Raw genomic sequence first — 72,089 nt, 5'->3', positions numbered from 1 at the left:
CACCGACGGTAACGTCGTACATAGCTTTAGTTATACCTTAACCTTATGCATATTTTTAGGAGGGAAATTAACTTGCCTTCCCGTGTGTTTGTAGTGGATACCGTGGGTGGAGCAGGATACGCTTACCTTTCTTATTTTAAACACCAGGTATAATCGTTATTTGATATTGGTTCACATGTTATTTTCTTTGACCGACTTCAACGCAGAAACTTCACAAGCTATTGACTGCTAGTTCAAATTTGCAGTCTTCATATTGATTCTGCCGCCATATTGCTGGAATATTGCTGAGTGCCACGTAAAACTAAACTCACTCACTCACTTCATATTGATTGTAAATCATGTTCACATACATCAATTTCTAACTTAATGTTCCGGTCACATTCGTTTCCGTACCCGCGAATAGATGCAAAATTGCTCATGCGACCGAAAGCAATATATACTCACTACTATTGTGAAGCCCATTTCTGGTTCCCCGCAGTGATATTGTTGGAATATTGCTACAAACGGTGTAAATTTAAACACACTCACACACTACTCACTATTTACACCTATTTATGATCGACATTATTAGGGGTGACTAGGAATAATTCACTTATTGTAACCATTTGGGAATCGAACTCGGAACTTCAACATGACGAGCGGTCGATTGAATCCATTAGGCTATATCCCCACTGCGCCCCTCAACCCCCACCCCACCCCCACACACACGGGGGGATATATTTTATGATCGATTATCACACATATATTTCTAAAATATATATTGAGTTTGATCGACAATGTAAGTCTCTTAAAATATTTCAGTATCTTGAGCGAAAAACGTTAGGGTCATAAAAACATTTTGGAATATTTTCGTACGTGGAGAATACTGAGTACATAATTTCCAAACAAACACACATTAAAGGGAAGTTGACTATTGGACAGTTGAAATCATCCTTTTTGTCATACAGCCTTGTGGAGAGTTTTTTGTCTCTTTGAATATCTATGAATAGATCTAAATATGAGACAGTTGAGGCGGTCTCACTTGTCTCCTTAATTTCAAGTTCAGGGGGGTAAATCAATTGAAGCCAATTGGCTATTTGATGATTATTGAACAATATTAGATCCTCGATGTACCGGAAGTTTAAGTCTGGACCAGACAATCCAGTGATCAACATCATGAGCATCGATCTTCGCTTTTGGGATGACAGGTTGACACATTAATGTTAACATTTAAACGAAAAGGAGGCATCCTTCCCACGAGCACCAATTTAACCTAAGCTTCAGATGGGACAAGACACCGACACCCTCATCAAACACCTGACCACTATAACCATCTGATATTTGATTCATAAACAAATGATCATTGTACAGATAAAATGTGAAGGCCCGGGTTAGAATGAACCTTCGGTAACCCATGCTTGTCGTAAGAGGCGACTAACGGGATCGGGTGGTCAGGCTCGATGGCGTGGTTGACACAGATCGATGCTCATGCTGTTGATCACTGGATTGCCTCAACTCACTCACTCACTTGTTTTCAACCACCGCTCTTACCTGGTATGGTAACAATTTTATGAATGAGCAAGTGAATGGTTTTACGCCACTTTGAGCAATATTCCAGCAATATCAAAGCGGGGAATACCAGCAATTGGTTTCACAAATTGTACCAATTTGGGGATTCGAACCGGGTCAGCGTGACGAGTGGACGCTTTAACCACTAGGCTACCCCACCGCTCCAACAATTTTGTGGGGAAAAATGTTTTGATACTGGCGGTTCGTTCCTATAGCGTATTTTGTACAAAAAACTATGCAATGATGAACAACATTCACTCACCCACTCTCTCACTCACCCACCCACCTACTCACTCACTCACTCACTCACTCACTCACCCACCCACTCACCCACCCACCCACTTACTGTTACATCCGTTTCACCGTAAAGATTTAAAACGAACTATGACATTTTCAGAGGTACAGATAAGCTGCGTATCTGCGTAAATTACGCAAATATTTATGTGAAAACTCAATTCCTATAAAGTCTGTTGCGTACAAGTACGCTTGAATTTTTTGCAAATACTCAGTAAATGTGATTTTACATGAGTACACACAAAACTGTCAAATCTTAGCTTGCGTACCGGTGGATAGATAAAATAACTGAGGTATACTGAGAGGTTCTGTTTCAGGAAAAGTACTTTACAACTTGCATTTTCTCATAACACAGATAAAATATACATGTAAACTTTATTATATTTTAAAAATAAATGGAAAATGGCAAAATACCCATTTGAGTTTGTGTGACGTGAGTACAATTTATTTTGTTACTGAAAGGAAAATTAGGATACCCAATTGAGATCAACACAAGCGAGTACATAACTCAATGACCCAAAAAGTTATCTGTAGCACTGCGTTTTAAATCTATCCAAAGATAGAAGATATAGCTTTCAACCTTATGGATAACACATCTGTGTACTGCATAGAGCGAAGTTTGGGTATAGGTTCACGTTCTTACACCGTGTTCAAGCTGAACGTGACTACAGCCAAATGTTGGAAAGCATATATGTACAGTATGTTGTGACAACCATCAGATTAACATTAACAACCACATGTTACAGAATAGCAAGTTGTACATGAATGGATGAGGCTAGGTGGGCCAGGATTGGATGAGGCCGCCAGGTGTGAAAACAACAAATACCTCTGTGCAATAAACAAAACGTTATCACCCATAAAGTTGTATCCAATATTACTGACTCAGTAATGAGGAAACTAAAATTGCATAAACATCTGACCATTATTCCATTGATAGATTGTATTGTGTCAGGACACGTCTATAACAGTAAGGACGACACAGATAGATTGTATTGTATTAGGACACGCCTATAACAGTAAGGACGACACTAAACTGGCATACACATCTGACCATTATACCACAGATAGATTGTATTGTATTAGGACACGCCTATAACAGTAAAGACGACACTAAACTGGCATACACGTCTGACCATTATACCATAGATAGATTGTATTGTGTTTGGACACGCCTATAACAGTAAGGACGACACGGATAGATTATATTGTGTTAGGACACGCCTATAACAGTAAGGACGATACAGATATATTGTGTTAGGACACATGTACGATAGTAGGGACGACACTAAACTGGCATTCACATCTGACCATTATACCATAGATAAATTGTATTGTATTAGGACACCACGCCTTCAACAGTAAGGACGACACTAAACTGGCATACACATCTGACCATTATTCCATAGATAGATAGTATTGTATTAGGACACACAATAATATTACACCATTTGACTGGATGAATCATTTCAAGAATGTTTTTCAGTCTTCCTATTGTTCAGCCGATGAAGAACACTTCTATATTTTTGTCAAACATTTTGTTGATTCAATCAGTGATAGACTTATTGATTCATCTGTGGACAATGACTATTTGGATAAAGAAATATCCTACCAAGAAATAGTTAATGCTATTCAAGAAATACATAATGGAAAAGCACCAGGACTCAGTGGCATTCCAATTCGATTTTTTAAAATGCACCTTATCATTGTATTGATTTATTGAAATCTCTTTTTTGATAGCATTTCGTCTACAGGTAGTTATCCATCTCAGTGGACGTATGGAGTTATAATTCCTTTGTATAAGAAATGTAAAACTGATTGCCCTGGGAATTATAGACCTATTACACTACTTGAAGTAACTGGTAAAAATATTTTTGTAAAATTATCAACAACAGGTTAAACTCTTTGGGTGAAAGGAGATGAATTCTTCGTTGACGAGCAAGCTGGGTTCAGGTATGGTTTCCAAACATATGATCAATATTCATTCTTAATACTATAATTGATAAATATCTTTCACTTTACAAAGGTCGCCTCTATTGTGCATTTATTGACCTGAAGGCCGCTTTTGACTCAGTCGATAGGTGTGGTCTCCTTTACAAACTGTGGCTTGGCAATGTGAAACGTAATACCTACAGGCTATTGGAAAATATGTACCAAAATGTTAAAGCTTGTGTGTCGATGAGAGATGGTTACACACCGTTTTTTGATTGTTTATCAGGAGTTCGTCAGGGATGCCAGTTGTCTCCCTTTCTCTTTTCCTTTTTTGTCAACGACATTGTTGAATGTCTATCTGCTGATGGTCAGAGGAGTCTCAGTCTAGACTTAGTTGAGCTGTTCATCCTATTGTTTGCTTGTGATATTGCGCTTTTTGACTTTACAGTTATAAGTCTGCAAAAGAGGCTAGACAAGCTAGTTTCGTATTGTAACAAGTGGAAATTGAAAATAAATCTTGATAAAAGTAAAGTTATTGTATTCAGGAAGGCTGGTCGACTAAGACATTACGAAAAGTTGCATTTGAATGGACAGTGGCTTGAAATTGTTGCATCATATAAATATTTGGTGTTCACTTCTCTTCCTCTGGATCATGGTATGTTACACAGGAAACTTTGGCTGACCAAGCATGGAAGGTGTTGAATATTTTCAAATCATCGGTTAAGAATTTTATAATCTACCAATTAATGTTCTGCTCTATATATTTGATGTTACTATACGGAAGTGAAGTCTGGGGTTTCCACCCGTCGCCATCTGTATTGAATGTACACGATAGGTTCTGTAAACAGGTTTTGGGTCTTTCAAGATACACGCCAAATATTGCAGCGCGTGCTGAGATTGGTCGTTATTCGTTAAAGGTAAATCAGTTCATTAAGATTGTTAAATATCGGGTTTGCCTCCTGTCTCAAGTTGAGAATGTAAGCTTAAATAAGGTATATGAGTATTAGTATTGTCTTGCTGAAAAAGGTATAGATTGTTTGGCTTTTAAAGTGAAATCTCTTTTGTACAGTTATGATTTTGGCAATGTCTGGGCCAGTCAAAGGTAGTGGAAATATCTCTACTTTCATATCATTATTTAAGCAAAGATGTATTGATATAGATAACCAGTTGTGGTCATCTCGTATTATACGTGTTTCGAAATTGGATTTTCATCGCAGGCTCAAAGAAGGTGTAGCTTTTGAGTTCTATATCGATAGTGTTAGGGTAAAACAGTTTCGAATCTTCTTAAGTAGATTTCGTTGCTCAAACCACAATTTGATGATAGAGTACGGTAGACATTTAGGTCTTTAAAGGGAGGATCGCCTGTGCCCGCTTTGTATCATACCTAACATAGAAAATGAATATCACGTTTGCCTGTAATGCCCTTTTTATGGGAAATTAAGAAATGAAATCATCCCTAAATATTATCACATATATCCATCTGAAGTGAAATTAGCTCAGTTGTTTACATCAAAGAATACCTATATTATAAATTTTCTGCAACATTTCTATTTTTTTGCCATGAAAAAACGAAATAAATTTCTTTCAGTCTTCGTACCCCCAAATGTATAATTGTGCAGCTCTCATGATGTTGTAGGGTGCTCTAATGATTGTATATTCTGTACACCTGATGTATAATGGGCCTGTGACCCCTTTACTGAGTAAAACTATCTCACTCATAACGTTATACGATCAACATTAAAAATGACTCGCAATAAATGTCAAAAATGGATTTTATTGTTTGACGTCAAGGTTATGCAAGATAAAGGTACATAACTCCGTTATGCTTAACACAAGGTCAATGTAACTCAGATAACTTGGAGAGAATCTGTTGTGGATACGGACGCTATATTTTCGCTATCTTTTGTTAACCGTGAACCAAACTATTCCAGTACAATGTGAGAGGATACGTTTAGGTAGTTTCACAATTTATAAGAACAGATGACAATGTACTACGTGAGAAAGCACCTAAAAGCGATTTGGAAGGCCCTATCTGACATGTAAATTAGTTCCTAGTGATTTTGTAAACACTATCCAACGCAATAAGGCAGAAAGCGCACTTAGGAGTTGGTGTAATTTCGAAAACATCCCAACTGTAAAGACACTAAAATTCACCCCGGCAGGGATAAAAGCGACAGTTGACTTGTTTGGAACATTTCAGCAGGAGCCTGCTACTAAACTATTCTCCTCAGTTAATTAAGAGTGACCGGACATGATTACATCATTCTAAAATTGCCATGATAAATGTCTTAGTCTTAGCTAGCTCAGATAGCTTATGGTCCAGTCTTATCTAAAATCTTAGCTAAGCAAATCTTTTTAGACTTTTTAGATTTTGTGTGCTAAGCAAATGTTATTAGACTTAAGCTTGTTTCATGATCCCGGGGCCTTAGACACCTGATTATAGAGTTTTTAGACAATTCACGTATGGAGAAAGCTGTATCAATTCTGCAACGCGCGCAATGGGACTGCTCATCTCAAAATTCAAGTCGAATGGAGGAATGCATATAAATACATATACCAAATTGAACGACAGGATGGTGTGGTCTACGATTGAGTACAGGTCAGCTATATGGGGACCAGAAACCATACTTCAATCAAGACTATACAAGAACAGAGCAATGAATTTTCTTATGGGTTTCGAAAATCGTCTCCTTACGCTGCAGTTGAGGGTGATATGAGTTGGACATCCCGGTCTGTCAAACTCTCGTGGAGACAACAATACAACAACAAACCCTTAGAAGAAAGAGTTGGCTTTAATTGTAAAGATGATGTAGAGAATGAAGCACACGTACTTTTACATTGCCCCTGTACAAAAATGTTACAATTTGTTATCTTTGTGTTCAACTTTAAATGCTGGTTTTCATAACATGTCTGATATTGATCAGTTGGCTTTTATTATGTACAGCCCATATATTTTTAGAATTTCTGCAAAAACCTGCATGGATGTTTTAGATGTTAGAAAATCGCTTTAATATACCTAATACCTTACAATGCTTTAAAAACACATGTTTAGACCATATGCTTTTTACTAATGTATACATCTTTGTATTGTTGATTTTATGTTCATGTTTATAGTTTTTTATGGTTTCTCATAATCCAATAATGGATGGCTCATCACATGTATTTTAATATTTGATTTGTATATATGTCTTAACTTGTATGAGGTGAGACTAAAATAAAATGTCTGTCCGTATACTGGGCTTGAAAACCTCGAATGAAGACGATTTCAAGCTTATTGTGTTGTGACTCTGAGAAGTGTTTTTAACACCTTCATGAGAAACCACGGGAGGCATGGCAGTAGGAGACATGTTTTGTGTGGGAGGACAAGTCGACGCCGCTGACAGTGGCAGTGATCAAGATACAAGGGCGCCGCTTATCTTTGATGTTGTATGTTAGAAATTCCCTGTGCAGTCCTGCCAACGCTGAAGGTATTCAATGGCCTGATAATATTCACAGATCTTCCTACCAGTTGTCCGTCAATTTTGACCAAATCATTAACTTTTCATTACAAGCATGGAGGATAAAGGTTTGACTGTTCTTGCATGTGCAAAAGAGCAGATATTAGCACTCCAGTCTATTCGATTCAGTGAAGGTCTGATAAAACGCCAATCTCAAGTGACAGTGATCGTGTGTTTATTACTGCTAGTGCTACGATAAACTTATAGCAGCTGATTGTGTCTACAAATATGACAGTGATAGCAATAAACTGATTCGAGTAGGACAGCCTCATACACAGCCGACAAGGGGAAGTAACCAGCCAACAAGGGGAAGTGGCCAGCCGACAAGGGGAAGTAACCAGCCGACAAGGGGAAGTAACCAGTCAGCAAGGGGAAGTAATCAGCCGACAAGGGGAAGTAACCAGCCAACAAGGGGAAATAACCAGCCGACAAGGGGAAGTATCCAGCCTACAAGGGGAAGTAACCAGCCGACAAGGGGAAGTAACAAGCCGACAAGGGAAGAAACCAGCCAGCAAGGGGAAGTAACCAGCCGACAAATTAAGTAACAAGGAAGATATTGCAAATGTAAACACGAAATAAGGATACGACCGAGACCAACGAAACAGGGATACAACGTCATCACTATCGAAACAACGATCAATCGCCCAAACACATTAGTGATATCTCCATCTTATGTTAGAACATTAATGACCTATATTTAAAGATACTGAACTACTTTGAGGAACTAAAGATGATTTTATGCACACAAAATATTTTTGCACCTGTTGAGACGTGTAAAAACCGATACAGACTTTCAATAACATTTTACCAGCATCTGCAACGTTCCAGAGTATTCGTAAAATAAGTACATAAGAAAGTTAGATATATAGCGGAGAAATATCCGTTTATATTTGAGATAAAATTAGCAATCACAGAAAGAGTCCATGGGGAATGGGAGGACTGTGTATTTTTCGGTATTCCGGATTTATTCAGGACCCCGGTCAAAATGCTTACAGTGATTGCAAAATTTTTTTACTTGGATTGGCCAAATGCAAGAGTTCATCCTTAATGACGAAACTACCTACCTCCCGCTAGATGATATTTTCTATACTAAGAACTATTTTAACTTGATTCGAACATCTAAAATGTATAAAATTAACAGAAATGGACTATCATTAATTGATCTTTTGCACATCACAAATTGAAGAAGTACTGGCGACGATACTGGACGATACGTTCATCGGATCCCAGGGTTGGAGAGTAAGCGACTATTGTGTAATGTCATCTGGCCTGTCTAGTGATATTAAATCCTTCATCGTTGGAAGTGAATCCCTGACTCTAAACGCCTTCCAAGCTGTAGATCAGTATAGGATTTCCTACTGATATCCATAACAAGAAAACACAACCAAGACAACAACCTAGTTGGTTTGACAACCCTGTCAAAATGCAAACAAAAAACTCAATATTATGTTCTGCAAATTTTAAGGAAAACAGACAATAGTGAACATCTTACAGAAAAGATCAAATTGATGAAAATATTTTAAAAGCATGCGCCAGCAGAAGAAAAGTGAATAAAAAAAATGTTATGAATGGCATTTCTGAAGGTGAAATGAATAGTTTTGGAGACTAGTAAAGAGATTCTCTCAAAATCAACAACAATCAACTCAGGGTGTATTTCCTGATGAATGGTTTCAATATTTCAAATACCTTCCGGGATTATAAAATATTCATTCAAACATTTTAATTGAGACTGAGGGATGTTTTCACTCAAGACTGGTTTACTTCTATTTATGCTTCATCTAATCTAACAATGTATTGGACTGCAATGTATCTTCTGCAATCTGAGAAAGGATAATTCAACCATCAAATTTAAGAAAAGCTTTAACGAAGTTTAGATGCTCAAAATGATTGTTAAAATCAATAGATCTAGATTTTACTGACGCTTTATGTCAATTTTGTATGTCAGAGGAAGAAGATGAATACCATGTAATGCTAATATGTCTATTAATATTACAACTGCACATCAATGTATACGTTTATATCCTTAATTACCACACTACACACAATGATGAACTGTTATATTATTTAAGCTAGCTCTTAATGAAAAATGTTTAAGTTTAGATATTGTGTAAAACCACTAAGCGCTCTGTTAATTGCACCATTATAAAAATGTTATGACCGCGGTACTATTGGTCTCATAACCAAAACATACGTAATAAACTCTGTTTTGTTCTGTTGTCTTGCACATGTGCCGAATGACAAATCTGACGATATGATCGGTTGATGAATTAATGAATATTGATGAACATTTGATATTGATGTTGACATTGATGGATGTTTGGTATTGACTTTTATGACTGAAGTTTACAACGATGACTAAATACACACGCCACTGATTCTGTGTATATAGTGTCCAGGCAGTTTTACCAGTCCGAGTAACAACTGAACATATTGGGAATTGAACATAGTTTATTTTCCTTTAACGTATTTCAGGAAGCATCAATTTCTATTTCATTTTTCTAGACAATTACAGCCAACAAAATAATTTTATGACTAGGATATAGATAGTTCTGTCTTGCACTTAGCAATACCACTAGGAATTACCACTCGCTGACGTCATTTTGTCCGGTATAAGATATGTCTGCATTTCAATTATCCAAAACAGCAGATTCTACCGAGAAGCATTTTAGGGATACTACAGGTATAGAAAAATATGTGACCAGAAACAAATAGCAGTATTTCGAATGTCCATGAATGTAGCGCTGTATTAGATATGAACTTCAGCTTATCAAAGCCTACTTTTGTTGTTTTGAAAGGTGAATACCTTGTATATCCATGACGTTTACCATATACACTAACTGAGATAATTTGATAGAATTTAAAAAAACAAAACCACTGTTCACTATTAGACAAAATTCACTGTTTACGCCATAGCGTTTAAAATAATTATGCCATACTCTATCTACGCTCTTAAAGGATCAGATAAGATCTAGACCATTCAATACTCTTGGTTATTGATTCTTGATTGTACACCCCTAGCTTTAGAAGGCTAAGATATCGGTTTTAAGTCCTGATTAGTACCCATGAAACAACGAGTTTAAAACAAAAACAATTCACATCTCATTCGAAGACTTTCTGTGTTACATCTAAATCAGTTAAACTGGTCGATAATCTGAGGCCAAAGTGAAATCGTGTGACACCAATTTTGGTTTAAACATTCTTTGTACATTTGTACAGGCATGATTCGTATTTTCTAAACAGGATAGAACCGCCACGCCCTAACCAGTCTCTACTTCTAGACACTTGGGATGTTGCAGATAGTACGTTTATCCTAAATGTCCAATTTCAAGACCGTCCTGCATGTTGCGACATAAGCATCCGCGTTGGCTCCCTTCCTCTGTGGGCCTTTCGAAAAGCAGCAATCCTTTCCTGTGAGACCATCATTGATTTGAAAGCCTGAAATACAAACAGTGGAGTAGAAGGACATGATAACAAACATTATAACATTCTAGTTTATATGACTGCTGGACCAGACAATCCAGTGATCACAAGCTGGTAATATGCTAATGGTGTGGTTTGTAATAAATGTCTCTATTATCCCATGACTACTATTATAATTATTACTAATAATATTAGACAATTGCTCTTACATACTTATGATCACCCTGTAAAACATAGACAGACAGACAGACAGACAGACAGACAGATTTATTTCTGTAGTTCTAGGCCAGAAGCCCATAACACAAAATGCAGACAAATAGGTACATCGCATTATACATGCTTGAGTGTATTAGATACAATGTATATAATAGATAAAACATTGTGATATCAGATTTCCTTTTACTTACTTTATGTGACAAGGAGACGTCCAAGACGAATTATTATGATTATGTTGTTGCATTACGTTGAATTTCACATTTTAATATCAGATTTACTGGTTACTTTCTTTATACGTACAAGACAATTTAATGTATTTATGTTGGTACAAAAACTTAGCATAGTAAAATTCTCAAGACAATAGTTAATATGGATTAGCTTGACAAAAATTATCAAGACTACAGTAACAGGTGTACAGGAAAGAAAGCATTCTTGTCAAAAAATGTACATGTCTCTCATATGTCAACATATTGATACAAGTACAGGCAAAGAGGTAACATCGTGTTGTAAATGCTTAACTATTGGTACTGTGAATAAAATAAATAAAACATTTTAATATCAGATTTACTTGTTGCTTTCTTTCTATGACAGAAGAAACGTATGAGGCAAGTTAATATGTTTATGTTATTACAAGAAATTAGCATTCTAAAATTTTCAAGACTGGTTCAAATTGTATGTGTCCAATATCTTCATATCTCTCATGTATTGAGATATTAATACAAAAAATGCAAAGTACAATGGTAACATCATATTGTACATGGTATTAGTACTGTGACTATTATGAGTTACAGATTGTAATATCAGGTTTGTTTCTTACTTTCTTTATATGATGGAGGAAACGTCCAAGACAAGATAAAGTGTGTGTGTTGTTACAAGAGATTATCCCAATAAAGGTATCAAAACTGGAGATTAGCAAGTGTACATGAAGGAAGGCATTCTTGTCTAATATCTTCATATCTCTCACATATTAAGAGAACATGAAATTCATCCTCCACTAAGTGTAAGCCTTTAGTACAACAATAAGTACAAATCCTGTCAGCTTAATTGATGTTTTTGTGCCTACCTAACTCAACCGCTAAACGGAAATTATTACACCTAAATTGGGAAATGACATGCTTGTAATAATATGGGATGTCTACGCTTAAGTATCTTTCTACACTCAGCAATGACTTAAATTTACTATATACATTACACTTTGATGAATTGGATATTAAAGAATGCCAGTCTTGACATAGACTGTCATACAACCTTTGTTTGAAAGTAAACATAAATAAAGTTACATTACCTACATCTTGGGATAACCATACAATACCAAAACCAAATTGATACAGAATGTTTTTAACAGATGTGGCCCAAGTATTTCTACCAGCTTTCTTGTTGCTACAACTATTTCGGTGACTTGGACATTGAACACTACCAAACTTTTCCACTGTCAAGGTGCAAGCAAGAGGAAAATGACAAGAGTCATCTCTATCAAGTATTTTAAAGTCAGTGAAATATTGAACTAAATCAGAAGATGCTAAGATATAATCAACGACGCTTGTACCGTTATATGTAGAACATGTAAAGTTACCATCAGCATCTTCGAATAGTCTACCATTAAGTGAGTGAATTCCAAAAGTACAACAAAGATTTGCTAATTTGATACCGTAAGAGTTAAAACACTTATCTCTACTTTTTCTATAAATATTAAATACATCCTCTGGATAGTCAACACAGTCATCCTGGATGTGAGTAAAACATAAGAACAGTATAAATATTGTCTTCGTGATATTATGTTGAAACGTTATATGATATTGGAATGAATAATTAAGAATAACGAATACATTATTCCTTATTATTATCACATTCACCCCTGACATGTTGTCCCAACACACATGATCGAATTAAACAACTATGTGTTTGGATCTAAGTTTGAATGCTTCTTTGGTGTAAGAAGAGGTCCAACATGATCTAGGCTTTTAACAAGTATCGCCTTAAACACCATCAGTTTGGACCTAACCTCACCAGCGTAATAAGTGAAATGAACCGGACTCATTGTCCGTGTACGAGTTGCGTTCCTTTGGTTTATATGCCCGAGGGACTTTTTATGTACACATCACCCTTGAAGTCATCATCACAGTATGGGTATAAAAATTACACAGTCCCTTATTAATTTCAACTATCTAATATTTTCTTCTGCATTATTATCCCATTCAGTCCAAACATATTTTACAAACACACCAACAGTTGAAAAACGCTGAATAATTCTGTGTTTTTGATCTAGTGATGATATATTTCACTATGTGATCGGAAAACAAATGCATAATGTATGGCTTTTCATATAGACAAACTCTAGAAGCCAAATATCAGAAGCAATGAAAAACCCTGTCATAAAACACCACCAGTAAGGTCCTTCGATGGTCCTTTTACGTAACACATTTATTGATTTGAATATTGATAAAAACTGTTCTCGTCACGATATTGCTGCAATATTGCCGATGCCACATTAAATTCACTCACTCACCCATCAGTAAGGATCTAACCTCACCAGAATAATAAGGAATATAATAAAATGTGATCCTCCCCCATTGACGTCGTATGTTGTCCATGATGTCACTGGATTGTCTGGTACCTACTCGATTATTTCATTATATAGCTAGACCGGTGAAGATCCGTGTTAGAATTGATCTTCTGTAACCCTAACTAACGGGATCGGGTGGTAAGGCTCGCTGACTTGGTTGACACATGTCATCGTATTCGAATTAGGTAGATCGATGTTCATGATGTTGATCACTGGATTGTCTGGTCCAGACTCGATTATTTACAGACCGCCGCCATATAGCTGGAATACTGCTGAGTGCGGCGTAAAACTAAACTCACTCACTATGTAGCTAGAATTTGCTGAGTGTAACGATATACAGAGAACTAATCTTTTACCCAACCCGTCAAAATGCATGATTCATTCCTAATGTAATATGTATTTAATGAAAGTTAATACGCAACTTAACCATACGGCTGATACCATTACCCCGGGAGATCAAATCACACGGGAGATACCTGTTGATATGCTAAATACCCTCCAGCTGGGAATCTACAACAGAACAGTCGACCTTCTACAAAGGTGAGGTTTTGAATACGGGCCAATATCCGAGATAGCAGATGCAAGTGTGATGTACTATGGCACTAGCACCGTGTGTGTAGGCACTAAGCGTGTTCTGTACGCTAACCATTTACGTAACAACGAGGAGCGGGTATTCTTAGCCGCCGGTACAACGAGGATCCGGGAGCAGAGTATTTGACATACATGCTGTCGAGTGGACACTCGGAACATTGAAGGAGACTATAGGTGTGCCCCATGTGATATTACACCCGGGGGTGCGGCGTGGGGATATGGACCACAATACGAGGGTAAGGCATGCGGTGTTTGTATCATCACCATGTTCAAGGAGAAACGATTCGGTACATTGCCATTTTCATGTTGAAACCCCACACTTGACTCTTTAATTACACAATTGTGAACGCATTACTCCTTAAGTGTTTCCGTGCACAATTTGAGGCTGAATTGTAATTAAGCGTGTTCTTTTAACAGGTTTAACGATCATCCGAAATTGTTATCACAGGCGATAGTAACTCCTGATAGATAAAGTCAAGTGTATGGGTTGTGGGCACACTCATGATATAAGTATATATCAGTTGAATACATTGATCGTTCTGCTATATGCCATACCTTCGTTAATTCTAGTTTATAAGATCATGGAAATATTCCGTAATTTTTAGATGATCTAACCTCTCTGGATTTACAATTTAGAAATATATTAATGATGTGTGTACACAATAAAACAATATTTTAAGAATACCTTCTATTATAGTTACACCGAACAAAGGCTTCAGTACTGAAAACATAAAATATACGTTGTTGTTGTACTCGGCTCCTTCAAGTCTTCATAGCGTTGCTTTGGCAGCGGCAAACATTCCGCCGACAAGGTTATTCCAGTTGTTGTAACGCCACGTTGGTAGGACTGTAAAACAGCATGCCAGAGAGCCTATGTATAGTCTTGTCGCCACGGGATGTCCACAATGATGCACGAGTTCGCCATGTGTGCGATCGCGTGGGATGTTACCAATGTGATTTAACAAGGCGAAGAAAGGATGGGTTAGTGAGTGAGTCGTGTTTACCGCTGCTTCACAGGGACATGTAGGATTACTGTAGCACTAAGACAGTGATAGGATTGGCTGAAAGCCTTTGATGCTGGGATGTGACACCCGAAAATCGCTTTCGCTAATCACAACATACGAGTAATTGTGCGCAATATATTTTTTTTCAATCCGAAATTAAAAACTAACGCAGCATTTGGCGCCACGTGGAAAAGTTATAGCATTAGTTGAAAATGATGGAATGGAATGTGGAATCCAAAACCTATTATGATAATTTGTTTTAATTTAGTCTTAATTATAATCTTCTTTTTTCAATCAAAAATTTAAAAACAACGCCGCATTTGGCATGACGTTTGATGTGAATAGGAATGGTTGAAGACCTTTGATGGTTGATGTGAGAAATAGGTTTGACTGTTGATAGCAGTATAGATATCAATACATTTTTCTCAATCCGAAATTTAAAAAAAACGCATCATCTGGCACAGCGATAAAATAAACTCATTCATTTTAACGACTGATAACATTCACCAGAACAATTTTGAAAAAACAAACAACATTATATTATTTCAATGTATAGAGCTGCTGAACGGAATTGACAATGTAACGTTTAAATGTTTAAAGTAGAGCCGGTCATGCTTTAGTTTATACGAAAGTCTGATTATTGCAATGTGAAATTGTTGTTTAACACTCACCAATATTTCAGCTATATGGAAGCTATCTGTAAATAATCGAGTCTAGACCAGACAATCTAGTGATTGACCTCATGAGAATCGATCTAAGCAACTGGGATACGATGACATGGGTCAATCAAGTCAGAGAGCCTGACTATCCGATTACGACAATCATGGTTACTGAAGATCAATTCTCACCCGGCTCTTCACGGGTGATTTCTACGGAAATACACTGTGCGCCCAAACTTTATGATACATACTTTCATTCCATGCCGACCCGTGAAGATCCGGGGTAGAATAGGTCTTCAGCAACCCATGCTTGCCACAAAAGGCGACTATGCTTGTCGTAAGAGGCGACTAACGGGATCGGGTGGTTAGGCTTGCTGACTTGGTTGACACATGTCATCGGTTCCCAGTTGCGCAGATTGATGCTCATGCTGTTGATAACTGGATTGTCTGGTCCAGACTCGATTATTTACAGACCGCCGCCATATAGCTGAAATATTGCTGAGTGCGGCGTAAAACTAAATTCACTCACTCACTCATTCAATGCCACTACCCACTCACTCAGCTTCCACTTGTCTCCACACTATATATCTCTGTCATATTGTCCTCTTTTATGTACACAAATGCCCGCTATCAAGGAGCAAGACACACTCAGGTGCACGGTGGGTTATTTATAACAGCCGGCAAACGTATATCATGAAGTATTCCTGTTATCTCTGACAGGCCAACAGCGATATGAACAGTGTACGTTGCGAACTTGTGATAAATGTCTGTTATCAGTTCTTGTGATTATCAGAAACACGGTAATTCCGACTATCAACCATCTACTGGAACTTTGGTAAAAGGGGGGTGCTGTATGGGTACACATGCACACACACGCACGCACGCACGCACGCACTCGCGCTCGCACACACGTACATACATACACACATACATACAAATATACATACATACGTAATTACGTAAGTGCGTACATACATACATACATATATGCATACACACACTCACATACATGCATGCATACACATTCACGCATACATACACAAATGCACACACAGACACACTCATACATACACACACTCACACTCACACATACATGCATGCATACACATTCACACATACATACACAAATGCACACACTCATACATGCATGCATGCATACATACATGTACACACTCATACATGCATGCATGCATGCACACACATTCACACATACATGCACAAATGCATACACATACACACATACATACATGCATACAAACATACATACAAGAAATTAATTAAAATATGTACTGAAATATAGATGTCATGTGTCTGCCAAGTCAGCAAGCCTGACCACCCGATCCCGTTAGTCGCCTCTTACGACAAGCATGGGTAGCTGAAGACCAATTCTATCTCGGATCTTCACGTGTCTGTGAATAACGAAATTCCCAGTACTTGTAATCATCTCTATTCTTCAGTTTGTTAACACATTGTTGTAAACAAGCATTTAAGTCTGTAAGTCTTTATCATTTAACATACACCATTTCAATTAATTAATCACATTAAAAATATCAGTACATGGATGCGTTTGACATCGTTCATTACATCTTTTTATGTGAGCAAAGATATTGCCAATCATTCATTTCATTTCAACATTTATTTCAAACCATTGTCATTTATCTGATGCACCTTATTTACTTTTGTTTTAGACCAACACCTGTCCAGAAAACAATGCATCATGGCTATCAAGAATCTTCTTTACATGGCCAAGCAGGTAAGGTATTGCGATTACATTGTTTGGTTTTAAGGTTCCTTTTGTCGTCACTACATTTTTCATTTACGCAATATAGCGAAATTAGTGTTGTACAGGTAAATAAATGGTATTGTACGGTTGTACAGGTAAATAAGTGGTGTTGTACGGTTGTACAGGAAATAGATGGCATGGATGTACAGGTATATATATGGTATATGATCTCCCGTACAGAGAAATAGAATGATATTTCTTGAAACAGTGGACCGGTCTAACGCTTTTTTCTGACTTAAACTGACAGCAACAAAACCCGTGAAGATAGGTTTAGAATTGGTCTTCAGCAAAACATACTTGTTGTAAGAGGCGGCTAACGAGATCGTATCCGAATTGCGTAGATCGGTGCTCATGCTGTTGACCACTGGATTATCTGTTCCAGACTCGATTATTTACAGACCGCCGCCATATAGCTGGAATATTGCTTTGGCAAAGCGTTATACAACAAACAAATACAGCAACAAACGGATGCTTGCAGTTGTCTACCTTCGTCTAAGCTGCGATTCCTTTGTTTTGTTAGCCTGCTAGAACTTGGCAGTAAGAAGATTCTGAGCAGTGAGGATATCCCTGACCTGTGTCCACCCTGCACGTGCAATACCAACTACCCCCGGTTTCAGAAGGAATGGGAGAAAGAGCTCCACGCTGCCAGGTAAGGACCACCAACTACTCCTGAATAACTCTGTGTCCTATTCATACATGTCGTTAGTGTCATGATGTTGATAATGGTAAAGGTAGAGAATATGTTATGTATTGTGACGTCCCAATATCTTGCTTCACAAATGAGGTCTGCTTTCTCCTTAAAAAAAAACAGAAGTATTTTGCTGGCATCATGGTCCTGTCATTAGAGGTTCCCATTTATTTTTTTTATGCTGGAGTATTGTACAATATTTCCATATGTTAAATAAATACAAAAAATCTATTTGCCCGTGCCACTCAAGTTTACATGTTTGTCATTTCGCTGTGATTTCTATGGAAACCTAGAAGGGACATTCTCGCGTTGCCGCCATTTGGTGGAATAGAAAGATACTAAAGCGCGACAAATTGCCAAAATTTTGCGTTGCTCCATTCTCGCACTTTGGCTAATTCTGACCCTTTCCGCTCGTAAGAGCGATAACACGATAATGTCCCTTCTAGGATTCCATAGATTTCTCTCCATCTCTGCACAGCGATATGTGGCCCATTACTGAAGGATGGGAAGCTCTCTGGAGTTATGACTAATCGCCGTCATACATCTGATACAATCTAGCAAGATATCTGATTGTTTTTGCAAACACTCATGCTGACGAGTGAGTGAGTGAGTTGGGTTAAACTCCACTATATTCCAGTTATATCATGGCGAGTCTGCTTAATGTGGGAGGAAAACCCGAAGTCATGCAGGTGTCAGTCTTTACCACTTTGGTGAAACTGACGAGCACTAGTATGGTGCCGACTAACATAGACATATAACCTGGGCGAACCGGGATTCGAACCCACAATCTGTCGTGCCACGAGACGATCTGCAGAGTGAACTGCGGCGCCTTCGACAACTGGGCCAATCGTGTCCCCGATTCAACGACGTCTAGTGACGTCGGTTACTTGCAATCATAACTGACATAATTGTTATTTTAAGTTTCAACATCCTTTTGCGGTCGACCGATACCAGATGTAGTTATAAGTAATAAAACCCTTAAGAATAAAATCTGCCTAAATTGTCAATAGCGGGATATGTTTTGGGTCTGACTACAGGCCAACCATGATGAAAGACATTCGCTTATCTCTTTTGCTGTTGAACATATTATGATATTTTCTAAACACTGATATCCAGGTATTATGACGTCGTGAACACTACTCACGTCTCCAACGGCCACGTCTACCACGAAAAATCCCCACCCGACAACGGACCCCGATCCTCTTCTCAACACACCGCGTCGCTTGCATGGGCTTTACTGAGAACGTTCAGATGGAGGTTCTCCGTCATCCAGTGCCTTCACTTGCTCTGCTTCTCCTTGCTGTGGATAGCCCCCATACATCTCAGGTACCGTGGAGTGAGTGAGTGAGTGAGTGTTGTATTACATTATTGTATAGGTCTGCCTGTTTGCATGTCCATTCTCAGAGCATTAGGCTTAATCCTTGCTTTTCACTTTTCGAAATAGTTTTCATTATTGTGACTTTTCAAACGTGAAAGACCCGCTCCACTACGAGCTCTGTCATAAGTACACTACAATCACTCAGTCAATGGCAATCTTTAAAGTTGTTTCATTGTTATCCCCTAGATTAGAGACGTGTGTTTGAATCCCTTACCGCATCAGTAGTGAGGGAGGGAGTTGGGTTTTACGCCGCTTTGAGTAAAATACCAGCAACATCACGACTTTGAACAACAGAAATGGGCTTTAAGCATTGTACCAATGTTGGGAATGGAACCTGAATCTTCGGCGTGATGAGTGAACGTATTAACGAATAGGCTATAGCTAGCCCACCGCCAGTTGTACCTTTTAGAATCTTCTATCGAGTCAATAATGATAATGGCAATATTAAGTTCATACTGTCAAATAGTTCACCTTTGATGTCAAACATGACGTTAACGTCCCTGTCTCCAGGACATTGATCTCCTACGTAGAGAAGCCTTGGGGAGGAGTGTGGCAAGGTGGCGTCCTGGTGGCCTCTCTGTTCCTCACTCAGGTCCTGGACAGTATCTTCTACCAACAGTTTATCTACATGAGGAACAAGCTAGAACTTTCAACGCAGAATGTACTAATGGCAGCCATATTTAAAAAGGTATATTTAGTTTTATTAAAATAGACTTGGTTTGTCGGTATCACATATTCGTTCATGGTTCCATCGTGACCATCTGTTTGAATTTTCCGACCTATGTTTTCCATCATCTAAGCCGATTACGTACAACGCGGACTTTAACCTCAATTCTATGTTACTAATCAGGCAAAGACCAAAGTGAGTGAGTTAGTGAGTTAGTTTTACGCCGCACTCAGCAATATTCCAGCTACATGGTGGCGGTCTGTAAATAATCGAGTCTGGACCAGACAACGCAGTGGTCAACAGCATGAACATCGATCTACGTAATTGGGATACGATGACATGTGTCAACCAAGTCAGCGAGTCTAGCCACCCGATCCCGTTAGTCGCCTCTTACGACAAGCATGGGTTACTGAAGATCAATTACAACCCGGATCTTCACGGGTTCTGAAGACCAAAGCAAACAAGTAACATTATTGTTTAGTTTAGTTTAGTTTGACGCCGCAATATTCCAGCAATATGACGGCAGTCTTTAAATAACCGAGTCTGGACCAGACAATCCAGTAATCAACAGCATCATCATCGATCTACGCAGTTGGGATAAGATGGCATATTGTTTCAACGAACACACAACACAATTACATAATTTGTAAGAACATTAAACTTGGAGGTCAAATTCATAAGATGAAATATAAGATGTGTCTAATCGCAACATGCGTTTGGTTCTTGTGTATTATCGGTGTCATAAAAGATAAATGGTTCTCTCATTTTGACGCCATGCTGACCCAGGTGACAAAATATGAAACCTCACAACGTCTGAAGACAAAACTCTATGTGTAATATTCAGAGTCATTGTTGGAACTGAACCTTTCTTTGTTCCTTCTTTCAGTCTCTACAGCTGTCTTCCTCGGGAAGGAAGAATTACCCAGTAGGAAAGATGTTGACTCTTATTTCCACGGACGCTGCTGAGGCTGGCCTCGCCTTCAACAACGTCTCCTTTTCCTTCCTCAGCCCTCTCAACATCGTAGTAGTGTTTGTGCAGCTCTTCCTCCTCCTGGGCCCCGCATCTGCACTGTCCCTATTCGGGAGTCTTGTTCTCGTCATCACCCACATCCAGATAGCTGGAGCAATGCAGAAGCTCCTTAAAAGTCGAATGGAGAAACAGGATAGCCGTATGAAGCTGCTGACAGAGGTGCTGACTGGTATAAAGGTCAGAGGCCTTTACCTAAATATAATACATGCAGAGTAGTCTTCATAGCTTTTACCAATCAGCGCAAGTATACAGCTGGCTACCTTTGTTAACTGTCCCCTTTTGTTATGTTTACCACTGGGGCGTTGGGTAGCCAAGTGGTTACAGTTCGTCTCGCCGAAGGCACGAGTTCGATCCCCACATGGGTACAATGTGTGAAGCCTATTTTTGGTGATGTTGCTGGAATATTGCTAAAAGCGGCGTAAAACTATATTCACTAATTCGCTATTTTGCCACTTCCGTTGTCCCCGCATGTGCATATAAGTGAGTGAGTTGTGTTTTACGCTGCTTTTAGCAATATTCCAGCAATATCACGGCGGATCATGTGCGTAAATAAGCCATCTCCCTATTATTATTATTATTATTATTATTATTATAGGATATTTATATAGCGCACATATCCAGGCAAATAGAGCATACTCAAGGCGCTGGTATTTTTTCCCTCGATCATTGGATGTCAATCTCAACGGCACATCATATTATCAATCTCAACTCCCTGGGGAGTATACAACTCTTGCAGCCACTAGGCGCACCGAGTTTTTGTGGCTTTCTCATCCTAGCGAGGTACCCATTCACAGCTGGGTGGACTGGGACACATAGTCACGGTACTTTGTCCAAGTTCACTTCACGTTGCTGTACCCGCAACTAGGTGTTTGCACGTATTCATGTGGCCACCATCTGATCATATACCAAAGGATTCGTGGTGGGCTCTTTTAAGTGCACAGGATTGTGTACTGTACACTAGGGGTTGTGACAACACCTTTCATTCACCTGATCAAGGAGTATAAATATACGCTGTGTTCCATTAAATAACAAGTTGACATTCATGAAATTCTCTCCGTTACGTGTATCACTTTTAATGACCCCTCGAGAATAATGTGTCACACGTTTTACTTAGTAACGAAATTTTGAACGGGTAAAATCAGGCAGCAGTTTACATATATGAGGCATGTTCCGTGTAGCTAATAAAACATGTGGGAAATCAGGAAATTATTGCATGATCTATTGTATTCTACTGATGTAAAACTAGACCGACGCCAAAATTCGTGTAAATACTCGTCTTAAATGACACAATCCTAAAAAGCGGAGCAAAGTGGACAGCCAATTTGCAGTGCTGCTGTAGGCTTTGGACGTTGACCCGTCCATATTGCTTGGACTGCAAAATGCATCGGATGTTTGTTTAAACATGGCGCGGATTGGATGGAGCAATTTCATTGCCCATAATGACATTGACACATGTTCCTTATTTAATGTGGTTTTCACACTATCTACCCATGAAGATCCGGGTTAAAATTGATCTTCAGTAACCCATGCTTCTCGTAAGAGGCGACTAACGGGATCGGGTGGTCAGGCTCGCTGACTCGGTTGACACATGTCATCGTATCCCAATTGCGTAGATCGGTGCTCATGATGTTTGATCACTGGATTGTCTGGTCCAGACTTGATCATTTACAGAACGCCGCCTTATAGCTGGAATATTGCTGAGTGTGGCGTAAAACCAAACTCACTTACTCATTCTACACTGAGTACTGTTATTTTATGTTTTGTTTTGTTTTGTTAATTATTTGACTTCTTTCCTAAAGGCGATAAAGCTGCATGCGTGGGAGGTATGTTTCGGAGGTCGGGTGACACATAGGAGGGACAAGGAGCTGGAGGTTTTGTCGGATGTGTTTCTGTTAAAGATTCCCTTACTGCTCTCAACTACAGTAGCTCCGTTCATGGCAAGTACATAATTATAGACATTCAGTATGTTGATGTTTTTGTTTGTTTGTTGTTGTTGTTGTTTGTGGTTGTTGCTGTTTAACGCCGTACTCAGCAAACAGCTTTATAACTGAATATAATCGAGTCTGGAACAGACAATAAAGTAAGCAACAGTATGATCATCGATCTAATTAACATGTCAGCGAGCCTGACCACCCGATCCCGTTAGTAGCTTCTTACGACAAGCATGGGTTGCTGAGAGTATTCCATTTTACTACGGAACTTCCTTTTTAAATTTCAGGGTTTTTTTTCACATAACATCCGTCAAGATCTGTACATTATTTGCCTCATGTCTGCCAAAACGATCTACTTTACAGTTGGACTGGTTAGACACGCTAAGGAAATAAACGTTTGAAAATCAGATGAATGTTAGACCTAATTGATAATCTCTAAATTTCATTTGAAACCGAATGCGTAGCTTGGTGGTCACGCGGAAGTAGTGCAGCAGTGTCGTATACGTGCGCAGTGAATCAGTCATAAATTCAGACGCAATCGTGGCTAATTTTATTGATTGTCAAATTCGAGTATTTCATGGAGTCATGGTTGAATTAGGTAGGTTGAGCTCGATATATATGCTAATATGTAGTTACAAGTATTTTATCAGTTTGAATATATATGAAGGGCGGTTGGGTAGCCTAGTGGTTCTTCCTTCAAGGCCCGGGTTCGATGCCCCACTTTGGTATAAATTGTGAAGCCTATTTCTGGGGTCCCCCACCGTGATATTGCTAGAGTATTGCTAAACGCGGCGTAAAAATAAACTCACTCATTCACTCACTCACTTGAATATATATGAAACATAGGTATGTATGGTTGTCACGTTGCAGGTATCGGCTCTGACACTGGCTGTGTATGTGTTCTGGTATGAAGACGTCCATCTAAATGCCGCCATCATCTTCTCCACCGTCTCACTACTAAAGATACTCCGCCGAGGGTTGAACATGACGCCTGACTTCTTTCATGACCTTGCAAGGGTAAGTGTAGAACTAAACCAGCACATGATACATAGTGATGGCTTCATGATGCATATGTAGGAATAGATAGAATATGTTCGTATTTCAGTCGACAAATTAAAAGCTTCAAAATTGCCTTGATGGTCAAGGTACATTTTTTTATTATCCCAAAATTGAAACAGTTGAAAAAGAAAAACAGAAAGGTTTTGTATTTTAGTTCATTGCTTATTGTGATATATTTAGCTACCTCAGTTTGGTTATTGTTTCTTTTTCTCTGTAATAAATTTAAATTCTACGTAAGGTGATATCACATCTATGTGGATACTGACATCTGCACTGATTTGTCACATACTGTATAATAATAAGGAGAATATTTATAACGCGCCTTTTCCAGGCTAGATATCCTGCTGAGAGCGCATGATCTGATCATTATTACCCCGGATAACCCAAGCTGCCTGTTAGGCGCTAGAAGGTAATAGTCTCACGACTTATTTCACCGGGTACCCATTGGGTGAACAGAGGCAGCTTTGAACAAACTCGTTGAGTGTGCTTCGTTGTGGGGCAGGACTGAAGTCCTAGATTCCCTCAGGAGTCAAGCTGCTAAACACGGTAACCCATCCATGTATGATCAAGATTAACGACTACTTCTCCATCTTTACCCACAGCTTCAAACTCATGTAGGTAGGATACAACAGTTTCTCCTGGAGGATGAACAACCTCAGCATCCCACTGACCACAAGACATATACAGGTAACTGAGACCACAAGACATATACAGGTAACTGATGACTACAACATGGTACAACAAAGTGATGGGTATTTATGAGTTGGAGAACATGATGAGATAAACTTTTCTTAAGGATGACAATTTCTGTATTGATTGTAAACGAAGTTTCAGAGCTGCATCTTTCCCATTCGTTGGAATTATGATGAGGGCATGATTGTCACTAAACTAAGATGTCCTTCCTAGCAGCCATTACATGTCCCGTCATGGAATTCGAAACACGAGCCTGATCCGCTGTCAGATACCTTGTCCACATGACGAAAGAGGTTAACCCCGTCAGCAAGGTGACAGTGTAAGGATGTAATCTGTGGAATGACTCCACACCCTGCTACATACTCCCCTGTGAACAGAAAGCATTGCAGCGGCCGTAAAATTTTCGGATCCTGTGCTGGGATTCGAACAACGGACCTTCTGATCCGAAGTCGGATACCTTGTTCCCGTAATCAAAGCGGTTAACCCCATGAACTTGGTAACAGTGTAAGGATGTAATATGTGGGATGATTCCACGCCCTACAACAAACTCCGTCAGCATAAAGCCCCTGGTCGCATCGTATAGTTTGGTACTGAGACATATTTGCTCAAATATACCATGAACGTGCTCAGTCCAACGTTAGGGCACCAGTGTAGCGGCCATGAAAGCTCCTTGTCCCCGTGATGGAATTCGAATCACGAATCTCCTGGCTCGAGGTTGGATGATTGTCCACGTGACTGAAGAGGTTAACCCTCGTCAACAGGCTGATAAAGTAAGGATGTCATCTGTTGGATGACCTTCTGTCCTGCTACATCTTCAAGATCTGGCACTGTACATCGGTACTGTGGAAGTGTGTGTTGTATGACTGTTCAGAATATTTGAATACTGGTGGTAGGTGGTACAGCGATTTAATCACGAAACCGGTTTGATGGTGTAGACTCGAGTAACGAATGGCTTTGTCAAATCTCTTTTACTACAGTACTGAATAGGCCAAAGTCCTACAGTACAAAGTCAGCTAGCAATAATGGCATTGCAGACGTTGTTTTGTACAAAAGCATGGTGGATATACATACTAAGTTTGGGAATATAAGTTATATTATTAGAGTTAACTAACAAATTAATTTTACACGAAGTAGGATATGAACGGTAATATTGCAATAGATATGTTGTCCTTAACTAAGTGTAGTAAGGACATACCAGCAAAAAGTGGAACTCATCTTCAATTACATTAAATGTACACAATTTTCGCAATGTTTTTTCTCTTGGAATATCATAATGTCTGCATCTAATTCTGGATAATGAAGAGAAGACTATTGTTAAATTAATATCGTGAAGGCATTGCTTTGTTTTTAAAACAGATTTAAACGAACTGTAAACAGTGGATTTGGGTGACTGTATCAAAGATGAACGGCCTTGGCATCTGAGGCTGAGTGATCTCTGTAGAGTTCTGTGCCTCTGAGGTGTGCCAGAATCATGTTGTGGAGGTATAGCAAAAACAAATATATAATTCAAGTGCTGTCCAAAGAAGCTTTAACTCTTTTACTCACCTTCAATTCTAATTTTCAACGACGGAGAAATCAAATCATTTTCTTTTCAGATTTTGCCATTCAAATAAAAGGAGGGACATTTTCATGGGACAAAGCAATACCACCAGTCTTAAAAGAGTATGTACATCCTTTGCCATAAATATATAATAGTAATAGAAATAATGTACTTCTGTGTTTATCATATATTATTATCATTTCAGTATTTGAATCACTTTAAAAGTCGAACAAAGTTTTGTCCTACTGGTAGTGATTACCTGATAAAAAATAAATGAAAATATAATCGTTACCTATTTTGATTTCTTGCTAGGTGTCAAATGTAGTAAGATTGTCCAAAGAGACATTTGTTTTCAGAGTTGCTTCCCTTGTACGTTGCAGAAACCTATGATGTTCTATTTGCATATTTAGATATTATTCTTGATTTGTTTGGTTAAGCTCGTGTTATCTTCACATAACAAACTCTCACGCGAGAATGTTACTTAAATGATGCTTAAATGCCTTTTAAAGCCAACTTTCTCCGTGTTTTAGTGAATAGGGCATCTGTGGTTAATACAAAATTGAAGAATAACAATAAAGAACCTGCTAGCCGTAAAAAGACAATGTCAAAATACGACTATATGCTAATTTTCTGATGACGTCAGCATTTCAGTGTGTGTGTCGAGAGGAGGCCTCGTGGCGGTTGTTGGACAGGTTGGGGAGGGGAAGTCGTCGCTGATAAACGCCATTCTCAGGGAAATGGTCGTCATTGAAGGCACTACAGACGTGCAGGTACGTCTTTTATGTCCGTGGTTACCATGCAGTTACTGTGAAGTAGCATCTAATTTTAATTATTGGTAATAAATTTAATGTGATTCCGGAATTTCCGATCCTCATAACTACTGGATATCAGATATGAAACACTAGTACTGATAATTATTCTAATGTGATCATGATATCACATTGCCTTGAGGGGGCGGTGGGGTAGTTTAGTGGATCAAGCGTTCGCTCGTCACGCCGAAGAACTGGATTCGATTCCCCACATGAGTACAATGTGTGAGGCCTATTTCTGGTGTCCCCCGCCCTGATAATGCTGGAATATTGCTAAAAGCGGCGTACAATTAAACTCACTCACGCCATGAGTTGTATGGGGATTCCCTTTGACTTGAATTGCATATACAACTCAAGACGATGTGATGTCATGATCACATGAGAATAATTATCACAAATAGTGTTTCATATCTCTTATCCAGCTGTTATTAGCATGCTCGATGGGACTTCGATCAACGTGATTATACGGTATGATGAAGGTCGTTGATGGGAAACTGAAACTTTGAATACTATTGATCTATTCCGCCGGTCTCTGTGTAATTCAACCATAATTACCGTTGAAATGATACTGAAATTCTTGGCTTGAGGATTTGGAAATACTAGACATAATATTGCTAAATATATCCTAATATTCTACAAGAACAGTGTTTTCTGATTCAACTTTATGGTCACTAGTTTGTTGTCTCAGATGGAAATATAACCTGTTCCCAATTTGTTGTGTAATAAGAGTATATAATGTTATAATGTAGGGCAGTATTGCGTATGTCCCCCAACAAGCCTGGATTCAGAACGACACCTTGCAGCAGAACATCCTGTTCGGAGCCCCCTTCGACAAAAAACGTTATTACGCTGTTCTGGACGCATGCGCACTTGGACCTGATCTTGAATTACTCCCTGGAGGGGATCAGACAGAAATCGGAGAGAAGGTACGAAGAATAAGGAATATTCATGTGCTGTCATTTGCATCTTACACATCTCATAGTGACATTTTAAAAGAATGATTATGGATTAATCCTGCTGTTTTTATAATACCAGTCCAAACACGGAGGGGATACAAAGATACTAGTCTCTAAATAGTGTTCTTTGATGAGGGACGGCGGGGTAGCCTAATGTATAAAGCGTTTGCTCGTCACGCCGAGGGCCCGGGTTTGATTCCCCTGATGGATCCAATGTGTGGAGACCATTTCTGGTGTCCCCCGTCGTGATATTGCTGGAATGTTACTAAAAGCGGTGTAAAATCCAACTCACTCATTCTCTTTTAAAGAATCGAACCCGGCCTTTTTCCGCCATGACTTTTCAACGTTTCAGCTATTTGTCCAGTCCAGGTCCCCGAAATCGACTGATACAGATTGATTCACATGACACTATGTGCATGGAGTGGGCACATTCACTGAAAGACAGTGTCCGTATATTTACAAAATTATATCTGTATCAACCATCAACGATGGTACATTCTGGCAATGTCGAAAGCATTTTTATTTTTGATTTTATGTTGAATAAATGTGCTATTTTCCGAAACGCGTAAAACCTATTCCAACACAAAACTTCATTTTCAGGTTTGGCCTGGGTTTTTCGTGAAAATGTCGTTATGTCAGATTATTAACTGAGAATTGAATGGAATGGAATCAGTTTGTTTGCAATAGGCTCAGAATGTACTGCAAGAACAGTAACGCGTACGTCATGATAATGCTTTAAATTGCTTCCTACGTGTATCTTGTCATCAGGGCATCAACTTGAGTGGAGGACAGAAGCAGAGAGTGTCTCTAGCCAGAGCTGTCTACAACGATGCTGACATCTATCTCTTTGATGATCCTCTCAGTGCTGTGGACAGCCATGTTGGAAAACACATCTTTGACAATGTCATTAGTAACAAAGGACGACTAAGTGACAAAGTAAGTGGGAATTTGCCACTCTCAAGGCACAGCAAAGATCTTCACGGGTACCTTTTTGGGGACCGCTACGCCCCTTCATCAGTCATACCTCCTTGTCCACATATTGGAGAGGAGCTCTTCTGATCAGCAGCAATCATTATCACCTCGATGTCCTATATCAGACATGTGTTTCTGACACCAGAGATAACCCGTGAAGATCCGGGTTAGAATTGATCCTCAGCAACCCATGCTTGTCGTAAAAGACAACTAACGGGACCGGGTGGTCAGGCTCGCTGGCTTGGTTGACACATGTTGTCGAATCTCAACTGAGTAGATCGATGCTCATGATGTTAATATTTACAGACCGCCTCCATATAGCTGGAATATTGCTGAGCGCGGGGGTAAAAACAAACAATCAAACAAATATAATTGATCTTTTGGTAAAACGGCATCATATTGTTAACCAGATGTCATGCTTAAGGTGTTATTGGAACACCTTAATGTGTGTATATCTCTATATGTACATATAAATCAACATGGTAACCCAACACCATGCTTCAGACACGTGTCCTGGTGACCCACAACGTGTCTGTGCTGTCCAGAGTGGACACGATCCTGGTCATCAGCAACAAGTGTGTCCAGGAGCGGGGATCCTATGAGGAACTCATGTCCAGAAACAGTGTCCTGAAGCAGGTGGTGTCCTCCTCACCTGTCGCAGATATTGGTAAGAAACAACCAGTTCCGATGACTAGGATCAAAGTAAGGTTCACCTCTTTGAGAGGCATTTGGAAGTTGGAGCAGTAAGGAAAGATAACAATATATAGATGAACGGCTTCTTTTTATTACAGTGAGAGCGACGTTCAGACCGTTATCAAGTAGGTTCAGACACTATTTATTACAGTTAGAGCAACGTTTCCGTGTAGTCACAAAGCAATAGTATGGATGAACAACTATTTATTACAGTGAGAGCGACGTTTCCGTGTAGGTTCAGACACTGTTATCAAGCAAGTCACAAGCAATGTATGGATGAACAACTATTTATTACAGTGAGAGCGACGTTTCCGTGTAGGTTATAATAACATCACTTGTTTGATAATGGTGTTATCCTTTGTTATTCTTCCTCGTAATCAGTAAGGTTAACGTTTAATTTTCAGTGGTTGTAACGATAGTTGGATGTCTGAAAAGTATTGCATCTCTTTACTAAATGTATTTAAAAGTATTTCCCTCGAACCATTTGATTGAGAATATGCATACAGGGATACAATACTATGATTCATATTTTTTTCTCTGTGGAGAAAAGAGAGAAATGGTTATAATTGCGATGGTACCATTAAACACTGTCCTTTGTATCTCACGGGGTTGTTGAAACTGAAGTTAGTTAATTATATTCCTGTGTCGAGGTTCATTTCATACGTTTGAATATCATCTAGTAAATATATAATTTCAGATCCAAAATCGTGGGACACTGAAAATAAGCCGACAGATGAGAAGCGGTAACTATAAATACATCTCACTTGCTTACATATGCAATTAATAATGTTTGGGGGAAGGACTGAACTAGAATTATTTACTGAACATTGTATATCAAGTAAGCAAATACATGTGATAAAAGCTGACCTAGGGTAAAATGTATGTTTCATAGGTAAATTACACAAAGTTCTTTGGCTATCTGATGTAACATAATGATGTGGGTTTTCTTGTCAAATAGTCATGCATGTCGTTGCCTGATCTTGCCATGTTGCATTAAATCAAATACATATAAGACATAAGAGAGCAATCAACCGGACACATTTTACCGAAGGCAAGGCAAATCTAGCATATTGACGGCAGAGAATAACCATACTCGATATATACAGACCCCATTGGGTATAAACTTAAATGGACAACGACATTGATTCGACAGGCTTTTGCGAAAAGGGCATATGTATGCAATTGTCAAAACAATTCGCATAAAAAGGTAGCATTCAAGGGAGTAAAAAGATCCAATACTATTGGTTTCAGTGTTCTTGCTTCCAACAAAACTAACTCTGAACAGAAGGAGCTGGTAGCAAGCTGATCGAGGTCCCATCTTCCTCGTCCTTCAGCGTTGGGTTGGGAGGAGTGAGTAGCTCACGTATGTTCATCATCCTTCATTCCTTTACTGTCAAATACAACACATTAAACACCTGTTCTGTCCCATCTTCCTCGTCCTTCACTGTCAAATATAACACACTGAACACCTGTTCTGTCCCATCACCCACGTCCTTCACTGTCAATATATTACATTGAACACCTGTTCTGTCCCATCTCCCACGTCCTTCACTGTAAAATACAACACATTAACCACCTTTCCTCCCATCACCCATGTCCGCCACTGTCAAATAAAACACACTAAACATCCGTTCTGTCCCATCTTCCTCGTCCTTCACTGTCAAATACAAACCATTGAACACCTGTTCTGTCCCATCTTCTTCGTCCTTCACTGTCAAATACAACACAATAAACATCCGTTCTGTCCCATCTTCCGCATCCTTCACTGTCAAATGCAACACATTGAACACCTGTTCTATCCCATCTTCCGCATCCTTGACTGTCAAATGCAACACATTAAACATCCGTTCTGTCCCATATTCTGCATCCTTCAATGTCAAATACAACTGTTACACATTGAACACCTGTTCTGTTCTCTTCCGCGTCTGTCTCATCTCCTACATTGTCAAATACAACACACAGGTCACCTTTTCTCCCCCATCTCCCATGTCCTTCACTGTCAAGTACAACACACTGAAAAAATTCCTGCACATTCTCCCGATTGATCAATCGCCTAATCACATAAACGATGTCCTGAAATTTTTACATTAATAATGTGAAAATTGTCCTTCATGTGCCCAATTCTAAATATTTGAAAGTTTACAACTGATAATTGATATCACTCACTCTTCAAAGGTTCTTTATTATAGTTATAACTATGTCTTAGTTGTTAAATAGATAATCACATATGCTTTTACACCCTGGATAACCGTGGTGAAATGTATGTCACTGGCGAGTGCTACTTCCAGATGAGGATGAACGTATTCTCCAAGTTCCTGGACGCCTTTGGTTCCACCCATTGGTTGCTGATAGGCGGGAGCTACTTCTTGTATTACGTCACAGTAACTTTGGCCAACATCTGGCTGAGTGTTTGGGCGGAGGGTACGGGTAGCCACTACTCAGGTGAACACCATAACTCAACCATACACCCGACACAGGGGCATCAGCCGTCCAACGCCTGGTACATAGCCATCTACTTTGCGCTAGGCATACTGCAAGGTCAGCACTTGTTCATTCTTTTCAGTAGATCTTTAGTTATGTACAATCAACATGGAGACCAATCAGTGACAAAAATGATGTGTGCTGTTCCAGTTTCCTATTTTGACACCTGTGTATTTTCACGTAAACATTTGACTTGCCTTTGAAGGTGCTTGTGTTGAGTGCCACATCTTCGCAAAAAAACTGGTGTCATCCAGATTGTGATACACAGTGAAATGAAAGCATGTGCGTGAATAAGTTGGAATGGTCCACCTACATACTCCGGACACACACACACACACACACACACACACACACACACACACACACACACACACACACACACACACACACACACACACACACACACACACACACACACACAGAGAGACACAGAGTGTGAGAGAGAGAGAGACATATCGCACACCTACACATCTACACATCTATGTTCACAGACACATCAAATACGAGAGAGAGTGAGTGAGTGAGTGAGTATGGTTTTACGCCGCTTTTTAGCAATATTCCAGCAATATCGCGGCGGGGGACACCAGAAATGGGCCAAAGACGAGAGAAGAGTGCATCTGAAAAATGACACTGGGACATGCAGTCCAAGTCAAAATAGCGAGTTATATCCTCTCACACAATTTTCGTCAAATTTGGAAATAGATTCAACATGTCACGATTAAATACTGTTCAAAGCTGAATTCCATAAAATAGCATACACGTTTTTGTATGATGCCCCCGTGAAGATCCGTGTTGGAATTGGTCTTCACTCATCCATGCTTATCGTAAGAGGTGACCAATAGGATCGTGTGGTCAGGCTTGCTGACTTGGTTGACACATGTTATCGTATCCCAGTGATGATGTAGATCACTGGATTGTCTGGTCCAGACTCGATTATTTACAGACCGCCGCCATATAGCTGGAATATTGCTGAGTGCGGCGTTAAACAACAAATCAACCAATTGTATGATGTATATCAACATTTACTATTTCTTCCAAATGAATCATAAGTCATCTTTACTTCACTATTAATTACAAACTGTTGCATTTGCAGCTGTGCTTGTCCTCTTCTACAGTCTTGTTCTCAAGGACTTTACAGTGTCGGCTTCAAGAAAGCTACATTCAAAATTGGTGGAAACGGTGTTGAAGTCACCAATTAAATTCTTCGACACAACTCCTTTAGGAAGAATAACCAATCGGTTTTCACAAGACATAAATACCATCGATAAGGAACTCCCCTTCACCTTTGAGATTTGGATGGATTCGTGCTTTCAGACTTTGTGCTCTATGTGTATAGTGTTTTATAGTGCCCCTGGAGTTGTGGTCCTGCTCATTCCGTTGATATATTGCTGTATTGTGGTACAGGTAGGTATAAATGTATGTTTCACCTGGAATGCATCTCTGAGACTTTGTCGTTACCGCAGTTTACTCCACAAACCTGTTATACAGGTCTAAATTGTGACCTTTATTTGTGTCACTTTATCAACAATTACGTTTGACTCCACATACGAATATGATATCATGCGCGAGAGAGAGACAGAAAGACAGAGGGGGGGAAACAGAGACAGACAGAGAAAGAGAGAGATAGGGAAACAGACACACAGAGAGAAAGAGAGAGAGGACAGAGAGAGGAAAACAGAGACAGAGAAAGAGAGAGATAGGGAAACAGACACAGAGAGAGAAAGAGAGAGAGAGAGGACAGAGAGAGGGAAACAGGGAGAGGGGAGAGAAAGACAGAGGGAGGGAAACAGACAGACAGATAGAGAGAGATATAGGGAAACAGATACACAGAGAGAAAGAGAAACAGAGAAAGACAGGAGGGAAAGAGAGGGAAACAGACAGACAGTGAGGGAGAGAGAAAGACAGAGGGATGGAAACAGACGGACAGATAAAAAGAGAGATAGGGAAACAGACAGAGAGGAGAGAGAGAAAGACAAAGGGAGGGAAACAGACAGATACAGAGAGAGAAAGAGAGGGAGACAGAAAGAAAGAGAGAGAGGGGGAAACAGACAGACAGGGAGGGAAAGAGAAAGACAGAGGGAGAGAAAGAGATGGAAACAGAGACAGACACAGAGAGGGAGACAGAGAGAGAGAGAGGAAAACAGACAGAGAGAAAGAGAGGGAGACAGACAGAGAAAGAGAGAGAGGGAAACAGACAGACAGAGAGGGAGAGAGAGAGAGACAGAGGGATGGAAACAGACAGACAGATAAAAAGAGAGATAGGGACACAGACACAGAGAAAGACAAAAGGAGAGAAACAGAGAGGGAACAGAGACAGACACACACAGAGAAAAAGAGGGAGGCAGCGAGAGAGGGGGAAACAGATACAGACAGAGAGGGAGCGAGAGAAAGACAGAGGGATAGAAAGAGAGATGGAAACAGAGACAGACACAGAGAGAAAGAGGGGAGAAAGACATACATAGAGGGGAAAACAGACACACAGAGAGAAAGCGAGACAGAGGGAATGAGAGACAGATAGAGGGGGGGAGAGAGAGAGAGAAAGACAGGAGAGAAAGAGAGAGGAAACAGACACACTCAGAGAGAAAGATAGAGAGGAAGACAGACAGAGAGAAAGAGAGGGAGAGACAGACACAGAGGCAGGCAGAGGGAGAAGACAGAGAAAATGAGGCAAAGAGAGAGATGCAGAGAGATCAAAGTCATATTTCATACAACTTTAATTGTGCTCGATGTTTATGATACTGGCTTCCGTTTAATGAAACTTTTTGCACACTCTGCTGAACCAAATGAGTTGGACATAACGGTAACATGTGACGTGACATGGAACGTCAATTCATTCCAGAATGACGTCATATCTGTTTCACGTTGCCGCCGTTGGTTCCAATTATATTAATTATATTAATACATATTCATAAACAGAAATGATCATGCGTTATGTGTATTACACATATTAGCCAAAAACACAAAATAATATTTAAGATTTTCCATCTTTCGGAATCAATTATGTGAAATATCTTGTTTGTTAGAGATATTTCATCAGTACGTCACGTCAGCTGAAGCGAGCCTACGTGAAGTCGCTATCCAGTGTGTTGAGCTACTTCAGCGAGACTTCTCAGGGGAGTAGAGCTGATCAGGGCCTTCAATGATCAGGAGAGATTTGCAACTCGCTTTGTCCGACTGGCTGAGACGCACATGAAGTTTAACTACTACAACTTTATATCAAACAGGTAGTACATTCTTATATCGTATCCATGTATGAAGGACCCGTGGAGATCCGGGTCAGAATTGATCTTCAGTAACCCATGCTTGTCGTAAGAGGCGACTAATGGGATGTGCGTGTGTGCGTGCGCGCGTGTGTGTATGTGTAATGAGCAGGCAGCCGTATTGGGTTTTTTAATTTGAAAAACCTAATTAATCAGAGCAGATGATGTATCTTTATACTATGACCATGCTATATTCCCCTGCGTGTGAACCCGTGAAGATCCAGGTTAGAATTGATCTTCAGAATACCATGCTTGTCGTAAGAGGCGACAAACGGGATCCGGTGTCAGGTTCGCTGACTTGGTTGACACATGTCATCGTATCCCAGTTGCGTAGATTGATGCTCATGATGTTTATCACTGGATTGTCTGGTCCAGACTCGATTATTTACAGACCGCCGCCATATAGCTGGAATACTGCTGAATGGTAAAACTAAACTCACTCACTCACTCATATGTATGCAGACTTAACTTTTGTAGGAAGTGCGATTAGTGGGAGAAACAATGCCAATTTTGTTGAAAGTGCAAGTTGGGTCTGTGTTTACCTAAAATCATGAAAGTATGTAGATCTCTGAAAGTCTCGACGAATCAGACATCAGACATTGTGTAATCTATCTAGAGTTACTTAGCGTTAACGGACAGGACATGGTGCATACGGCAGAGGTTTGAGTTCGTATACCAACCATCGTATTTGATGACTGCGTTGTTCATTGCAGATGGCTGAGCATGCGCCTTAGCTTCGCTTGCCACGTGATCCTTGCATCCACAGCGCTGTTGATCTTCCTGGAAGGGGATGCTGTCAGCAGTGGCGTGATGGGGCTTGCTTTGTCCTTTGCATATGAGGTGAGAGAATAACGTTCATCTAAAGTCCATTATTCTATATGACCCTCAGGTCCAACTTGACTTATTATATAACGAGTTTTACTTAGGTACTTAGGCAAAGTGTGCCATTTCGCATTCACAAACATACTCAAAGATGCGATATGATGCAATGATATATTACGATCCTTGAGCATTGAAGCGATGCGATATAAATTGTGTTGTGATTGGATGAAATGATTGAGAGATGTAATGGAAATATGGAGAGATGTAAAGGAAACATGGTGGGATGTTGCGCTCTTTGATGACACTGCAGACTGTTGATGGGATGGGATGAAATTTTGTCAAAATGGAGCGATGTGATGTAATTTTGTCAAGATGGAGCGATGTGATGAACTTTGTCAAGATGGAGCGATGTGATGAAATTATGGAGAGATGGAGCGATGTGATGAAATTATGGAAAGATGGAGCGATGTGATGAAATTATGGAGAGATGGAGCGATGTGATGAAATTATGGAAAGATGGAGCGATGTGATGAAATTATGGAGAGATGGAGTGATGTGATGAAATTATGGAGAGATGGAGCGATGTGATGAAATTATGGAAAGATGGAGCGATGTGATGAAATTATGGAAAGATGGAGCGATGTCATGAAATTATGGAGAGATGGAGCGATGTGATGAAATTATGGAAAGATGGAGCGATGTCATGAACTACGGAGCACATGGCTGTTGTGAAACTATAGACATGGCGCGAGGTTATTCAAAATCGGGAAGTTAAAATGAAATTTTGTGAAAATTATGGTTTTATACTGACAAGCTAAGACTATGAATATGTTCTATTTTTCTCATATTCCAGACAAGCAATGATCTCCGGATGTTTATCATTAGAAGCACAAAACTTGATCTCATGAGTGTCTCCGTTGAAAAGATAATGGAATACGTTGCCATGGAAACAGAGGTACGTTAGTCAAGCGAGTAGTCATGTGTTTCCGTGTATAATCAATTTTTAAGTATCTTATCAATTAACAGTCTGGTGTCACCCGCCGTGATATTGCTGGAATATTGCTAAAAGCGGCAGACAACTTTATCCTACTCTCATGTTAAATAATTTAATTTCACTGGTCAATGACGCTTTAACAAGTTTCCGTGATGGTTGGTGTACTGTTGGTGTAATAATGATGTATCACATTATCCATGTAGTGAATAGAGTTTGATGCATTAATGTGGACCTATTACCACTGGGTGATGTGGTGTTCTATGTATGTACCAATTACCACTGAGTAATGTGGTGTTCTATGTACGTACCTATTACCACTGGGTGATGTGGTGTTCTATGTACGTACCTATTACCACTGGGTGATGTGGTGTTCTATACATGTACCTATTACCACTGAGTAATGTGGTGTTCTATGTATGTACCTATTACCACTGGGTGATGTGGTCTTCTATATACGTACCTATTACCACTGGGTGATGTGGTGTTCTATATACGTACCTATTACCACTGGGTTATGTGGTGTTCTATGTACGTACCTATTACCACTGGGTGATGTGGTGTTCTATATACGTACCTATTACCACTGGGTGATGTGGTGTTCTATATACGTACCTATTAGCACTGATTAATGTGATGTTCTATATACGTACCTATTAGCACTGATTAATGTGGTGTTCTATATACGTACCTATTACCACTGGGTGATGTGGTGTTCTATATACGTACCTATTACCACTGATTAATGTGATGTTTTATATACGTACCTATTAGCAGTGATTAATGTGGTGTTCTATATATATACGTACCTATTAGCACTGAGTAATGCGCTGTTCTATGTACGTACCTTTTAGCACTGGGTGATGTGATGTTCTATATACGTACCTATTAGCACTGAGTAACGTGGTGTTCTATGTACGTTACTATCAGCACTGAGTAATGTGATGTTCTATACACGTACCTATTACCACTGGGTGATGTGGTGTTCTATGTATGTACCTATTACCACTGAGTAATGTGGTGTTCTATATACGTACCTATTACCACTTAGTAATGTGGTGTTCTATATACGTACCTATTACCACTGATTAATGTGATGTTCTATATGCGTACCTATCAGCACTGAGTAATGTGATCTTCTATACACGTACCTATTACCACTGGGTGATTTGGTGTTCTATGTACGTACCTATTACCACTGTGTGATGTGGTGTTCTATATACGAACCTATTACCACTGAGTAATGTGGTGTTCTATGTACGTACCTATTACCACTGGGTGATATGGTGTTCTATATACGTACCTATCAGCACTGATTAATGTGGTGTTCTATGTACGTACCTATTACCACTGTGTGATGTGGTGTCCTATATACGTACCTATTAGCACTGGGTGATGTGGTGTTCTATGTACGTACCTTTTACACTGAATAATTTGGTGTTCTACATACGTACCTATTAGCACTGGGTGATGTGATGTTCTATATACGTACCTTTTACACTGAATAATGTGGTGTTCTATATACGTACCTATTAGCACTGAGTAATGTGATGTTCTATGTATATATATATATACGTACCTATTACCACTGTGTGATGTGGTGTTCTATGTATGTACCTATTACCACTGGGTGATTTGGTGTTCTATATACGTACCTATTAGCACTGAGTAATGTGGTGTTCTATATATATATATACGTACCTATTACCACTGTGTGATGTGGTGTTCTATGTATGTACCTATTAGCACTGGGTGATGTGATGTTCTATATACGTACCTTTTACACTGAATAATGTGGTGTTCTATATACGTACCTATTAGCACTGAGTAATGTGATGTTCTATATATATATATACGTACCTATTACCACTGTGTGATGTGGTGTTCTATGTATGTACCTATTACCACTGGGTGATTTGGTGTTCTATATACGTACCTATTAGCACTGAGTAATGTGGTGTTCTATATATATATACGTACCTATTACCACTGTGTGATGTGGTGTTCTATGTATGTACCTATTACCACTGGGTGATTTGGTGTTCTATGTATGTACCTATTACCACTGGTCGGTGTGGTGTTCTATATAAACAGACACACTTATCAATGTCGCCCGGAATGAAGGGTTTCCGGACGAACGGGGTTTTGCTATACGAAGGGAAACGTTCTTTATGGTATGTCCTGTTGTCAGGTAGACTGCTTCGACAGGGCTGAAAGCGTCCCTCCAGCATGGCCGGATAAGGGAGTTATCCGATACCGGAACTTTTCCCTGAGGTACCGCCCTGGATTACAACTAGCGCTGCAGGACATAAATTTGTTAGTCAAACCAGGAGAGAAGGTACGTGGAAGATGAGTGAGTGAGTTTAGCTTTACGCCGCTTTTAGCAGTATACCAACATTAACACGGCGGAGGACACCAGAAATGTCTTTTACACATTGTACCCATATGCGGAATCGAACCCGGAATCCAACGCTTTAACCACACGGCTAACAAACAGCCCCACGTGAAAGACGAGGTGGGGTGAAATGGGGACTTCTACAGAGACGCACAAGCATGTATGTGTTTCTGTGTAGTCCGTACCAATAATTTATAACCCTAGCCTATTGCGGTACAATATCGCAGTTTTAACACGAACACCCCATTTAGATCCACTATACTGGCGCGCACCAACGCTTGACGTCTTTTTGCAAGAAACGCCGATCTCCCACACTGTCCACTAGATCACAGAGGCGTTCGTCGTTAGGGTCATAATGAAATGGTGATGGAACCGTAATAATATGCTTTTCACAGTCTACCTATAGTGGCAATGCGTGATGAGCATGCAGTGTAGCAATTATGGTGTCTAGATCTTCATTCGTTTAGAGTACCATGTTTTCTTTTGGCTCACAACGAACCCGACATTAGCTGATCGTGCCAAGAAGATTGGTTCCAATGCCGACCGAGACATTATATTTTACGGATTATTTTACAGGTGGGAGTTGTGGGTAGGACAGGGGCAGGCAAATCTTCGATGATGCTCTCCCTTTTCCGTCTCATCGATCCCGTAGAGGGGGCCATCATCATTGACGACATAAACATCGCCGATGTCCGGCTCTCCGAGGTCAGGTCAAGGTTGACCATAATTCCACAGGTGACCAGTAGAATGATTAGCACGTGGATGTACCTTATTAAATTCTGTTTCTAATAGTTTAGTTGCCTCCCCGACACAAGAACTCCTCAACAAAAGATATTATACATTTCAAGACTGGATTGCATCAAAACACTGTAAACGTTATTTAAACGTCACCATAGTGAAAACAGTCGATATAATATTTTTTGTTATGGTCTGAAGGCACAGCTATATTCCTCGGTTAAAAAAATTAACCGATTAACCATTTCCTGTTGGTTTCATTTTTAACAGCCATCAGACTTGCGCATGTAACAATGTTTAGTTTGTTGTTTAACGCCGCAGTCAGCAATATTCCAGCAACATGTGTAATACTCGAGTTTGGACCAGACAATCCTGTGATCAACAGCAGTTTAGTTATTGGTTTCACATAGACCCTCCAAAAGATAGACATTTACATCACTGTTCCGTTTCGTTTCAGGATCCGACGCTATTTTCGGAAACACTACGCGTGAACCTTGACCCAGTCGAGGCTTACGATGACCAGGAGATATGGACTGCCTTAAGACACGCCCATCTTCACACACTGGTCAGTTCTCTACCTGGTCAGCTTCTCTACAAATGCCAGGAGGGGGGCAAGAACTTCAGGTACGAACAATACAATAATGAGCGAGACAGTCAGTGTGTACCTGAGGAGATTCTCGATTGATTCTCGGGGGATTCTCACAGAATAAGTGCCCACCAGCCTTTGTTGTCATAAAAGACGACATAAATGGTAAGGATGAAGCCTCTCAGTCATTTGCACAATTGCAACATTTTGAGACCGGTGAAGATCAGGTTAGAATTGGTCTTCACCAACCCATGCATGACGTAAGAGGTAACTAAAGTGATTGGGTGGTCAGGCTAGCTGACCTGGTTGACACGTAATCGTATCCCAATTGCGTAGAACGATGCTCATGATGTTGATCACTGGATTGTCTGGCACAGAATCGATTATTTACAGACCACCGCCATAGAGCTGGAATATTGCTGAGTGCGGCGTAAAACAAACACGGCAACATATGCATGCAAAACAGACGTTGAATCCGACATAAAAGAACGGACATATTAAACACCGCCGCTAACAAGTCTCAAACAAGTTCATGACAAACTGCACATACTCAAGTATATATGGTATAGAACGTCAGTGCGAAACAGTACCCGGTATACATTTAAAACCTATGGCTACAATGCCTTCAGTACAGTAGGCCCACGACTGTGGAATGATCTTCCTGTTCAACTCAGGACTGCCGCCTGCTTAGATTTTTTCAAGCCCAACCTCAAAACATTTCTCTTCAAGAAAGCATATTCCTGCTAAACAAATTTGTAACGCTTTGAGCATGCACTAGTGCATGGAGTCTAGCGCTCTACAAATAAACTGTATTAATTTTATTATCATTTTTATATTGACTATCCTCAGAAACATCTCGTTTGGCGTAAAGGGAAAATAGCTGGGAAATTATATAAATGAATCACTCAATATCAGCAATGACATCAGGAGTTCGAGAAAAGGGTAGGCATGTCCTACCCTACTGGTAGCCCCCGCCCATCACAAAATGTGCCCGAAAATGGAAGCTTGTTTTGCCTGCCATTGCCTGCCATTGGACTAAACGTATTCAGTTTGTGGGCAAGATGGCAAGTGTTTGATTTTGTGTCTCCAATTCCAGTATTGGGCAGAGACAGCTTCTCTGCCTTGCAAGGACTCTTCTACGAAAATCCAAAATTTTGGTACTGGACGAGGCTACAGCAGCCGTTGACATGGAAACCGATGACCTGATCCAGCAGACCATCAGGTCAGAGTTCAAGGACTGCACGGTGCTGACCATCGCCCACAGACTCAACACCGTTATGGACTACGACAGGTCAGCATTATTGCAGCAAACTACCTGTAACACGTGTTATACTTGGGATTACACTTTCTCAGTAAAGTTCAAATTCTAGCACTTTTATTGGGTTGAGTCCTTTTATAAAGGTGGATTCGAGCCCACATCTATAGCTGAGCGGGCTAGGCGGCTGACTTTGTTTTGCTGGCGATTAGGTGCCTGACTCTGAGGATATGGGTTCGGAGTACAGTTTCTCGGACATCTTTGGGGTTGAGTCCCATCCGGGATTCGAGCCCACACCCTACAGCTGAGTTGGCTAGGCGGCTGACGTTGTGTGCTGGCGATTAGGTGCCTGACTCTGAGGTTACGGGAGGACTCAACCCAACAAAAGCACTAGAATCTGTACTTTACTTAGGACGTGTAATCCCAAATATATCATTTGTTACATTTGGCCACTTTCTAAACAAAATTCATAATAAATTACCCACCACTGAATCTGATACAGGTTTGAGAAAACATTCTTTATCATGTGTATTGTGAAGTACCACAATCAAATAACCTCCCATGAATTCATAGTAAGTATATCCTCTGGATTGTGAAAAACTAGTGATTGTGTGCATGATTTAGTCAATCAAACTTAGGGCGCAATGCAAGCCTCGAATCGCTTAGAGTAGGCGAATTAATCTCTTATCTCGTTCCTGCCCACTATCCCAAAATGACGGAGCGATTACCTTTTGATCTGGGCCAACTGAAGAACATACACAGGTCTCGCTGATGAGTAATGATGAATAAATTGAAGATGTTGAAAGGATGGTGGGATGCAAGTTGCTTTTAACCATTTCCCATCTTATCCCGTCAAACATCTGTTGTTCAGTGGTCGAATTCAACTTTCCCTCAGCTTCCATGTTGGTTTGAGAACGAAGCGACCTCAGCCAGCGATTGGTGCGATTGCAAGCGACTGAAATTTAACGCTCTGTTGTTACGTGAATCGCTCGAAATCGCTTGCAAGCGATTGGCTGTTTGCAACGCACCCTTATATTAACCTTGTTTCCAACTGACAAGTTATGTACGACTTCCCGTACAATTGTCATTAAATGCTCAATCAGTCATTACGTTTGTGGTTGGTTTGGGACATGTGATTTGTGTTACAAAAATCATTGACATGAAAGGATTTGGAAAAATGTGTATGTGAGCCTTTTGAAAATATATTCATACTTTTTGTCAGAGAAATAATTGGACCTGCCTCATTTGATGTCAACTAAATGTTTTTGACGACCAATATTTTTTAGTCCCATGATAAGTCCAAAGATTACAATTTTGGTATTATTTTGCAGAATATTGGTGCTAAACAAAGGGATTGTCGAGGCTTATGACACCCCAGAGAGACTACTACAGGACACCAAAGGAATTTTTTATGCCCTCGCAAGACACGCTGGCATAGTTTGATTACAGATGCAGCTAGGATTCTCACTAGTCACCAGCTTGCATTTCCAAGAGTTTCTCATAGTATTGTACACTTGTGAGATTTGAACAGTTGTATTAATTCTAACCTGAAAATCGTAAATCCAAATTTTGCCAATAGTTATTTAACGTTTAAAATGTTTAGGTTGTCATTTACATTTAATCTAAACATTTCTAAATTATTGTAATTGTAAATGAAAGAGAGAACTGTCCATTGCTGAGCCTTTCTGTCATGTGTGCCGTTGAGTTTGATTAAAAATGAAACATACAACTTTATGAATGACAACTTCTTGTTTATTGCATTTCCGACGTTTCGATGTAGATTCTTACACCGTTATAAAGCTAAATGTGGAGGATGTAAGAAGTCATCCAGAAAGTTGTATGTTTCATTTTTAACTCACCAACTTCTAAGAATGTCGATCAAACAATTAGAAAGCGTTTGATTAGGGGAAAAGATCGATGTCCTGATCACTTTGAAAGTTGTAGACACCTGACATGGCCTCACATGGATAAGTCACCTGATTTTAGATGTAATGATTACAAGATCCTTAGATAAGAGATGACAGGGCAACATAATAGAAGAAACGCTACTGGCCTTTTATGACTGGACTGCTCATCACCGGGATAGTCTCCTAGAGCAAAATATTTTTAGGATCGGCTGGCTTGTTGTTGAACGCCACATTCAGCAATATTCCAGCTATATGGCGGTCAGTAAATAATTCAGTCTGGACAAGACAATCCAGTCATCAACAGCATGAGCATCGATCTACGCAATTGGGATACGATGACATGTGTCAACCAAGTCAGCAACCTAGTTACTGAAGACCAATTCTAACCCGGATCTCCACGGGTCATTCTTAAGGACATGACTGACTGTTCACATAAAGCATAACATATCACATATTATTGAAGAAAACAGCAAATGTTTGAAGAGATCTAGTCCAGCGCTTCCTGTAACACAGTTGAATTCGTAGATTAGAGTGTATTTGGTACTGATTATTACCAGATTTGTTTGTTCCCTGATTACAATAAGGAATTACCAGAACTTCCTGAAGCATTGCTACATACGCACACCTTCCCTGGGCGAGGCGTCGTTGTCAGGTCCATAAATGTCCAATGAACCAGACACTCTTGTATGTGATAGAACAAAGTGTGATACCATTTTAAGGATGTATATTTTCAATAAAAATGTGCGTTTGTGTTATCTTCTATATTATTTGGATAGTAACATTATTTCCAAGTTGATGGATGTCCCCAGCGTTCACTACCAAACGTCAAACAACGTCATTCTCACCGACGGTAACGTCGTACATAGCTTTAGTTATACCTTAACCTTATGCATGTTTTTAGGAGGGAAATTAACTTGCCTTCCCGTGTGTTTGTAGTGGATACCGTGGGTGGAGCAGGATACGCTTACCTTTTTTTTCTTATTTTAAACACCAGGTATAATAGTTATTTGATATTGGTTCATAAACACATGTTATTTTCTTTGACCGACTTCAACATGAAAACTTCACATGCTATTGACTGCTGGTTTACACATTTGCAGTCTTCATATTGATTCCGCCGCCATATTGCTGGAATATTGCTGAGTGCGACGTAAAACTAAACTCACTCACTCACTCACTTCATATTGATTGTAAATCATGTCCACATACATTAATTTCACAAATCGTTTGTGTAACTAAACGTTCTGGTCACATTCGTTTCTGTACCCGCGAATAGTGCAAAATTTCTCATGCGACCGAAAGCAATATCTACTCACTACTATTGTCAAGCCCATTTCTGTATGCCCCGCAGTGATATTGTTGGAATATTGCTACAAGCGGTGTAAATTTAAACTCACTCACTCACTACTCACTATTTACACTTATTTATGATCGACATTATTAGGGGTGACTAGGAATAATTGCACTTATTGTAACCATTTGGGGGAATCGAACTCGGAACTTCAACATGACGAGGGGTCGATTGAACCCATTAGGCTATATCCCCACTGCACCTCTCTTCCCCACCCCACCCACCACAATTTTTTGGGGGATGTTAATGACATGATCGATTATCACACACATATTTCTAAAATATATATTGAGTTTGATCGACAATGTAAGTCTCTTAAAATATTTCAGTATCTTGAGCGAAAAACGTTAGGGTCATAAAAACTTTTGGGAATATTTTCGTACGTGGAGAATACCGAGTACATAATTTCCAAATAAACAAACATTAAAGGGAAGTTGACTATTGGACAGTTGAAATCATCCTTTTTGTCATACAGCCTTTTGGAGAGTTTATTGTCTCTCTGAATATCTATGAATAGATCTAAATATGAAACAGTTGAGGCGGTCTCACTTGTCTCCTTAATTTCAAGTTCAGGTGGGTAAATCAATTGAAGGCAATTGGCTATTTGATGATAATTGAACAATATTAGATCCTCGATGTACCGGAAGTTTAAGTCTTGACTAGACAATCCAGCGATCAACATCATGAGCATCGATCTTCGAATTTGGGATGATAGTTTGACACATTAATATTAACATTTAAACAAAAAGGAGGCATCCTTCCCACGAGCACCAATTTAACTTAAGCTTCAGATGGGACAAGACACCGACACCCTCATCGAACACCTGACCACTATAACCATTTGATATTGATTCATAAACAAATGATCATTGTATAGATGAAATGTTACGAAACATGATTGTGAACTACTAGTTCCCTTGTTTTCAACACCCGTGAAGGTCCGGGTTAGAATGAACCTTCGGTAACCCATGCTTGTCGTAAGAGGCGACTAACGGGATCGAGTGGTCAGGCTCGATGGCGTGGTTGACACAGATCGATGCTCATGCTGTTGATCACTGGATTGCCTCAACTCACTCACTCACTTGTTTTCAACCACCGCTCTTACCTGGTATGGTAACAATTTTATGAATGAGCAAGTGAATGGTTTTACGCCACTTTGAGCAATATTCCAGCAATATCACAGCGGGGGATACCAGCAATGGGTTTCACAAATTGTAGCAATTTGGGGATTCGAACCGGGTCTGCGTGACGAGTGGACGCTTTAACCACTAGGCTACCCAACCGCTCCCACATTTTTTGTGGGGAAAATGTTTTGATACTGGCGGTTCGTTCCTATAGCGTATTTTTGTACAAAAACTATGCAATGATGCACGCAAAACAACACCCACTCACTCACTCACTCACCCACCCACCAACTCCTCACCCACCCACCTACTCACTCACTCACCCACCCACTCAACCACCCACCCACTTACTGTTACATGTGTTTCACCGTAAAGATTTAACACGAACTATGACATTTTCAGAGGTACAGATAAGCTGCGTATCTGCGTAAATTACGCAAATATTTATGTGAAAACTCAATTCCTATAAAGTCTGTTGCGTACAAGTACGCTTGAATTTTTGCAAATACTCAGTAAATGTGATTTTACATACGTACACACAAAACTGTCAAATCTTAGCTTGCGTACCGGTGGATAGATAAAATAACTGAGGTATACTGAGAGGTTCTGTTTCAGGAAAAGTACTTTAAAACTTGCATTTTCTCATAATACAGATAAAATATAAGTAACAAACACTAACATATAAACTTTATTATATTTTTAACATTAATGGAAAATGGCAAAATACCCATTTGAGTTTGTGTGACGTGAGTACAATTTATTTTGTCACTGAAAGGAAAATTTGGATACCCAATTGAGATCAACACAAGCGAGTACATAACTCAATGACCCAAAAAGTTATCTGTAGCACTGCATTTTAAATCTATCCTAAGATAGAAGATAGAGCTTTCAACCTTATGGATAACACATCTGTGTACTGCATAGAGCGAAGTTTGGGTATAGGTTCACGTTCTTACACCGTGTTCAAGCTGAACGTGACTACAGCCAAATGTTGGAAAGCATATATGTACAGTTTGTTGTGACAACTATCAGATTAACATTAACAACCACATGTTACAGAATAGCAAGTTGTACATGAATGGATGAGGCCAGGTGGGCCAGGAGTGGATGAGGCCGCCAGGTGTGAAAACAACAAATACCTCTGTGCAATAAACAAATGGCATAAACATCTGACCATTATTCCATAGATAGATTGTATTGTGTCAGGACACGCCTATAACAGTAAGGACGACACAGATATATTGTATTGTATTAGGACACGCCTATAACAGTAAGGACGACACTAAACTGGCATACACGTCTGACCATTATTCCATAGATAGATTGTATTGTATTAGGACACGCCTATAACAGTAAGGACGACACTAAACTGGCATACACATCTGACCATTATACCATACATAGATTGTATTGTATTAGGACACCACGCCTTCAACAGTAAGGACGACACTAAACTGGCATACACATCTGACCATTATATCATAGATAGATTGTATTGTATTAGGACACCACGCCTTCAACAGTAAGGGCGACACTAAACAGGCATACACATCTGACCATTATACCATAGATAGATTGTATTGTATTAGGGCACCACGCCTTCAACAGTAAGGACGACACTAAACTGGCAAACACATCTGACCATTATTTCATAGATAGATTGTATTGTGTTAGGACACGCCTACAACAGTAAGGAGGATACTAACCTGGCATACACATCTGACCATTATTCCAAAGATAGATTGTATTGTATTAGGACACGCCTATAACAGTAAGGACGACACAGATAGATTGTATTGTATTAGCACACCACGCCTTCAACAGTAAGGACGACACTAAACAGGCATACACATCTGACCATTATATCATAGATAGATTGTATTGTATTAGGACACGCCTATAACAGTAAGGACGACACGGATAGATTGTATTGTATTAGGACACCACGCCTTCAACAGTAAGGACGACCTTAAACTGGCATACACAGCTGACCATTATATCATAGATAGATTGTATGGTATTAGGACACCACGCCTTCAACAGTAAGGACGACACTAAACTGGCATACACATCTGACCATTATATCATACATAGATTGTATTGTATTAGGACACCACGCCTTCAACAGTAAGGACGACACTAAACTGGCATACACATCTGACCATTATTTCATAGATAGATTGTATTGTGTTAGGACACGTCTATAACAGTAAGGACGACACGGATAGATTGTATTGTGTGAGGACACGCCTATAACAGTAAGGACGACACAGATATATTGTGTTAGGACACATGTACGATAGTAAGAACGACACTAAACTGGCATACACATCAGACCATTATTCCATAGATAGATTGTATTGTGTTAGGACACGCCTATAATAGTTAGGAGGACACTAACCTGGCATACACATCTGACCATTATTCCATAGATAGATTGTATTGTATTAGGACACGCCTATAACAGTAAGGACGACACGGATAGATTGTATTGTATTAGGACACGCCTATAACAGTAAGGACGACACTAACCTGGCATACACATCTGACCATTATTTCATAGATAGATTGTGTTGTGTTAGGACACGCCTATAACAATAAGGACGACACAGACAGATTGTACGGTGTTAGGACACGCCTATAACAGTAAGAACGACACAGATAGATTGTATTGTGTTAGGACACATGTACGATAGTAAGAACAACACTAAACTGGCATGCACATCTGACCATTATTCCATAGATAGATTGTATTGTGTTAGGACACGACTGTAACAGTAAGGACGACATTAAACTGGCATACACATCTGACCATTATTCCATAGATAGATTGTATTGTATTAGGACATCACGCCTTCAACAATAAGGGCGACACTAAACTGGCATACACATCTGACCATTATTCCATAGATAGATTGTATTGTATTAGGACACGCCTATAACAGTAAGGACGGCATTAAACTGGCATACACATCTGAATTTTTTAAAAATGCACCTCATCATTGTATTGATTTATTGAAATCTCTTTTTAATAGCATTTTGTCTACAGGTATTTATCCATCTCAGTGGACGTATGGAGTTTTAAGTCCTTTGTATAAGAAAGGTAAAACTGATTGCCCTTTGAATTATAGACCTATTACACTGCTTGAAGTAACTGGTAAAATATTTTGTAAAATTATCAACAACAGGTTAAACTCTTTGGCTGAAAGGGAATAATTCTTCGTTGACGAGCAAGCTGGGTTCAAGTATGGTTTCCAAACATATGATAATATATTCATTCTTAATGCTAAAATTGATAAATATCTTTCACTTTACAAAGGTCGCCTCTATTGTGCATTTATCGACTTGAAGGCCGCTTTTGACTCAGTCGATAGGTGTGGTCTCCTTTACAAACTGTGGCTTGGCAATGTGAAAGGTAATACCTACAGGCTATTGAAAAATATGTACCAAAATGTTAAAGCTTGTTTGTCGATGAGAAATGGTTACATACCGTTTTCTTTGTCAACGACATTGTTGAATGTCTTTCTGCTGATGGTCAGAGGGGTATCAATTTAGACTTTGGCTGACCAAGCATGGAAGGTGTTGAATATTTTCAAATCATCGGTTAAGAATTTTATAATCTACCAATTAATGTTCTGCTCCATATATTTGATGTCAAGGTTTTGCCATTGTTACTATACGGAAGTGAAGTCTGGGTTTTCCACCCGTCGCCATCTGTATTGAATGTACACGATAGGTTCTGTAAACAGGTTTTGGGTCTTTCAAGATACACGCCAAATATTGCAGCGCGTGCTGAGATTGGTCGTCATTCATTAAAGGTAAATCAGTACATAAAGATTGTTAAATATTGGGTTCGCCTCCTGTCTCAAGTTGAGAATGTAATCTTAAATAAGGTATATGAGTATTAGTATTGTCTTGCTGAAAAAGGTATAGATTGTTGGGCTTTTAAGGTGAAATCTCTTTTGTACAGTTATAGTTTTGGCAATGTGTGGGCCAGTCAAAGTGTTGGAAATATCCGATCTCTACTTTCATATCATTATTTAAGCAAAGATGTATTGATATAGATAACCAGTTGTGGTCATCTCGTATTATACGTGTTTCGAAATTGGATTTTCATCGCAGGCTCAAAGAAGGTATAGCTTTTGAGTTCTATATCGATAGAGTTAGGGTAAAACAGTTTCGAATCTTCTTAAGTAGATTTCGTTGCTCAAACCACAATTTGATGATAGAGTACGGTAGACATTTAGGTCTTAAAAGGGAGGATAGCCTGTGCCCGCTTTGTATCATACCTAACATAGAAAATGAATATCACGTTTGCCTGGAATGCCCTTTTTATGGGAAATTAAAAAATGATATCCTCCCTAAATATTATCACATGTATCCATCTGAAGTGAAATTAGCTCAGTTGTTTACATCAAAGAATACTTATATTATAAATTGTCTTGCAAAATATCTACTTTTTGCCATGAAAAAACGAAATAAATTTCTTTCAGTCTTCGTACCCACAAATGTATAATTGTGCAGCTCTCATGATGTTGTAGGGTGCTCTAATGATTGTATATTCTGTACACCTGATGTATAATGGGCCTGTGGCCCCTTTTACTGAATAAAACTCTCTCTCTCATAACGTTATACGATCAACATTAAAAATGACTCGCAATAAATGTCAAAAATGGATTTTATTGTTTGACGTCAAACGACGACTGAGAGGTTATGCAAGATAAAGGTACATAACTCCGCTATGCTTAACACAAGGTCGATGTAACTCAGATAACTTGGAGAGAATCTGTTGTGGATACGGACGCTATATTTTCGCTATCTTTTGTTAACCGTGAACCAAACTATTCCAGTACAATGTGAGCGGATACAATATATAAGAACAGATGACAATGTACTACGTGAGAAAGCACCTAAAAGCGATTTGGATGGCCCTATCTGATATGTAAATTTGTTCTTAGTGATTTTGTAAACACTATCCAATGCAATATGGCAGAAAGCGCACTTAGGAGTTGGTGTAATTTCGAAAACATCCCAACTGTAAAGACACTAAAATTCACCGCGGCAGGGATAAAAGTGTCAGTTGACTTGTTTGGAACATTTCAGCAGGAGCCTGCTACTAAACTATTCTCCTCAGTTAATTAAGAGTGACAGGACATGATTACATCATTCTAAAATTGCCATGATAAATGTCTTAGTCTTAGCTAAGATTTTGCTGAGATAGTTTATGGTCCAGTCTTATCTAAAATCTTAGCTAAGCAAATCTTTTTAGACTTTTTAGACTTTTTAGATTTTTTGTGCTAAGCAAATGTTAGACTTAAGCTTGTTTCATGATCCCGGGGCATTAGACTCCTGATTATAGAGTTTTTAGACTATTCACGTATCGAGAAAGCTGTATCAATTCTGCCACGCGCGCACTGGGACTGCTCATCTCAAAATTCAAGTCGATTGGAGGAATGCATAAAAATACATATACCAAATTGAACGACACGATGGTGTGGTCTACGACTGAGTACAGGTCAGCTATATGGGGGACCAGAAACCAAACTTCAGTCAAGACTATACAGAACAGAGCAATGAAATTTTTTTATGGGTTTTCGCAAATCGGCTCCTAACGCTGCAGTTGAGGGTGATATGAGTTGGACACCCCGGTCTGTCAAACTGTCGTGGAGACAACAATACAACAACAAACCCTTAGAAGAAAGAGTTGGCTTTAATTGTAAAGATGATGTAGAGAATGAAGCACACGTACTTTTACATTGCCCCTGTACAAAAATGTTACAATTTGTTATCTTTGTGTTCAACTTTAAATGCTGGTTTTCATCACATGTCTGATGCTTATTATGTCAAGCCCATATATTTTTAGAATTTCTGCTAAAACCTGCATGGATGTTTTAGATGTTAGAAAATCTCTTTAATATACCTAATACCTTACAATGCTTTAAAAACACATGTTTAGACCATATGCTTTTTACTAATGTATACATCTTTGTATTGTATATTTTATGTTCATGTTTATAGTTTTTTATAGTCTCTCATAATCCCATAATGGATGGCTCATCACATGTATTTTATTATTTGATTTGTATATATGTCTTAACTTGTATGAGGTGAGACTAAAATAAAATGTCTGTCCGTATATTGGGCTTGAAAACCTCGAATGAAGACGATTTCAAGCTTATTGTGTTGTGACTCTGAGAAGTGTTTTTAAAAGCCTTCATGACAAACCACGCGTGGCATGCTATAGGACACATGTTTTGTGTGGGAGGACACACAAAAACTGTTATCTTGCACCACCTACAATGGCGGATGGGTGAACGTGTATGAAACTGTTCATCACAAATTAACATGGGTATCTCATTACAAGCATGGAGGATAAAAGTTTGACTGTTCGTGCATGTGCAAAGGAGCAGAGATTAGCACTCCAGTCTATTCGATTCAGTAAAGGTCTGATAAAATGCCAATTTCAAGTGACAGTGATCGTGTGTTTATTACTTCTATTGCTACGATAAACTTATAGCAGCTGATTGTGTCTACAAATATGACAGTGATAACAATAAACTGATTCGAGTAGGACAACCTCATACACAGCCGACAAGGGGAAGTAACCAGCCGCCAAGGGGAAGTAACCAGCCGACAAGGGGAAGTAACCAGGAAGATACTGCATATGTAAACACGAAATAAGGATACGACCGAGACCAACGAAACAGGGATACAACGTCATCGCTATGGAAACAACGATCAATCACGCCCAATCAAATTAGTGATATCTCCATCTTATGTTAGAACATTAATGACCTATATCTAAAGATACTGAACTACTTTGAGGTACTAAAGATGATTTTATGCACACAAAATATTTTTGCACCTGTTGAGACGTGTAAAAACCGATACAGACTTTCAATAATATTTTACCAGCATATGCAACGTTCCAGAGTATTCGTAAAATAAGTACATAAGAAAGTTAGATACATAGCGGAGAAATATCCGTTTATATTTGAGATAAAATTAGCAATCACTTCAGAAGAGTCCATGGGGAATTGGAGGACTGTGTACTTTTCGGTATTCCGGATTTATTCAGGACCACGGTCAAAATGCTTACAGTGATTGCAAAATGGTTTTGCTTGGTGACTGTAATGCACGGATTGGCCAAATGCAAGAGTTCATCCTTAATGACGAAACTACCTATCTCCCGCTAGAATATACGTTCATCGGATCCCAGGGTTGCAGAGTAATCGGCTATTGTGTAGTGTCATCCGGCCTGTCTAGTGATATTAAATCCTTCATCGTTGGAAGTGAATCCCTGACTCTAAACGCCTTCCAAGCTGTAGATCAGTATAGGCTTTCCTACTGATATACATAACAAGAAAACACAACATAGACAACAACCTAGTTGGTTTGACAACCCTGTCAAAATGCAAATAAAAAACTCAATATAATGTTCTGCAAATTTTAAGGAAAACAGACAATAGTGAACATCTTACAGAAAAGATCAAATTGAAGAATATATTTTAAAAGCATACGCCAGCAGAAGAAAAGTTAATATAAAAAAAGTTATGCATGGCATTTCTGAAGCTGAAATCAATAGTTTTGGAGACTAGTAAAGAGATTCTCTCAAAATCAACACCAATCAACTCAGGGTGTATTTCCATATGAATGGTTTCAATATTTCAAATACCTTCCGGGATTATAAAATATTCATTCAAACATTTAAATTGAGACTGATGGATGTTTTCACTCAAGATCGGTTTACTTCTATTTCTGCTTCATCTAATCTAAGAATGTATTGGACTTTTAAATCTCTTCTGCAATCTGACAAAGGGCAATTCAACCATCAAATGTAAGAAAAGCTTTAACGAAGTTTAGATGCTCAAATGATTGTAAAATCAATAGATCAAGATTTTACTGACGCTTTATGTCAATTTTGTATGTCAGGGGAAGAAGATGAATACCATGTAATGCTAATATGTCTATTATTATTACAACTGCACATCAATGTATACGTTTATATCCTTAATTACTACACTACACACAATGATGAACTGTTATTTAAGCTAGCTCTTTTTGTGAAAAAATGTTTAAGTTTAGATATTGTGTAAACCACTAAGCGCTCTGTTAATTGCACCAATATAAATGTTATGATCACTGTACTATTGGTCTCATAACCAAAACATACGTAATAAACTCTGTTTTGTTCTGTTGTCTTGCACAGGTGCCGTATGACCAATCTGACGATATGATCGGTTGATGAATTGATGAATATTGATGAACATTTGATATTGATGTTGACATTGATGAATGTTTGGTTTTGACTTTTATGACTGAAGTTTACAACGATGACTAAATACACACGCCACTGATTCTGTGTATATAGTGTCCAGGCAGTTTTACCAGTCCGAGTAACAACTGAACATATTGGGAATTGAACATAGTTTATTTTCCTTTAACGTATTTCAGGAAGCATCAATGTCTATTTCATTTTTCTAGACAATTTCAGCCAACAAAATAATTTTATGACTAGGATATAGATTGTTCTGTCTTGCACTTAGCAATACCACTAGGAATTACCACTTGCTGACGTCATTTTGTCCGGTATAAGATATGTCTGCATTTCAATTATCCAAAACAGCAGATTCTACCGAGAAGCATTTTAGGGATACTACAGGTATAGCAGTATTTCGAATGTCCATGAATGTAGCGCTGTATTAGATATGAACTACAGCATACCAAAGCCTACTTTTGTTGTTTTGAAAGGTGAATACCTTGTATATCCATGACGTATACCATATACACTAACTGAGATAATTTGATAGAATTTAAAAAAACAAAACAACTTTTCACTATTAGACAAAATTCACTGTTTACACCATAGCGTTTAAAATAAGTATGCCATACTCTAGCTACGCTCTTAAAAGATCAGATAAGATCTAGACCATTCAATACTCTTGGTTATAGATTCTTGATTGTACACACCCCTAGCTTTGGAAGGCTAAGATATCGGTTTTAAGTCTTGATTAGTACCCATGAAACAACGAGTTCAAACGAAATAATTCACATCTCATTCGAAGACTTTCTCTGTTACATCTAATCAGTTAAACTGGTCGATGATCTGAGGCAAGAGTGCAATCGTGTGACACCGATTTTGGTTTAAACATTCTTTGTACATTTGTACAGGCATGATTCGTATTTTCTAGACAGGATAGAAACGCCACGCCCTAGCCAGTCTCTACTTATAGACACTTGGGATGTTGCATATAGTACGTTTATCCTAAATGTCCAACTTCAAGACCGTCCTGCATGTTGCGACATAAGCATCCGTGTTGGCTCCCTTCCTCTGGGGGCCTTTCAGAAAAGCAGCAATCCTTTCCTGTGAGACCATCATTGATTTGAAAGCCTGAAGTACAACAGTGGAGTAGAAGGACACGATAACACACATTATTACATTCTAGTTTATATGACTGTGGGGTATTAAGAATAGATACCAGTACTTCTGGGAGTAAGTACACGTATCCTATATTTGTCTGGGCTATGTTCACACGAAGATTTAACATACTTAAGATACGTAATTTGTAATGTTTGATACAACCAGTCAGTTTTGGACTACGATTCTTTAATTGTATGGCATTTCGTTCATGTTGTTTCACACTGTATTTATTTGCTTGTACATTCTCTAACATAACATATTGTTTCATTTTGGAAATCGACAAGTAACACTGTGCGTATCAAATATTATAAAGTAAATGTGTGGCTGCCTTAAATTTCTTGATGGGTGAAACCTTAATGTGCATCGAGAGAAAGGCTTTGTGATATTTCATAACACCATATTCTGTCATGGTGCAACGTGTCCCGTAGACCAGGTAGAGCAATGATAACACCATCAGTAGACTCCAGGTGCGGATATCCTTTCATAACAAACCACCATCTTGATCACGTGTGTTGACACCTAGCTGATATGTAACTGAAATAACGGCCTTAAATCCAAGTCACACACCCACACACCCACACACGGCGAGGACTGACCTTCAGTGACGGGTAGTCTGAGAGTGTTTCCTCTCCGAAGTATTCCGTCACAATGAGCAGGAGCTCAATCAGGCTAACATCAGCCAGGCTCATAGAGTCGCCAACCAGAAAACCTGTCCCATTCTTTTTCAGGGCCTAGTTAGAAAAAGGAGTCGGATTGCATAATGTTATTTCTGTTTGGATGCAGCAGAGGTCAGTGGTGTGGAAGTTGCCTTTTCAGAGATGGATTCAAATATAATCTGGAAGCTTCTAGAACAACTTTATGGAAATATTTATGGATATATTGTAAGGAAAACTAAGTTCTATGGATAGTCAATTTCTTTATTGCAATGAGTGCGACGTTTCGGTGTAGGTACTAACACCGAAACGTCGCACTCATTGCAATAAAGAAGTTGACTATCCATAGAACTTAGTTTTCCTTCATCTTCACAACTTCTAAAATGCCTCTCAAAGAAGATATATTGTAAGCCATATTACATTACACCAGCGGTTGTGTTATGTTCAGCCTGGATACACTCAAGCATATGCCTGGTTTGGAGACTTATAATTCAGGGGAACATTCCATCTACATCCATTCTACCAATCACAGCAAATTCTATGTCAGCGTTACCGGGATCTAACGCGAGATTTCGAACACGTTTCGTATTCTCAGATAATATATTTTAAAATATAGTGTGATATGTCTCAGTAGAAGTGTATGTCTGTGTTATTTCTTTCTCTTCGATGTAAACAATAGGTGCACGTTATTTGAGCGTATGTGTGTTATGACACAACAATACAATGGGTTGGGGTTATCAATGTTCTCTATTTCTTATTCCCCAGAATCATGAAATTAGGGTTATCACCAACAACACAAAGTATATGTACATCTAACCTGGTCAAAGACTGGCAGATAACGGGGAAGACCTTTAGCTTTGGCTTTTGCTAACACCTCCTTTGGATCCTGGAAGACCATTAAGTGAAAGCTGTCGAAAAAGTCACGAGTTCCTTCGTAGAACATGTCAATCCTGAAAAAATAATTAAAACTTCAAATTTCTTCCTATTTAGTGCATACATTCAGCGTATACATAGTACATACTATATTCGGAAGCTTGTCATTTAGGACTAAGACATCTCTAAACACAAAACTGTAACAGGGAGCTAATTTTATAGATGCATAGTTCCCCAGACTTCAGACGGATCGAAAACACATTTGGGAAGACAATGCGACAGCAGATGAATCAAATCCAGACCTTTCACATTTCTTTTCAAGCACTTGTTTACCAATGGCGACAACTTTCAGGTAGAGTTATTATTGTTATTATTACCTGATTGATAGCAGTATGATACTCATCTATTCTCATAACAATACACACACTACTTCCATTTTGAAGTTAAATTTAACAAGTGTCCATCGTTTAATTCGATTGAGTATTCATTGCGTTCATTATATATATGGGAAGGTTTACAAATTACGCTGTAGTCAAAACTGGATATTTAACTTTTCTATATCTGTCACGGAAGTTATTTTAAACTGTTCAAAATAAAACCATTCGTCGGGATTTGGGATTTTGTGAGCATGTTCCGGGGACTGCAAATGTATTGACGAGCGGTAAGTCTTCCTCTGACCACTTATGGTGTGGTTCGTAATGTAATGTTTATCATACACAGGACTGTGTCGGAACTTAATTGTAAATATGCCTTTGAAGAATTTTGAAGGATCGTATGTTCAATCTCACTTAGATTGTTCTGCATTGGAGTGTCCATACAATCCTCCCTTCCTGGCCACGTATCTTACAATGGCACCAGTTTGCACCAACTCCAGCCCATCAATCTCCAACAGAGGCACCTGATAAAACTCCAGTTTCCCATCTGTAACAAACATACATGTAGCATATAGATATCACATTTTTATATGCAAATATAATGCAGATGTATAATTACGTTTATACTTTCATTTCATTTCAGTCATTCCAAATTCATGTATCTGTACAGTGGGATAAGTCAAATACTGGATGAAGTGGTCTCCTCGACTTTAAGGTCATAGTTCACAAATATTGCGCCTATGGTTTGCTGAAAAGCAGCAGGTCTAAGTTTTGATGTTCATAATACCATCTCTGTGGTGACGTTATCTCCAGGAGAGAAACACACACGACTTGCCAAAAGCCGGTTACTCCAACCAGACAACCATATACAGTTGGTGCATCTACGGATACAACAGTTCAAACAATTCCTGGGTTGAGCCCAGTTAGTGGCACAACCGTATGCAACCGGTGGAGGGATCTCAACATACGCTCCGTAAAGCGATACTCCCCTTTTGCTCTGGACACCCATAGCTTCATACAACTCTGATTGCAGTGTATCATCGCTTTTAATTACAATTTGAATACGTTGCCAGCGTCGTGTTCTACTCTTCATGTAAATACAGAGACGCCATGTGTCGGTGGTGTGGTGTATGGTCCTGTGTGGTGCTCAGGTCACAATCAGTTGAAGTTAAACAACGTTGGGTGTGGAGAGTCTTTGTGTGGGTGACCGCGTTTGGCAGCTGAGACTCCTGAGAGTTTCCAGGACTTCCGTCCCGTCCAACAAAGAAGCACATGTGATACATGTGGTCTCACCTAAGGCAATTTGTTCAAAATTGCCTCTGTCCACCCAGCGGTACGTTGGGTACCTGGTATGATAAGATGGTAGTCTGAATTTGAACCTTTGGCGCCTGAAAGGCGACAGGTTGTATACTCCACAGGGAATGTTCTCTGTTTGTTGACCAGGGGTAATATGTCCGCGCTTTGAGCATGCAATGTGCATGGATAAATGCGCAATATAAATGGACTATTATTAGATGTTCTCTTGCCCATGAAACATGTCTGGGGCGAGACTGATCGGCATCAACGACAGAACCTGAAACAACCGATTCTAGCTCAATTGTGGCATGTTTTGGGTGATATTTGGAACAGCATCCTCACGGCTGTTCTTAAGTATCTGGTGGCATCAATGCTCTGTCGCGTCCGTGTAATTGGTAATGACACCCGATACTGACATTGTAAATGAACACTACTATCTTCTGGGCCTGCCTCTCAGCCACTACTACCGGGTATTGGTTTCGCCAATGAATTTGTATGATAAATATTGGTCAGACGAACGGTGGAATATACTTACTTACCAACATTGACACTACTTTATAATTAGCAAGGCTACTAATTTCTGGGAGAATAAACATGATTACCTTCCAGTAACTTTTCATACTCTTGTCTCTCTTGGAGTAAAGTTTCGGTGAACTGAAAGAAACCTTGAATTAATGGTAACGTCAAATTGCCTTCAAAATGTATTTCGTCCTCCTCTGAGCTGAAAATACTTAGCACGGGTTGCTGAAAACTATAACGTGACAGATGCAACTTTATAGGAACGTTTCTATTGGATATTTTCTGTAAAAAACATTACAGCACTCATTATTCAATCTTGACACTAGATCTTCTGCCCAATGGAGCTTATATGGCGATCATTAACCGTTAAACGGCTGGTGTGTTAGGCATGGGCACGCTGGGCAGTCGCCCGATCCCCGTTAACACATAGTCTTCCCTGTTAATCTATGTATGTGGAGACATGCTGTCAATAGGAAATAGATTCACTATTTATATATATAACTATATATATTTGTTACTGCACAAAACATGTTTAGCATGTTTTTACTAAAAATAATATGCAATATTCATGTATATTGTTACATGTTCTCCAGGCGAATGAGGGTCGGTGGGGTAGCCTTGTGTTTAAAGCGCTAGCTCGGCACGCCCAAGACCCGGGTTCGATTCCCCTCGTGGGTACAATGAGTAAAGCAAATTTCTGTCGTTCCCCGAGGTGATATTGCTGGGAAAAAAAGGCGGCGTAAAAATAAAACATATTTAAATCCTTTGACCTATAATGTAGTTAAGACAGAGATGTTTATGCAGTAGGTTATTAACCATGTGCATGGATCACCTTGCTTTGATTTACGGTTCTGCATTATTATGCAAGGCGCTGTGTTGATCACATGCGACAACTCGGTCAACCCTCCCCTCTATGGCCGATATGTATATTTCCACCCTATCAGCGGATGCTCTGTATTTCAGTCCACATCATTCTTTAGCGGGAACGTATATAACAAATTTCAGGAATATGAGGCAAAGTAATCGCATATCACAAATGAACATACCTCAATGCCACATGCTGCAAGTATGAATCGCACAATTTCACCTAGTCCACGGCCATCAAAGTATGTGAGTCTTACTGTCGCCATATTGTTTAACTACTGGTGTGTACAGTCATCTCCCTAGACTAACGCCCAGTCCCTACTGGGCATAGGATGATGTTGCCATAGAAACAAACAACTTATATAACTCAAACCGTTTATTTACGTTGAACTGAAAAGGAAACCAATCGAGATGGGACATTTAGTATTGGTTCATTTAGGACTATAGCTGAGTGGGCAGATAATACGGTTAAGAGACTGTTAGACAGGCCATCGGCTTCCAGGTCAATAACCTAGAATGCTACATGCATAGCATGTTCGCGTTATCGCATAGCTCTTACAAAAAATCAAAATTCAAAATTCAACAAAGACACATTTCCTTTATTTGCCGCGCTATCTACGGAAGCCTAATGGGGCCATATTGGTATCGTATTTTGTAAAATCGAAATTTCTCTATATTTCTCTCGACTTTGTTACTTCGGTTATATTTTCGTAATTTCTATCACTTTCTCGTTAGTTTAGTTTGTATCAGGAACTTGAAATTTCAAGAAAGAATTCAAAGTTAGGGGAACATAACTGAAATAAGGAGACTGTACTTTCACAGATCAGTATCAAGATGAAGATAATTTTTTGTACTTAGACCTCCTGCCCGTACATATAGTATTTTATAGCTAAAATACATGGAATTATCATGAAACGGTCCTCCTATTAGCAGAAATTTGCGGGTCGCTGCAAATGATATTGGACCGCTCAACCTTAACGACGGGCCACTATCAGTTCTGTTGTCAAGTGGCGTCATAGTGGGTGCGTGGGCTTACAGTTCATTCGGCATTGGCTTTGGACTGGCAGATATTCTCGGGCAAACAAGTCAAAGCCACCCGAATTCCTGCTTTAGATAGCGGTAATATTGGCTTTCTTGCTGGTTCTAACCTTAACAATTGCACTATTAACGTTGTTGTTGGACCAAAACCGAACACTGAAAACTGACGTTGTGTCTGACATAGTTTGACATGTTGCAGGCTATGGTCTTGTCAAAGGCCAATGTCGAATATCGTCACTTTCTGTTGTGATGTCACTTGAATTGTAAGATGACGTAATTGCATTCGGGCAGTCAACCCCATAAGAAGTTGGTTTTCAAATTCCTTCATTGTTTCCTTTTTTCTTTTCAACACCAATTCCATGTATTTTAGCAATAATAACGGTCATGCTATTTCTTAGGGCATTATCAATTGCAGAAGCCCTCGGTCTTTTTCAACTGCCCTCCTTCGTCGGGCAGACCTAGGACTTCTGCAAATGATAATGCCCTAAAAATAGCATTTACCCTTATAATAATGACATGAAAAGTATGGACTCTGCAAATAGTGGAAAGCATAATAACATTGTGAAATTAGCTGCCAGAAGAAATCAGACTCTTCCTTAATGTCAACGAATATATTTAAAATAGGGCTAATTTTACATGAAAAGATGCGTCTTCTGATGATAAAAATCTGATAAGTATTCCCTTGTAGGGTGACACAAATATTTCTGTGGAATATACTCCCCTTCTTAGATAGACATATGGATCACATGTAAATAGGACAGCATACTGACATCATTTGTTGTCCGAGTTGCATTCCCCGAGTGGCGATGTTTGGTCTTTCAGGACGCCATTGCTCACCTCCAGCATCACAACATCCCTAGAATTCCATGGCTAGCGAGGAGTCTTGACCTTCACCAACTTGACCCCTATCGTCCTTGAATACCGTTGATGGTCAACAGATTATTGCCATACATCACTACCGTTTATGTATTATAACATCTGAATATTTGGCGAAAGCAGGCGACGGGTTTCTTTGCCAGTGTCAACACGACTGATCCAAAATCTTCCCGATGGAGAGGCGGATTTCAGGTAAAATATTATCATGTACCACACATATCTTTTTTTCTGGTGCAAAAAACAGGTTTGTCTGCTTCCAAAAGCACCTCGCCCAAACAATCTGTAGTCTTTATAATGGACACCACCAAATAACAAAGGGTATAACAATAGCTGATTTCGCACGACTTGATAACATGGCGTTTAGAGCATACCATTCTCTCTCTTATAGCTTGGAGGTGGAGACGTGTTTTGAACTATTTTGGGGGTTTTTGTTGTCTGTATCATTAAACACAAAAACATAGGTCACTATGTACAATAAATTAGGTCCTATTTGACGTGGAAAGTAGGCACTTCACGCCATACGTTGCGACTGTCGTTGCCAGTGCAGTGTGAAAGTTAATGTCTCTCGGAGTAACTTTCAACTTTACATGTCAGAAACGGAATACAGATCACCCGTCTATATTTCCAGGTAAGGATACTGAACATCGTTTCCCTTCTGCAAGGGTGAGAGTATCTCAGGCTTGGCCCGGCTCGGTATCAACATACACGCTTACGGGATCACAATACTTAACTTTGGCTGATCCAGATCTATACCATCTTTCGAGTGAGGATCACATGGATCACAGCCACCATTCTAATAAGAGATGTAATGAATAACAAGTTTAACAGTATCAATATCTGTCACTTTGCTTCACATTACCATTCGACCAGGAGACTACGTGATCAGTCTCAAATTACAAGACGCATATGTACCATTTGACGAGGAGCATCGGCAGTACTTTGGCTGCATTATCAAAGAGATTCGCTATAGATTGAATCCACGTGGTTACCCAGCAGCATCTCAAAACCAGTCAGAAGGTTCCTTCGTCGTCAAGGGATAGTCTTTGAAGCTACATCGACCACATGGAAGGACACTGATCATATTATATTTGAGAAGCATATCGAATTCACAAAGCCGTTGTTTGGTTCACTGTGGTGGCTGGTGAATGCACAATTCCAGTCATGATTCATCTTCCAACACCATTACACAAACATCACCAGTGCTGAGGAGTGAAATGTCTTTGCAGAAATCTTCATGATGCCATTTGCATCGTCCCACCACTTGTTCGTCGACGATCCGACCGTTGGTTTGGGTGCACACCTTCTGGATGAGCAAAAACAGGATATTGGTCTGCAGACAAATGAAACAGTTTGGAGTTCAAGGCAGTACTGTTAGCAATTACCAGAAATTCTCCCTCCATACTTGACCCACACGTATTGGATCATGATGCGATATTTTATTCTTATACCGGCGACATTATAAGATAGAACTAAGCACAGTAGTAGTGCCAGGATTGACTGTCCTCAACAGACAATCACGACGTGTGATGTTCAGTCGTCAACCCCGCGTGATCGAATATTCTGTTATCAGACACTCAAGCACAAGGTTATGACAAACTCATTTGTACCATTCTGATGCATATTTATTACAGTAAAATATTCGTCATGTTTCTGGTCTTTCTTTGGTCATTGGTCACCATGTGTCGCATTGGTCACCATGTGATGATCGGATGGCACAGCCTATGTTCTGTAACCTTTGTTATTTCCCCGGTCTGGTTCTCGACTACTGACAAAACCACCCTGTCATAGTGTTCACGGATAAAACACAACATTAGAACATACTCCTGTGTGTATAAAGGACATAGCATGTACTCATTTTATGGCTGTTTCAGATATCTCAGACTGAACAGTCATTTCAAATACAATGTTCGTGGAACAACACTTGCAATCACCTGAACCGTAAGTGTATTTACTGTTACACCTCAAAAAGTATAAGCAATGACTTTGTTTTTCTAAGAGGGATGATCGTCACGATATGGCTGCAATATTGCCGATGTGACGTTAAATCTTAACTCACTCACTCACTCTAAGAGGGATGAAAACGATGCCGTTGTTGAGATAGAGTGTGGAGACTATTTCGTCTGAGTGAGCAGACATTTACATATCTAGCATCCACGATAGACACATACGACGTCTGGAAGCTGTTGTATTTTGCTGTCATGATGGGGTCATCCTCACAAGCTTTCATACATAAGTGACCCAGTGGCACCTGGAAGTATCATATAACGGCCACCTCTACGTCACTGTACCGACTCTTTCACACAACACTTCAATGGAAATAATAAGTAAATTACGTTGTTAAATGTTATAGACCATAAGCGATATATCCAACAGTTGATTGATTGTTGTTTAACGCCGCAGTATTTCAGCCACAATAGTTCAGGTTCTTGAGAGGCATATAGAAGTTGGTATTCACGCGTTGGACAAAATATTATGGACGTCAACTTCTTCTTTATTGTGTACACAAATAAAATAGAATAAAGAAGAAGTTGACATCCATGATACTTTGTCTTATACAGTATTTCAGCAATATGGAGGCGGTCTGTAAATAATCAAGTCTGGACCTGACAAGTGATCAACATCATGAGCATCGATCCACGCAATTACGAACTGATGCCATGTGTCAACCAAGTCAGCAAGTCCGACCACCTGATCCCGTTAGACGCCTGTAACAAGAACCATGGGTTACTGGAGACCAATTCTAACCAGGATCTACAATTGGCTCATGTATCGTGGGAATTGTGCTGATCCTGCTCAGAATGCCGATTGTAGCATTGGGTTGATTCTACAGCTGTAATGCATGTGACAATAAATCATTGAGACGTAAAGTACTTATGAGAGTTTGTTGTTGTGAAATAAAGTCGTGAGTGTACGTAGTCCAAGCATGATTGACATGTACATAATTATGACATGATTGAGTCATGACAATACACAATTCAGACATGATTGACTTGTGATCGTACATAGCTCAGACATGAATGTGTCATGAGAATACACAATTCAGACATGATTGACTTGTGATAGTACATAGTTCAGACATGAATGTGTCATGAGAATACACAATTCAGACATGATTGACTTGTGATAGTACATAGTTCAGACATGAATGCGTCATGAGAATACACAATTCAGACATGATTGACTTGTGATAGTACATAGTTCAGACATGAATGCGTCATGAGAATACACAATTCAGACATGATTGACTTGTGATAGTACATAGTTCAGACATGAATGCGTCATGAGAATACACAATTTAGACATGATTGATTTGTGATAGTACATAGTTCAAACATGAAAGTGTCATGAGAATACACAATTCAGACATGATTGACTTGTGATAGTACATAATTCAGACATGAATGATTCGTGAGGGGACATTTCGACCACAGTGGCACGAATCATCCTTTTCTGCTGAAAGCGTCGATATTATTTAAAATGTGTCTCGATTTTTTTTAAAATATAACACAAATTTTCGCTTGTCAAGACTTTTATATTAAAAATATGACCTCTAGTTAAACATGTCAGAAACGACAGACACCAATCACTTCGGAAGGTGTGTCGAAAAAGGAACTGCAAAGGAGGGTTTGCTCCTACACAACTTCACGTGACAAGGTGAGCTAACTACTGACGCTGTTCACACGGCCAATCTAGTGCGATGAGATCATTAAAAGAGGACCTTCTTCACGGTGGAGACATACACGTCATCATTAGGCTACCTCCGCTGTGGTCCTGCCAGAAACGCAGCCATGTTCGGCAGAGACGTCACCTTTTTGTGAAACCCCTGAAATTTACGGAAAATATGTATATTCGTTGGACAAATGCTTGCACAAATAAACATGTGCATGCCTTTGTACTTTACAACCTTTAAGCCTTACTATGCATGTTTTCCTTTTTGTACTTTTCATGTTTCCTAGCTGTTCATTTCCAACATATGTATATTGTACATTACACGTGTTTCCGGGTGTACTTTACACGTGTTTTCCTAGTGTACGTGACCCGTGCTGTCCTGCTGTACACTGTACACCAAGAGGCCAAACTGACGTCCACGAACGAGATAAAAAATACTAAAAACCACCAGGAAGAAGACACAATAAAAACATAGAGACTTCTGCCCAAAAAGCAATGAATGTGTTGCATGCAGATGTCGTTCAATGGTTACAACTTTGTAACAAAACTAATTGGTCTCAAAATTCTGGACTGGTTATTGTACTAAGGTGCGCAACAGGACGGAACCCAGTCAGCAGGAAACGAGGCTGTTGTGTAATCAATGTTTTGACGTGTGACCACCCGATCCCGTTAGTCGCCTCTTACGACAAGCATTGGTTACTGAAGGCCAATATTCTAACCCGGACCTTCACGGGTAACTACATGAATACTGTTGCGTTAACGTCGAGCGCTCTCTCAATGTAAGCAATCCACATAACTGAATACAATTACTTCAGTGCATATCAGAGGATACGTAAGTCAAAAAACATTCAAAGTCAATTAATCTCTTCACTCAGTTTAATCGTAGAATATGTGTCATTTTAATGTATGGATAGATTTGTCTAAATTGCAAACAGGTGAAGGGATGGTGTAAATAAGGCTATGGTCCATGCGGGAAGTAAATATACTGTACGTCCCCATGGTCCCTAGAATGGTGATCTACCTTCAGTTGTTGGCAATCTATAGCCTGTTTGTATATTGTGTTGTCGTCTATTGTTAAAATGTTTTAAAGTTCGTTAATAGTTTTAAATTGAAATCTGTCATAACTTAGGTATGTTACTGTCTTTAAACTGGGTTTATTATTTATCTTTATTCATTATGAAATTATAACTTGTTTTTAACTTGTTTGAGTAGCATTTTAGAAGTTGAGACGTACAATATGGAACAAGTTTTTATGGATAACAACTTCTTTATTTCGTGAGTGCGACGTTTCGATACAGATTCTTGTACCGTTGTCAAGCAAGAGTGATTTGTTGGTCACGACATCTCATCAGGAAGGTGAGGTGTTTACTTGAGAGGATGTGCTTCTTCTCAAGACGAGACAGGTAGTTGATGGTATGAACTGCCACGTCTCCATGTAGACGGCGGATAACTTGCTTGAGTGGCATTTTAGAAGTTGAGACGTACAATATGGAACAAGTTTTTATGGATAACAACTTCTTTATTTCGTGAGTGCGACGTTTCGATACAGATTCTTGAACCGTTGTCTTGTACCATTGTATTTAGTCACGATATGGCTGAAATATTGCCGATGTGACTTAAAATCTTAACTCATTCACTCATTGCATATCAGAATCGGATACTTACTTGCTGACGTACCTGGGAGTCTCCTCGTGTGATGACCCCAGCAGCCCTTCTTTACCTGCTATGTACCGAACAATGGCCCCTGACTGAACCAACTTCAGGCCATCTATCTCCAACATTGGCACTTGTGAAAACAGGAGGAGCCCATTTAAACATGGAAAAGGTCAAATAACAATATGGTGACATAGTATCCATAGGTCCATCCTGCACTTAAGTACGAGTGAACAGGAGCCCATCTGATCATGGAAGCGGTCAAATAACACTATCCTTAGGTCCATACCAGCACTGAGATACGCGTGAAGTTCATGTGTTATTTGATGTTATGTAACACACGCATTGCGATAGTGAGATACCGATCGCACAATATCCAGATAATAACATCAAATAATTAAGACAGAAATACTTGAACTCATATCAGTTACAAACGATTTCATCTTGAGTTGACGTAACCAGCAAACTATTTATCTGATCTCCATTTTTCAATCTGCTCTTTTTCTGTCAGAAGTTCATCTGTGATCTAGATAGAATGCAACAGGTACACGGGGTATAACTTGACATGTGATAAACTAGATTTTTTCACACAGATGTACTAGAACTCTCCTGCGTATCATATGACGATTGTATTACACTCTCCGAATGATTTTGTCAAGACACGTTGTTACAGAGACGACCAATTAAGAGTGAAATGTGTGGAAACACATAAACCTTTGGTGGTCAGAGTCTAGACGATTAAGAAATACATTAACGCTGTAGTCAGACGTGCACAGCCTGCTCTTTCACATCGCTCATTCTCCGGACGTTTTGTATGGTCCGCAAGATAACGGAAGGAGTCCCAACAAAGTTGATAACCGAGAAAACAACTACTTGTATTTATGTTTGTGATCCTTATTTCATAGGGAACAATTACATTGCAACACAAGTTTAGAGTATACATAGGTAACTAAAATATCCTTGTATTCTGCAGCTTTCTTGAAAACCATGACAAGTTGCACATGTTAATGTTCAGGCGAACAAACTCAATGATCTTATGAAGCATGACAGACAAGAACATGTACAACGTAACCGTCTCGTTCATGTAGACAAAAGACCAATACACCGCCTCATAAACATACTTATATCTAACCTTGATGCCACACGCGGCCAGCGTTAAACGTACTATTGCCCCTCTTCCACGTCCGTCAAAATAATAGAGTTTGGGGGCTGCCATTGTTGATTTGGGGAGGAAAGTTTACGGGAGAATGAAGAAGACTGAATGTCGGTTTGGTGATGCAGCGCCAGAACGAAGAGCAGAAATGACCGATCAGAGTAAAACTGATTTGAATGTCATATGTACAAGCACGAATACAGTATGGTAGCCGACAGAGGACATAGCCGGGCGTCAATACGTACGACTGTTGTAAATGATGGTACAATACTCCATTATTTGCCCTAAATTTAAACTTGTAAATGATGGTACAATACTCCATTATTTGCCCTAAATTTAAACTTGTCAAAAGATAGATTGAAGTGGAAAAAAATGAATTACATATGCATTATACACTGTCAACAGATCGTCAGTATTATCAGCCATGTTTGTGTTGTTTGCCTTGTCAAAAGAAATACTTGTGTCGGTCATCTTGTAGTTTTATACTTGACTCCGATTATGTAGTCGCTCGACTTAGGAATGGCAATGACACTGATAATGATGAACGAATATTTATTATGCAGTCAAATGTCACGCATGCATATTGCTAATAGTATGTTTCCCTTCAAATACAGACAGGTAAGATAAATGACTTCACCTTAAAGTCACACATTTGAGAGCTTTGTTAACACGTAGCCACATAACTAGGACAACAAAATGAAAAGGTTTTTTTAATATTACTAAGAAACAAATTTCTTTTAGTTCTTATCGACCAAACTGGCTTAATTTGGTATTGAAATCCAATGCTTATGTGCTAGTAGAATTGAGATTGACTGACGTTATGAAGTCCTTAACTCCGGGTGAGACAAGATATCAGCGGATCCTTCACAGTATGGCTTCCCAGCTGCTAACACACGATTGCACATAGTTATATAACAATTCCCTCTATGTTGAATTGTCTGGTGCGGTATCAACTCTGGTGGGGTATCAATATTTGCCACAAATACAGACAGACGGACACACGCATGTACATGCATGCACCTGCATAACCACTAGACAACACACAGACAAACAAACAGACACAGACACCACACACACACACACCTACATTGAAAAACTGACGGTCAAACTTTATAAAAGCTAAATAGTTGCATGAGGTAAAATGCATTGATACATCAAAACCTCAACCAAATCAAAACTTAGGACAGCAACCAATATTGCCATGACAGTTGACCGAAACATAGTTTCTTTTGGCCGCCTGTTGAATAACACTAGAACATCAGGTATTAGAATGACAGTTAATGTAACATATGTTATAATAGATAATCACGGCAATCCACTTCACATTGTTATCAACGTTAAATGTACGTCCCAACTGATAAGGGTTGTTTTTTCTCCTATTGTGTACCAAAGTACAACGATCAAAATGTTATAGCGGTGCTTATCAAACTACACAGTCATGGTTACATGTAGATTGTACATGTTAAGATATACAATGTACATTGTTCATAAATCCAAAAACAAATATTTGGATAAATCGACACAATGCCATTTACGACTATCGGAAATCGTACGCCACAACAGAGTGTATGGCAACCCCCCACCCCAAAAAGAAAAAAGAGTTACGTATTTAGATTACAGTATTAAATTAAAAAGTTCGAATGAATTAATGCAACGTTGCCCTCTACCGACAAAATTATTTCAGGCGAACTCCATAGTGTTATGTCCCTTGGAGCGCTTTTTACGACTATCTTACACACAAACACGTGAAGGTCCGGGTTAGAATGAACATTCAGTAACCCATGCTTGTCATAAGAGACGACTTAACGGGATCGGGTGGTCAGGCTCGCTGGCTTGGTTGACAAACGCCATCGGTTCCCAGTTGCGCAGGGCGATGCTCACGATGTTGATCACTGGATTGTCTGGTCCAGACTCGATTATTTACAGACTGCCGCTATATAGCTGGAATATTGCTGAGTGCGGCGTAAAACTTATCTCACTCACTCACTCCTACGCACAACTTGTGATTGAAACTAGTTTGGCAAACACCGCGAGCAAGTGTTTTCGAGTGTTCTCTGTGTGGAAGGTGTTCGCCTAGAAGTTTCAATTATCGATTTCAGGCAAGTCGTGGGGGATAATTATACCATCAATAGGAAGCTGAAGTGATTGTTTTCAATATAATATAAACTTAAAAATAAAAAGTGTTTGCAGCTGAAAATCCTGATGCTGTTTATTGAACTATGACAGTGTGTACATGTGCGTGACTTGAATATCATCCTGATCATTACTCACTCTCTTCCTGCAGTAGGCGTTGGCTTGAACCCTGTCCATCAATAGAGGACCTCCCAGGAAAGACATCCCACTCCACAAGAGAGTCATAGAAGTAGCATGTGTTTGATCCTAACATTGCTTTCCTATCCGTCAAATACTTACAGACACGTGGATGAAAACAGAAGTGATTTGAAATAAAAAAATTGAAAATCACAACAGAAAGAAAATTTATATTTAAACAAAGGGATTATGAGCTGCATATGTCATCACGTGTCAGATTTTACGAATATTGACGGAGCCTTGTTGCCGTCGAAACAACTGAGCTTAGTTTCAAGGCAATGAATGAGTAAGTTTAGTTTTACGCCGTTTTAGCGATATTTCAGCAATGTCCCAGCGGGGGGACACCAGAAATGGGCTTCATACATTGTACCCATGTGGAGAATTGAACCCGGGTCTTCAGCGTGATGAACGAACGCTTTAACCACTAGGCTATTCCACCGCCCCTTCAGGGCATTAAATTACAAAGTGCCGACAATGTAGACCCTGGGTAAAATGACGCCTCTCTCAGATCCCTGATGAAAATTGTAGTAGTTGTGATCCATATAGGACAGTAGGAAATCGAC

At 39.4% G+C, this 72,089-nt stretch overlaps 2 protein-coding genes and 1 long non-coding RNA gene across 3 annotated transcripts; 2 read left to right on the top strand and 1 right to left on the bottom strand.

The window, feature by feature from the left end:
- Positions 1–14,067: 14,067 nt before the first annotated feature.
- LOC124266412 (ATP-binding cassette sub-family C member 3-like) lies at positions 14,068–44,036 on the top strand. Its single transcript, XM_046701218.1, has 25 exons — positions 14,068–14,294; positions 17,410–17,474; positions 18,025–18,153; positions 19,309–19,518; positions 20,081–20,258; positions 21,124–21,444; positions 23,067–23,204; positions 24,069–24,215; positions 24,860–24,944; positions 26,546–26,612; positions 27,134–27,260; positions 28,049–28,225; positions 29,024–29,191; positions 29,732–29,894; positions 30,618–30,663; positions 31,172–31,214; positions 32,209–32,458; positions 35,502–35,625; positions 36,375–36,501; positions 37,337–37,438; positions 39,666–39,812; positions 40,446–40,604; positions 41,062–41,228; positions 42,287–42,481; positions 43,777–44,036. The coding sequence occupies exons 1-25, from the start codon at positions 14,277–14,279 to the stop codon at positions 43,886–43,888; spliced, it is 3,465 nt and encodes a 1,154-aa protein (XP_046557174.1). The 5' UTR covers positions 14,068–14,276; the 3' UTR covers positions 43,889–44,036.
- Positions 44,037–50,258: 6,222 nt separating this feature from the next.
- On the top strand, positions 50,259–55,577 carry LOC124266411. Its single transcript, XR_006895763.1, has 4 exons — positions 50,259–50,270; positions 51,711–51,718; positions 53,024–53,027; positions 55,490–55,577. It is a non-coding gene; the product is annotated as an uncharacterized LOC124266411 (long non-coding RNA).
- LOC124266410 (glutathione S-transferase A4-like) lies at positions 55,243–61,093 on the bottom strand. The gene is made up of 6 exons (XM_046701217.1): positions 61,010–61,093; positions 60,047–60,098; positions 58,563–58,695; positions 57,719–57,851; positions 56,845–56,979; positions 55,243–56,218 (listed from the first exon to the last, which is right to left on the bottom strand). Exons 1-6 carry the CDS (start codon positions 61,091–61,093, stop codon positions 56,093–56,095), a joined length of 663 nt encoding a protein of 220 aa, XP_046557173.1. The 3' UTR covers positions 55,243–56,092.
- Between the last annotated feature and the right edge of the window lie 10,996 nt (positions 61,094–72,089).

Source organism: Haliotis rubra, unplaced genomic scaffold (assembly GCF_003918875.1).
Source record: "Haliotis rubra isolate DU_JTF1 unplaced genomic scaffold, ASM391887v1 Scf1254, whole genome shotgun sequence".
In the NCBI taxonomy this organism is placed as follows: Eukaryota; Metazoa; Mollusca; class Gastropoda; order Lepetellida; family Haliotidae; genus Haliotis; species Haliotis rubra.
Note: the sequence above shows the minus strand (reverse complement) of the source record. Positions and strands in the feature narration are given on the sequence as shown.

Bases quoted from the DNA above. Each gene is read 5' to 3' on its own strand.
- LOC124266412 (XM_046701218.1), top strand. The intron at 20,259-21,123 runs GTATATTTAGTT...TCCTTCTTTCAG, and splicing joins TGGCAGCCATATTTAAAAAG to TCTCTACAGCTGTCTTCCTC. The intron at 28,226-29,023 runs GTACGAAGAATA...TCTTGTCATCAG, and splicing joins AGACAGAAATCGGAGAGAAG to GGCATCAACTTGAGTGGAGG.
- LOC124266410 (XM_046701217.1), bottom strand. From the start codon at position 61,093: ATGGCGACAGTAAGACTCACATACTTTGATGGCCGTGGACTAGGTGAA. The intron at 58,696-60,046 runs GTAATCATGTTT...TGTTTGTTACAG, and splicing joins GTATGAAAAGTTACTGGAAG to ATGGGAAACTGGAGTTTTAT. The intron at 57,852-58,562 runs GTGAGATTGAAC...TTATTTTTTCAG, and splicing joins TCCAATGCAGAACAATCTAA to GATTGACATGTTCTACGAAG.